Consider the following 72,089-nt stretch of genomic DNA (forward strand, 5'->3'; position numbering starts at 1 on the left):
AATAAAGATCTTAATTTTCTAACTATTGATGTTAGAGATCTATACACCTGTATACCACATGATATTGGATGTGAATGGGTAAGAGATTTCTTACTGGATGAAGGAATGGCAGGGATGAAATTGATGTCCTTGTTTATTTATTGGAAATTGTGTTAAAAACAATTACTTTATATTTAATGATAATTTTACTTGCAAAAACTGGAATAGCAATGGGGTCACCATGTGGGGGTACTTTCGCCAATATTGTCATGGCAGCATGGGAAAGGAGATTTCTATTTCAAAATTCTTGTTCAAGAATAAAGCATCCTGGTACACACGTTACCTAGATGATATTTTTGTCTTATGGAATGGAGATAGAGAGTCTGCTATTTCCCTAATATCAATGATGAACAACACTACCAGTTTTTTGGAATTCACTTATGAATTCCAAGTTGACTCCAATGCATTTTTGGATATCATGTTAAGTAAAAATTATGGGTTGAGATCATTTACATCGAAAGTACATCGTAAAGAGGTTACTCTAACTCATTCCTCCATTTTTCTAGCTGCCATCCCCCACATCAAAAACGAGGAGTGATAAAAGGACAATTAGTCAGGGCAGCTAGAATGTGTACACTGGAGGATGATTTTGTGGATGAGTGTAATTTATTAAAACAAATGTTTCTCAAGAGAGGATATCCTCATTTACTAATTAATGATTTGGTAAAAGAGGTCTCAAATAAGAGAATGCAAGGTTCTTTTTCACCAATTTTGGGACATATAATAGTTAGTATTGAGGATGAATTAGATGGACATTTTAATGAGGTTGGACATCTGGACAATATGTGTCCTGCTTTGTATGATAATGAAACAAATGTCAAGGATTTTATAGGCATGAATTTTATAACAACTTTTTCCATGGATGCAAATATTATTAGGAATATTATTACTAAAAATTGGTCATTTATTGCAGATAATGGTCCATTGAAGGAATGCCTGGGTACAAGACCAATTATTACCTTTAGGAAAGGAAGGAATTTAAAGAATATTATAGAAATGGAGAAATTAGTTGATTATATGCCACACTGTGGAATGTCAAAGTGTGGAACTTGTAATATGTGCAAACACATTTTAGTGACAAAAAAAGTTGAAATTAATGGGAATATTTTTGCTATTAAGGGTAAGTTTAACTGTAATAGTAAAGGGGTAGTTTACGCTGCATTATGTCGTAATTGCCAATCATATTATATAGGAAAGACTGACAGGGCCCTCAAAAATAGGATATGAACATGTCTATGCTATTTCTAGAAATAATACATTAAATGCTTTAGCAAGACATGTGTCAACCTTTCCAGATCATTCATTTCAGTTTCTAGTGATAGATAAAATTCATGAGAATGGGGAGGGGCCCCATTTCATTATTATTAGAAGAAAGAGAATTAATGTGGCAATTAAAATTAAACGCTTCAGTATCTCCTGGCTTGAATGAGACTGTCTCCATCATGAGTTTGTTGAAAATGAAAGCTTTGTTTCATTAGGCTTCCAGTTGTTTTTACAACTGGGAGTTAATGAATAACAACATTATTTTATGAATTTTTGTAACATTTGGTTTTTATTTTTAAATGAAATAATAATAATTTTTTGTGTAACTGTTTAAAGTTTTAAGGATAGGAAGTGATGTCATCCTATTTTTTGTATTTAAATATGTCATTTCCCTTGTATTTTTGTCTGAAGAAGTTTATTGATTAAGGATAAACAAAAGCGCTAATCTTACATTTGAATTGTGTCCAGAGTGGTGTTCTTTCCTGCTTTTTACTGCATTTGGTGTTTTGTTTTACTTTCGATGCTGCAAGGTGACACTGGGCATGCTCACACACTTGAAACTATGAGACAAATGTCAGGCAACAAAACACTGAAAGTCTGAACTGGGCATGCTCACACACTTAGGTCAAGTTTGAGTACAGCAATGGGCCACACATATCCCACAGTTGCAAGTGTCAACCCAGGAACCTCGCACTATTCACCAATCCACCATGTGCACACAGTGATATGACAACAGACACAATATAAAATAGTGAAATACTGTCACAATCAAATATGTTATGTAGAAACCTAGGTTGTTCATAGGAAGTGGTGAAGCAAAGAAGAAACAAAACCTACAATCAGTACCATCACTGAACAATGTGCATCCTGAACATTAGCATAGGTTCAGAGGTTGACACTAGGCTATCTGCCCTAGGGTATGTAGAAGCATAGTCACACAGTGTGTTTGTAGTCTGCAGTCATGCTAGATCAGTAGACTGTGCCTGTCAATAGTAGGTCACACAAGGTATCTCACATATGTTCATTTCATTCTGCCTCTGTCTAGCAAGGACCCATAACATAACCCAGGGCTAAACATACGATCACCCATCCACCTGTGAAGATGTCACCTGTAGGTGTTCAGCATGGGTCTGTGCACATGTGGTACTGTGATCACATTTCCGAGTGAGTGGAGCCTCTGTGATTGTTATATGCCCCTCCAGCATGTCCTATTAACATCATTGTTCATGTTCCTGTACCTGGAGCATGTAGCTGTAAGGGACTTTGATATCCTCACGTGGAGCCTGTCTATCAATGCTGTTATGGACATGGCATCAAAGAAAAGGCACAGACTGAATCCAAGTAGGCAGTAAGCAAATTAGGAGAGCTTGGGTCACCATAGCCAAACTGTGCATACCATCTGTGTGAGTCCTTAGATCCACTTGGTATGTAAATCTGTTTTCATTCCAGTTGCTGCAGGTGTTGGGTAAGGTACATCCAAAATGGGCCATTGTATCCAAGCATGTGCCAGATAACTACAGGATCACAATGACCCCACCTGATCTGGTTGTAAAACTGTATGGGATAACGTTGCCTAAATCAAAGGTGTGTCCAACAATATTGGCGACGTGAATGTCAAAGGCAAGAGTACTAAGTATTCATGTCCCCAAATCACAAACCACATATACTGTACGTGATGTATCATCACCTATGTGGTAATGTGTGTGCATGATGTTACTACCAAAAGTGATGACTATGCATCTAAAGTAAGGTAGTTGTAGGCCATGGCTCTGGCACCAGTCAGCCATCTCTGTGAGACCCTTTCTGAGGATGCCTGTGCCAGCTGTGGAGTCGAATATGGCACACAGTTTGCAATCATCTGCAAACATGATCATCCATATTCCTCCTGTGTTAGCGAGTATGTATCAGAAATATATACAGAGCAAGAGAGGTCCCAGGACTGAGCCCTGTGTGATGCCACATGTAACTGGTGTATAGCCAGACATGGCACCTGCAATACTGACCATGTGTGTTATCCATGATCCACTTAGCAATCCAGATTGTGACATATATATAGATATTGAATCCGGTGATCTAATGTGTAAAGGCCAAGTGGGGTATTGTGTAGAAGTGGTGTGCGAGCTCCAGGTAGACTGTGTGGACAACCCTGTGTATGTCTATGGACCTGTTAACTGTTTAAAGACATCAAACATCTGGAAGAGGCAAGATATGCCCACAACAACACCAAATTGTGTAGGATCCAGTGTCTGTAAGTTCACAATGTGTATGTGTATGTGTTCCATGATGATACACTCCATAGCATAGCAGACCAGGAAAGTTAGGCATATATTGTGATAACGTCCAGGGTCCCTTGTGGCACCAGCACTGTGTAGTGGGTACACCGTAGCTGTATGCCATTGCATGAGTACACATCCTGTAGTAACTGTGATATTGAACAGTGACATAATGTGAGTGTGAAGTTTGTCATGAATCTTGTGTATGCCACAGTCTGGGACACTATCTGGTCCCACTGATGCTGTGTTGTCTGCTATGGAGAGGGCAGCACACACATGTTCATCTGTGATGTCAGGGAGGCTACACCCTGTTGTGATGGACATGTGCACTGCAGGGGGGATGGTGGGGAAACATTCCCATTGAACCTGTTGTCCAGGATGTTCGCAATGTCAGTGGGTTCACTGTATCATTTGTAATTATGTAGTAACTCACAGCATATCTGTGAGTTCCCACACAGGTCACTGACATAACTAAATAAGGCCTTGTGATTGTCCACAGTGTCTGTTGCAAGTGTCCATTAGAAATGGGCCTTAGATGAATCAACAACTGATCTTAGCTATACCATAGTACTGATCAGAGATGCCTTCCAGATTGTGATTGTGCTCTATAATGTAGTAGCCTCCTCCTGTCCATGTACAGCTCAGTAATGGCCGTGGTCCAGTAGACAGGTCCCCTGCCTTTGGAGGAGTGAGTCTTGTAGTTATCTGGGATAGCATGATCCATGAATTTCAGTAGTTGTCCATAGAATGTGCTTGTAAAGTATGTAGTTGTCTGAGCCATAATTAACACTGTCCCAGGGTCATTGAGGGATACCACCTCAGTTTGTACAAGAGTTATATTTGCTCATGAGAAGTATATTACTGAGATCACATAGGATGTGTGCGTGTATGGGATATGTATGTCTAGTGAGATGAATGTATGTTCCGACCTTAACAATTACAGGTATATCTCTGTTGTGGAACATAGAGTCCCTATGTGTGTGATGATCAGGTACACATGTATAACCCCCTGTGGGTGTGGTGACCTGGTCTGACCTAGCATTTGAGTGTAACAATCTTAGCAACTGTTGTGCAAGGGTGTCACTGCTTGACCAGTATACCCAGTCAATGTTTGTGCATTTGAAGTCACACAATATAATGGTGTTTGGTGAGACCTTCACATTCTCCAGTGTTCCCAGGAATAATGACTGTTGTGCCCATGTTTGGGAGTGTGGTCTGTAACAGCCTACAAACTGAAATGCAGTTTTGACCACTCTCAGTTGCACATGTATGTTCCCCAATGCTTTGTGTACTGCTACCATCCTGGAGGTGTGTGTATGAATGGTGTATATGGAATCCCCCCCTATTGTTGTTGTCCAGTCCAAGTCCTGTGTCTGAAAACCATGGTATGATGTAAAACATGTTAGTGCTGCTGTGCTTTTGTGAGCCTGAACCAAGTGTTTGTTACTACACATATATCGACCGATTCCATACTGATGTGAGTCCTGAGTGCATGCATTCTGAGGGTTAGACTTCAGTTGTTGAGCACCATCACTCTCCGTTTCCTGTACCCTGTGACGTCTATGGCTGTGGTTATGTCATCTGACCCTCGCTTCAAACAGCCACTATGTGTGCGTCAAGAGCCTAAGGCAGTCTGTGAAAGCCTAGGGGTGACAGCTGCATGGCGTCCATAGCGAATGTACATGGCATGTTGAGCATGTCATCCCAGGCTAACAGACACTGGATCCCCTGAGAATGACAACAATATGTTAGGCAACTGTTAAAACTGATCATGTCATCTGTATATTGTGACATAGTACTTGGTGAGGGTAAGATGCTACACAAGGTCAGGGTCATACTGTTCTGGCCTACATGATCAGAGAGCCCATCTATGTCTCTTGTCATGTAGTCCAGGGAGGAATGTCTGAGGGTCTACACACCAGAATGCTCAATGATGGAGCCATATTTGTATTTGCAGTGGACTGACAACAGTGCATGTGTCATGTAGCATATCCTGGCAACCGACACACAGCACAAAGTGACCTTCACCTTGTTCAGCCTGGTGAGTGGGATGTCAGTGTGACCGACAATTACACTCACCTAATACAGTTGTATGAGGTGTGTTGTGTAGGCCTAAGGGCAGTGACTGTGTGGCACAATGACTTTGTGAACTATGTGATGATATGTGTGTATGGTTGTGTGTTAGCAGTTGTTTGTGTGTCTGCTTTGGATGTTTCAGCTGCTTAGGCAGAGTACATTTAGATGCTCCAATTATGTCATTGTGTGTCAATGTATACGGTTTGCTGTTGTCATAGGTGCATGTGTGACTGTATTTGTGGTGTGTGTGGTTATCTTCACCACCCGATAGACTGTGCCATTCATGGCTTGGGAGAGCTCAGCCTCCTGTCTGTCTATATAGTTGCACCCCTCACAGATATCTGAGTTTGTTGGTAGGAGGACAGTGTTACCTGTGTACATAAGGCAGTTGTAGCAATGTGTCAGAATTCCAATATGCACCATCTGGACTGGAGAGTACACACAAAACTGACCTTTGGACATGCCAGGATATGATGATGACATACACTGTCGACTGATCACAAAGGATCAGTAGTGTGTCAAGTGTGTAAAAGAGTATAACAGGGTTTTAGTGTTCAGGTTTGCTGTTGCTGTGGAAAGATAATCTGCAAAGGAGTACATACAGAAACATTACACCTCCTTTAGCTAGGTCAGAAATATTGATGTACAGCCATATATGTCCTGAGTCAGGGTCAACTGTACCTGACCGACAATGTCAGCATCCTGTCAGACAGGCCCATACATACATACCCACCTCCCAGTGACAAAAGGCCCTAACATCATACCAGGAGATATCACATGTAGAATGTGTAAACTGGTCCCCACAATACCAAATGAATCCCATCACGTGGATAACAATGTTTCCCCATATGTGTCATAAGTGAACAACAGGACAAACAGACACTGCACCCGAACAGTCTGTTGAGCCTTACACTCTCTACAGGATCTTACACCATTGAATGTGTTACAGCAACATGTGGCACACCCCACAAGTATTGGTGCACAGCACACCATGGGAACTATATTCCTATAAGCCTACGAAGTCCGAAATGCTAGTCCATGGAGTCCATCATGATTGCAGTCAGGAACAGAAATATTGTAAACTGACAAACACAACACAAACGTCTGTGGTAGGCTAATGAGCACATCATGTTCCCCAAACCTGCTAGATATCTTGCAAGGCAGCCACCCAGGACAAACATCACTGACAGAAGCAACACAGGTCCCACATAGACCTTGAATAGCCCTTTACCAACATTACAGACACATGTGGTATCCACAAAACCTACAATCCGTGCATGAATATGTATTGTCATATGAAGGAATGGTAATATGTTCACAGATAGATCACACCAGGTATGAATTGTGTATTCCTGTTCAAGATGTTCACACCTGCTGACCCACAAGGTTAATTCGTGGGATTGCATAACACTGCGTGCACAAACATAACCATGTCCACTCTGATGTCAGCAACCTACAAACATAGCATATGAATAAAGACCACACAGTAAAGCATACAGTGTGTCGTGTTAATGCGTATCTCGCTAGTATCATAACATAGTTAAGTAGGGATTTGAATCCTGCAATTGCTGAGTGTATGTGTGTGTGTGAGATTGGCTTTGAGAGGTATGGCCTTTTTGGAGACTGTGGAAACACATTTGGAGTGGTGAATACCTCGTTGCCAAGTGTGATGATGTCAGCATCCTACAAATTGAGCTTTTGAAATGAATGCACCCAGTAAATCAAATAATGCGTCATGTTAATGCGTATCTCACCAGTGTCATAACATAGTCAGGTAGGGGTTTGAGTCCTGCAAATGCCAAGTGTTTGTGGGGGTGTATGTGTGTGATTTCCTTTCAGAAGAGTAGCCTTTTTGGAGACTGTGGAAACACATTTTAAAAGAGGTACATCCCTCTTTGGAAAGTCTGATGATGTTAGCATCCTAAAAATATTCAAGGAGAGCCAAACCCACCTAGTAATGTATATAGCGTGCAGTGTTAATGCGTATCTCTCCAGTAGCATAACATAGTTAGGTTGGGGCTTGAATCCTGCAAATGCTGAGTATGAATGTGTGAGCACCTCTTTGCCAAGTGTGATGATGTCAGCATCCTACAAATAGCGCTTTGGAAAAGAATGCTCCCAGTAAAGCAAATGGCGTGTCTTGTTAATGCATATCTCACTAGGGTCATAACATAAGCAGGTAGGGGTTTGAGTTCTGCAAACGCCAAGTGTGTGGGGGTGTATGTGTGTTGTTTCCTTTGAGAGGAGTAGCCTTTTTGGAGACTGTGGAAACACATTTTTAAAGAGGTACATCCCTCTTTGGAAAGTCTGATGATGTCAGCATCCTACAAATATTCAAAGAGAACAAAAACCACCCAGCAATGCATATAGCATGCTGTGTTGATGCGTATCTCTTCAGTAGCATAACATAGTTAGGTTGTGGTTAGAATCCTGCAAATGCTGAGTGTGAATGTGTGTGTGTATGACTGCCTTTGAGAGGAGTGGCCTTTTTGGAGACTGTGGAAATACATACATTAGGAGTGGTGAATCCCTCTCTGCCAAGTGTGATGATGTCAACATCCTACAAATAGAGCTTTGGAAAAAACACACCTACTAAAGCAAATAGCGTGTTGTGTTAATGCATATCTCATTAGTGTCGTAACATAATCAGGGAAAAGTTTGAATCCTGGAAACACCAAGTGTATGTATGTAATTTCCTTTGAGAAGAGTAGCATTTTTGGAGACTGTGGAAACACATTTTAAAAGAGGTGCATCCCTCTTTGGAAAGTCTGATGATGTCAGCATCCTACAAATATTCAAGGAGAACAAAAACCACCCAGTGATGCATATAGCGTGCCGTGCTAACACGTATCTTTCCAGTAGCATAACGTAGTTAGGTAGGGGTTTGAATCCTGTGAATGTGTGTGTGTGAGAATGCCTTTGAGAGGAGTGGCCTTTTTGGAGACTGTGGAAATACATTAAGAGTGGTGAATCCCTCTTTGCCAAGTGTGATGATGTCAGCATCCTACAAATAGAGCTTTGGAAAAGAATGCTCCCAGTAAAGCAAATAGCGCGTCGGGTTAATGCGTATCTCCCTAATGTCATAACATAATCAGGTAGGGATTTGAATCCTGCAAACGCTGAGTGTGTGTGCCACAGTTGGTCAATGCAGTGTGGGTTTTGCTTTTACTATGGTATGACATATGTTTCAAACAGTATGTGCATTGCACACATTGGGTATCTGCAGGTCAAATAGATTTGTGTACATGTGACCTCAATCAGTACATAGGTGTGAAGCCTGCATACTACATGAATACATTTGTAACCTTCGACAGATTGTGCCGCTGCTTCTCAGATCATAGGCCACATATGTATGTCTGCGTCAAGACTGGCCAATGTAGTGACCCATGGCCAAGGACATCCCTGCTACACACATCCATGGCACATACTGTAGAGTACTGTGAGTGAGGGTAATTGCTGAGGTATATGTCAGACATGTTCATACACAACAATGACTGGCAATAATGGACAGTCATGATAGGTGTGCACCAGCCCTGTGGATATGCATGCAGGACCCTAATGTGTTATGTGAAACACCAAGGGACCCCACAATACCTATGGATATGTGGCTACCAAGGGACAGATTACATAACACGTGTCTGTCTGTACACATTGGTACCCAACATATGTGTTCAGGGCTACCACCTATGTGGTACTGTCGGGATAGTATATATAGTAAATGTGGATGACCATGCCATAGACGGCGTACTGCTATACAGCATGTATTGGACAAAAGGTATCTGTCTGTATGATAGCCTTGTGTAGGATATGCGTCCCATCCGGGGAATGCAGTGTAGGCCAATGCATGCATTACCAGATGTGGATGGACATATCCCTAGTATGTTTGCATGTACAGAAGAGGGCTTTATGCCACACAGGTGTGGTCCCAGGAATGTGTGGCGGTCAATACCACTGGTTACTGTTATAGTATAGTACTGGAAGGATCCAACTGTTACTGAGTTCCCTACTACTGTGAGTGGTTTGTCAGGACATCATCTAATGATTGGTTATAGTCATGCTGTTGAGGTGGTGTATACTGCCAGACTGCAGATCATTGACAGATATCAACAGTATCACCCACAGCATAGTGCCAACCCATGTCATACACACACATGTGTACCCATGTTAGTACATATCTGTAGTAGAATGCATACTGGTCATCGAAAGATACCATGAGATGTTAACAATGTGTAAAACAGGGTATGTCGCACATCCCATGTGTCCACTATGCACGTACATGCAGACAGTGCGCACACACCATCTTCACAGCAGATGTACACCTGCTAATTTGTAATGCACACATCACACACGTACTGTCCACTCACTAACACATGCTGTCAACACTGTACACTTCATCCAAGTAGCACATGGGTGGACAATACATACTCAGACCTAACACTGGTGTAATCAATGCTACAATGACTATCAGAGCTGTGATGCATAATGCCTGCTCAGATATACTTACAAGGATATCAGTACACCTTCCTGTTGGCAACTTGCTACTATTGCTACACTGCTATGATGTCACCCTGTGCATCAGAACCATGTTAGCCTATTCCTGCATCAATGTGACAGATGGCAGGAGGTGGCACAGGTGTCATCATATGCACAGGGTGTGTTGTATGTTTGCCAGAGCCCGACATTGACCCATCCAATCGGCATGTCTGTTTGTGTGTGTGTGTGTGTGTGTGTGTGTGTGTGTGTGTGTGTGTGTGTGTGTGTGTGTGTGAGGGACAACAGTACAGCATGGACCAATGTTGATGTAATGTGTGTGTGCATGTGTGAGCCCTAGTTGTATGGTAAATGTGTGTGTGTCTGCATGCACACAACTTCACCATGTGGCTGCCATATAAGGGTGGTTGTTGGACAGCCACACACTGTACCTGCTAGGCCATACAGATCACTGTCTGTGGCCATCGACACCGTACCTGTGCCTAGCAGGGGTGCTATGGGCAGTATCGGGTACCAACCCTGACTGGGTGCTATCATCAGAGGCAGAGGTATGATGACTGGACCCATGTCCCTGCTGGGACTGGCCAACACCACGTGCATGTGGTCTAGTAGGACGGTCAATGGACAGGCCAGCTCCAGCATTGCTGAGGCTGGTACTGCCACTACAGGAGCGGCTGTGATCTGTGGTCCGTCCGCGATGAATGCCAGCTGATGCTGTTGCTGGCATGTGTCTGTGTCGGCCTCTCATCCTTCCTGCATGATCCTGGCTCATGTCTAACACATTGTGGAGGACATCTAATGTCTCCCTCCAATGGCTGTCAATGAGCTCGGTGTAATTCCAGATGGCACCGTCATAGTCACGAATTCTGTCTTTGATTGCAATGTAATGGGCCCTCTGCACCCTTAGTCCCTCTCGGGTGTACCGTTCCATACGTGCCTGTGCCTACATTACAGCGCGGAACATACTGGAGGTTGTAATACTTCCGGGGGCATGTCTGCCAGGGGCAGTACGACCAGTGGTGCTCCCCCGAGAACCCCTGGACATCTACCTGTGTGATACCATTCCGGTAATCCGGCTATGGCTGCTGTGAGGGGATGCACGTATCATAGGTACCACCTTCTCCTGGTCAATGCCAACTGTATTTTGTACCTCAGCTACGGCCATTGGTGACGAGGGATGTATTGGCAGTATGAGTGTGCGCATAGATGGGGTTGACCGATGTGTACTGTCAATTGGTGGACTAACGACAGACTCTGTCAGACCTTCCTGTGTCACAATACATGTCTCATCATCTCCACTATTAGTGGCGGTAACATCAGGTTCCCTGCTACACTCAGCCACGCCTAACACAGCACCTGTGGAAGGAAGACAGGAAACGCACTTTACAATCTGTACATGATGTTAGCACACATGCACACATGTTCACATGCACACATGAACACATGGACACATGAACGCATGAACACATGAACACATGAACACATGCACACATGAACACATGAACACATGTACACATAGACACATGAACACATGCACACATGCACACATACACACATGAACACATGCACACATGAACACATGCACACATGCACACACAAACACATGAAAACATGCACACATGATCACATGCACACATGCACACATGCACACATGAACACATGCACACATGCACACATGCACATATGAACACATGCACAAATGCACATAAATACACTGCTCACCACAGCACATACACACACACACACACACACACACACACACACACACACACACACACACACACACACACACACACACACACACACACACCAGCAATCCAACACATACACAATAGTGGGTGATGGTGGGTGACAGTATCTCAAAGCAAACAGTCACCACACACATGTCAGCAGGCAGACCATGTGTTGCTCAACACCATGCAGTGCAAGTATAGACAGCCCTTTCTAATGACATTATACATGGCTTTGATGCATGTGTGTAGTTATGCAGTGATTGGCTACACCCTGGAACACAATGTGTACATGGACACTACATTGCTGTGCAAGTATTATCTGCTCTGCAATGTCATGTGCACAATCACTCAATGGTATACATACCATGGCTGCATGTGTCATCTGTGTGACACATAGAGTGACATGTGTGATGGCAGTGTATGTGTCCATATCACATAATAGTGGGCATAGGTGTAGCAAATGCATGCAATGTACAGCCATGGGATGAGTGGTGCATGTAGACATGAAGGAATCCCAATGCATGACATGGACATTGCACAGTGGTTATGGTGCATGTGGGACATATTGCAGATATGTTGTTGCCAGCCATGACATGGCGTGCTACATGACTGCAACATTAAACACCACACATACCCAATGTGTGTCATGTGACCTATACACCCAATAGCATTCCAGGACATTTATGTGACTCTTTGTACAGATGGTGGCTGTTGAGCAAAATGTGTATACTAGCATATTTAAGCACACACACAACATGCTATGCTTGGTGTGTATAGGTGCATATGTTTGCACACACAGAACAATAAGGTGCACAGCAAAGACTGCTATGTGTAGTACTGTGGTCACTGTAACTGGATAGGGTGTAGTACAATGTGCCATCATCATCATCATGCATTTTGTGGTCACTCACGGCTACTACTGTGTGACAGACCACCGCCTAGCATGCTGTACCTGAACTGCAGTGCCGTGGATACGTTCGCTATTACACAGCCACTTTGTACATGGGTGTATGAGGTGCACAGTAGGGAGCATTACCTAACATGACTGTGTTATGTGTTGAAGACTGTTGCACAGCCCCATGATAGGCCTCTACCTCTGAGGTACATCATGTGTGTGTGGATGACATGTGGGATACTGACGTGTGACCTTACAGCGGGTGTGTGGTTATGGCATATGTAGCATGACTTTGTGTACTGCATGTGATAAATGTCTTATGTTGTGTACAGGTGTCGCAACTATGCCTATCCAATGTGCAGTACGGGGTTGCCACAACTGTGCATCATGCTCTGTGTATTGCATGTCATTGAGGAAGCTACTGACATTACTGAGCTGTGCAACGTCTCACAGCAAGCATGCATGGCATGCATTATGCGTAGGTGTATTATGTGTACATGGCCTACACCTCACCTATGACATGCATATTTCATTACCAACTTTGCAGGTATAACACACTCACCAGCATGGATCGGCTGCCCTGCCGTCACACCAGAGGGGCCTACGAGAATATGAGAGGCTTCATCAGTGGCCACAACTGTGGCATTGCTACAGTGGGTATGCTAAACTGCAGTACAACAACAGTCAACAGTCACAGGCGTAGGGATATTACACAAACTATCTGTATTGCACAACAGTAGGCAGCAGAACTGCTAAACACACAGTACACATCTCACGTACACATAAACTAACAATACAGTTAACTGTAGTCTACAGATAGGGCGTAGTACCTGCTTGCTCTAGGTGGATGTGCTGGGTGGCTCCGGCCTTCATTACAACACATGTCAGAGGTTGCCGTAGCTGTTGTCCAGGACCCACGATGCTTAGGACAAGCTCCTCCGCTCTGGTGAGGGGGGGATGTATGGCCATCCCACCACCTGTGGCAAGCTGCTGTCTTTGGATATCAGACGCATGCCGCCGGACTTGTCTAATTAAATCACTGCAGTGATGGCGTACCTGCTCATATGTTCGGTTATGCATGCCTATTTCATTTACCTGACTAACAAGCTCCTGCCACAGTGCAGTCCATTCCTGCTGGTGCTGGCTGGTTCTGGAGAACAGCATGGTGTACTGCTGCAAAACGCTGTTGACTATCACCTCTTCCTCTTCTGCAGTGTAAGCTGGATTATGTTGGTGGGCCATTTGGCTGAAAAAGATATGAACAATATGTGTGAGAGTGCCCTGTGGCACACTTTACACCTTTACCCACAAATATCACTTTACTGGCATATATACCATCCTATTGTCTGTCAGTAGTTACACACGTTCAATAACACTTATTGGTTCTCAGTCCACAACTAACTAACACTGCCTGGCAGACTCTATATATCACACCACTATACAACAGTACCCAACACACTGTTTGTGACACATTGCACAACCTCAAGACAGGGGTGTATATCACATCAATGCATGAACAGAGATGTCATCCATTGCAATGGATGTAAAGTACAGGTACAGTAGTACCAATCAAACACCCTAGTCATTGATGCCATAGCCCTGCCTAACAGATGAGTCCAGTTGTTACTATAGGTGGCATACTGCTGTAACAGACTATAGATGTTACTGGATACACACGTCAACCCTGTAACACACATATGATTGCAGCCATTGTACAGGCATAATCACACACACATCAGGCAAACATACAACGCACCACTGTATGCCAACACAGATGAGCATTACCTGTGTACCATATGGTGCTGTGTACCCCTACTTACACACCCTTATGCCTGCAGTCTGTCCTCTGTGCAGACTACAGGAAACACACATGACAGTGTTTCCAAGCAATGTGAACGCACACCATACTGTGCTGTTTAGCCCTACAGCTTCAGGTAGTACTACAGTTCATATTGGTGATGGGTTCATCTGCAGTACCACTCACTAAGCATACATGTATTGCTTTAGCCTACAATGAGACACCACATTCATCAATGGAGAACTACGTCACATCATATGCCATACTACTATGTCTGCCTAACAGTACATTACACATCAGTTGCTGTCCTCACAGCTAGGTTAGGCACTACCATGTCAGATACAACATCACACTAAGCTATCACACATTTACAGATCTTGCACACATTTGGCAATACACACATTCAACATCACATAGCAGCTATTGCATTAAGTACATGTGTGAGTGCATAGTGTCATAAGTAGGTGATATGCTATTGGCCCTAGGGCCTATGGCAGCCTAGCCATATGCTACCATGGCCTTTGACACACATGTACTTTGATTTCACTTGCCCCTGCCAACCTGAACCACAGAGGTGTTTCCTGGGGTGTAATAACAATCTCCCACACAATTATCAGGGGTATTTATAACAACTGCTAAGGAGGAGCATTGTTTTCTATTGCTATATGGTCTATTCTGGTGTATGGCATATGTCTGAGATGGGAACCTATCCCTCCAGCATGTGCTGTTTAGTGAGCTGACAAGGTTTAGGGCCCTAGAGCATGTAACCCCGAGGGGTTGTGATATGTTACCATGGTGGTTGTCACCCAGCTATGGGTGTGACATACCTCTGTATGTCTGGCAGAGGTCACCTCTGTGTGGCCAGTATGCAATACAGTGTAGTTGTGGTTTTGTAAGTCAGTCTGCATAGGGCATCTGTTTGCGGACAGTATTACCCTTTGGGAGGTCTGTCTGTGGCCTGTTCACCTGGTGTAGTTGTCATGTGAAGTACATACCACACAGGGCATTGTGATGAGTAGAGGGGAACCCTACCCTATACTTCCATAGATGACACACCTGTTGTCATGACACATACCACACAGACAGATTACAGGTGTAGTGTGGCACTGTCTTCATCACAGTGGAGGCTACTGTCCACCTGTGTCCCATGTTCCCTTAACACACCTTCACTGTTAGGTAGATCTCTGCCTATGTGTTAGTTAATGGGTACACTGTTTTGGGAAGGTGGAATGGCACTGCAGTATCAACACTTGTCAACAGTTGATGCCTTGTTCAACACACTCCTGTTGTCCTGTTGCAGTACATATGACCCCGTGTCTCTGTGTCTCTCTCTCTCTCTCTATATGTATATATATATATATATATATATATATATATATATATATATATATATATATATATATATATATATATATATATATATATATATTATATATATGCATATCTATACACATACATGTACACATCCATTGCTGTACACATGGATGTACATATAGGCACATGTACAGTCCACCTTTCATGGTGGGGATCTCACTTATGCGACAGTTGTGGGATGTACAGTTATGTGATTACATTGCACAGTGTTGTGCAGAGTACATGTGGGTGTCCTCAGCCCTTAAGTAACAAACATATTTCTAAGGTGGTCAAACAGGATGATGTGTTGGAATTCCTCCATGTGTAGATCACCATAGACAAAAATCCCATACTGTATCCTAGCCAGCTATAGGTGATTTTAATTACCACTGTACAGACTGTGAATCATGCATGGCATCAAATCTATAAGCACAGATACTCCTTGATTTTTTAAATATAAACACTCTTAGCAGAATTGTGGACATGAATGCTACAGACTCAGAAATTCAGAGATTCATAGACTGTTAATAGGCTATTGGCCAAAGGGGCCTTTCTAAGCCTAGCCAAGTCCTGCATCCAAATAAGACATTGAGAGCCAGGCATTTATAAGGGACATGGGTGCCAGGCCCTATATGTAAATTTCCTTTTCTACATCCATTTGTCTAGGTTGTGCTTAAACTGGGTAGCTGAAAACTCAGCGTCACATGAATGGGAAGCTTGTTCCACAGGATGAGCAGTCTCTGAGACACATAACTATCTCTCCAGCATGTTCTGTTTATGTCACAGATAAAATTTAGGTCCTTAGACCTTGTAATTCTGGTATTATTTGACTTATGAATTGGAGATTCACAAGTGTGGGGTTTGCAGACGCCTTGTAAGCCAGGTTGTCCTAGTTGCTGCATATGCCTAGTGAGGTACATAGCAAAGGGAGTATTGTACTCTATGATGGCCTGATTAGGATGGAATACAGTGAGATAATGACCTCTTTGCACCTAGATGCTATGCCCTTACTTATATGTTGTGCAAAATCAAAGGAGGTCCTCACCACTGTGGCCATGTGGTGGTCGAAAGTAAGGCTAATGTCTATATGCGTACCCACATCCCAGACTATTGGATCAACATTGGGGTGTATTATCAACATGGTAATTAGTCAGGATGATGGATTAGCATTGAGTATAAGACCATGCCTTTTACACAATTTATTAGTCAGAGATACATGTTCTTGAAGAATGATAGTGCCTGCAGGGGAGTTGATGATAAACCTCAGCTTGCAAAACATCTGCAAACTTAGTCAGCCACAAAACTTCAGCATTTGCTTCCATTTCAGAGAAATATATGCCAAAAAGGAGCAGGCCAAATACAAAGCCCTGGGGGACTCCGCTAGTGACTGGCCTCTTGGTGGAGGTGGCCTCACCTATTTTGACCTCTGGGATCCTATCAGTGAGCCACGTTTCTATCCAGCCAGTGATAAAAGAGTTTATACTTATAATAGTGAGCTTGTCTGTAATGCCTGAGTGGGGTATTGTATCAAAAGTCTTGGCCAGGTCGAAGGAAGCTCTGTGCACAGCTTACCTTCATCCAATGCTTTGGTGACCCTGCCAAAAAAAAACCACCAGGTTTAATAAGTGTGACTTTCCTTTAACAAAGCCAGACTGTGATGTATCCAGTGTTGGCAGGTTACTTATGTCCTCATTTATCATATACATGTTGATTCTTTCCATGGCCTTACATATGTGGCTGGTAAGATTTATGGGCTTGTAGTTACCCAGTGTAGTGGTTGGACCTCTTTTGTGCAAGGTAATGACTGTAGCCATCTTCCATTCTTTGGTCACAAAACCTGACTGAAGGCTCTACTTGAAAAGTGATTCAAGTGGACCAGAGAGGTCATGTTTCATGCTATTTGTTATAGTAATTTTATGCACTTTGAATTTCTAATACCTCTGCACATTTTTAGCATTGACGAGATTCATTCTTACTGAATCTAGATTGTCTTGTTTCACATGAGCACTAAATCCTTCTCAGATACTGAAAGATCTGAGCATCTGTTGCTTACAACTAACTATAAGTGCCCATTTTTGCTCTTATATTGTACCTTTAATTTGTATTTGCATTATACTGTCAGTTTGAATTGTCAGAAATGTCTTTAGCCACATTTTGCTACATACTGTACTAGTTCATCTGTAGCATAGCACAGTTCCAGGTTTGTTATTTCTAGATCTGTTTTGTAACTTCTGAGCATCAAATTCACACCCTTGTGTGAGGAGATTGTTGTCTGGGTCTGATCAAGAATGAGTGGACTAGAGCTCAGAGAGTGCGCCTTATTGGCTAGTTTGATTTAAAGGGTTATTTCTTGTTTTATGTAAGCACCACATCTGTGCTTGCTTACATGTACCACACCATCATGCACTGCCATTTAGCAGTACTTACCGTTGGTGGTTATAGTCACAAACATTTTGCTTGTTAAATTTTTCCTTAGTTCTTTGCTTGTGGCCCTCCCAAAGTTTTTTGTGGCCCTACTCTACTGTCAGGTAGAACACTAAGCCTAGCCTCAGAGCTACCTACACACCTCTCACCTACTAGCCACTCCAAAGTGCGACCTCTCTTCCTGGCCATATACATTTACCTGACACTATGGACATACAATTTCCCACAGGTTCTCCAGCAACATCGGCATGCTGAGACAGTTTAGTAACTGCCTCATGTTCACCAACAACCTTCTACTCCTATTCCACACAAACTCAATATGTGAGAGATGCAACTATATTAAGATCCATGTTCTCTCACACACCTGTCAGTACATATGACAATGAACAGATTGTTAGCATGCACACCTCATCTCCTACCCCACCCAAACCCACATCACACACACCTACATATGTGGAGGTCCTAACCAGCAACACACCTAAACACCAGACACCTCCCAAACACAAACACAAGCTCTCAACACATAATACCTTCCCTGCAGAACATAATGTGTATAATAGCTCACACACCAGTGTCTCATCTGTCAGGCTCTTAAGGCTAAACACAAAACCAAACATATTCGTCATAGATTATTTCATCATGAGACACACAGATGTTCCTCTCACCAGGCTGGATAAGGAGAAGGTCACTGTCAGCTGTCAGTCAGTTGCCAAAATCCACATCACACAGGCACTCAGGTTCCTAAACAAAAGGTACTGTTATGATTTTGTCATAGTACATGTAGGTGTGAATGACTTGAGACGTACCTCTGGACTATATGAAGAGACATGTATGCCCCCTAGCATTAAGCAGCATTTTACCTTCACCTATGATGATGCCTCAATAGAAATAGAAAATAACTGACTTCAATAATTGGCTTAGTTTCTGGTGTCATTCTAAGGGGATACAGTATCTGTCAGCCTGGGATAACATGATCGACAGACCTCGATGCTTTGCTAGAGATGGTCTTCATCTGTCACCCCCTAGGATTTTGGCTACTGAACAATGGTCTTGCCACCCCCATAGTGCATTTTTTAGCCAGTGTCTCAGTGACAAAAACAACCTCAAGGTTATGCTGCTAAATGCTAGGAGTCTTAACATGAAACTGCAGTCAGTCACTGGAAGCAGTCCTCACCTCAGAAGACCTAGAGATTTGTGCAGTCACAGAGACATGGTTCAAGGCTGTGGAGACCACCCCAGCCATATCAGGCTACACCTCCTTCCATGCATTCAGACCACAAAAAGAAGGTATGAAAACTAAAGGAGGAGGTGTATCAATATTCATTAAAGATAAATACAGATTGGTTATAGAACATGATTCCCTGGAAATATTTCAGGTGCAGTTAATTGTTGGTAGGACACCTATTCAAGTCAGTACCAGCTGCATAACCCCCTCTGTGTATTAGCACACCAACTCTGCCTATTTGGATCTACTTGAGTCTATCCAGATACATCTGAAAACAGTAGGTTTGGGCAATTTTAACTATCCATTCATTGACTAGGTAAATTACTCATGCACAAATTCACTTGCCCAAAGTTCCTCGACTTCATTAACCATAATGACCTGGACCAGCTGGTTGATACTCCCACAAGGGTGCCAGCATTCTGGATATGGTGTTTACCAATATGAGGGACCACTGTAACACCCCCACTTTGAGGTCTTCCTGGTGTGATTAGTCTCTTTCGAAGCAACTCTAACACCTAACCCTCCCCCCAGAAACAACTAAACTAAAAAACTTCTCCAAAGCAGATTATAACCTCTTATGGGATGGTATAAAAACTTTACTGGACCTCGCCCTTCAACTGGAACTGGCATATATGCCGAGTTCTACACAAATTCTTTATACAAGCACCTGTATAACTGCATTGACTCAACCATACCTGATAGGATCAAAACAAGCTCCTCGAGGAAGGGCAAACCTGCCTGATGAACAACTACCATTAACAGATTTTCCAATAAGAGGAAGAAATTGCTGTCTAAGAGTAAGAGGGATCAATCCCTAAACTAGAAACAGTCCATCCCATACCTCTCAACCTGGAATCATCAAAAATCGGGACAAAGGCATATGAAAACTGGCCAAAAATCTGTAGGCTGATTAATATAAGATTTGCATACATAATTATGTAACACCCACCCACTTCAGTTGAATTTTGGGATGCCAACTTTTAAACGCAAATTGAAAAACAGACAAAATATTAAACACAATATAAACGGGTAACAGAATAGTGTTTTATTTATATTAATATTTGAACTTGTATCAAACTTTGGACTTGTGTAAAACTAAAAATACAATTTTTATAAAAATAAAATTAACTGCTTGCTGTTTAGTATTCCTTGCTCTTTTACATGGACGAAGAACATGAAATTGTTGTAAAGTGGTGGGGAAGAAATCATGAGGAATTTGTGCAGATGCATATCCCAGATGTACTAAATAGACTTATTTTCCAAGTGTCTCACTGACAGCATTTACATATATGAGTCATTATTAATACAATCTCATTGCAGGTTGTATTATCCCTGAAATACAAAGTGGGCCTATGCATGTATCCTTGTGCATTATGCTCCTGATGAAAACATCTCAAAAAATCCACTCCAGCATGCATGTTGCTTTTGGCCCATGTTTTCAGTGTCCCCTTAATCTGTTTTCTAAGGCATAATGCACACTCCTAAATAATGCATGAACTATCCTAACACATGCAAAAAGACAATAAAAGCAATGTGGACAGTTGCACTGCAGTTGTGGAAAAACTGAATGTCTAACAAAAAATGGAATAGTTACCTGGCTTTAAAGTGAAGTAACCATCTGCAGACTTGCAGCAATCCAGTCACTGGGTGTGACCTCTCTTCCTCAAGAAATCTCTCCAGATTCAGTGAAACCTGCAACCTATGTATTTCAAGAATCTCATAAGGCTCAAAAAATGTATGACTAAATCATGAAATAATTCAGAAATGGAGATACGCTGCAGCCCCAGTTGTTCAAAGCAGCACTATTCTCAAGAAGTCCACAACTTTGCATTTCCCTTTAACCACTCCTAGCAATTCCAAAGCACATGCACCTTTATAGTTTTTTTGTAGGTTTTCTTTGACCAGTCATCTGTTGAACTGAGGGTTGCAGGAACACCCAGCTGGCAAGTCTTGGCGCTTCCAGAAACCAATATTGCAACTTGGGGTACAGTATGCATAAAACGTTTTGTGCTAAAAGTAATATCGGAAAGACAACAGCTGCTTCTTGACTTCCAGCAGACATGAAGTGTTGAAAGTAAAATTCTTTTGACCAATAGCCCCAAAAGTGGTCTGCAGTGCTGCTAAGAAAGTGTTGCTCTTGCAGCTCTCATCTGCTGCATTGCTCCAGAGACTCCATTTGCAGCCTTCCAGCATTATTCCACTGCTCAGTTCAACCATTTGCTGCTCCAGATGGCCTGGGCTTTGTCAAACTAGCAGCAGAGAGGTACCAAGATGAAACAAGTTTAACGAGTTTGTTATTGACCTTATGTTTTTAGTTAGATATTGTATGAGTGCAGTTGCACTCTAGGATGTTGGAGAGGGAGTGGTTTACAAATGATGTGCAGGATTTCTGTCTTCAGGTTAATGATACCCTCTAGTTGCTCACTGGACAGTATGCCATTCACACATAAGCAAGACTTGCACCATAATAACCATAGAACTGTTTGCTTAATTTATGCTGAAGTTTAGATGCAAGAATGAAACTGGACACTGGTTATTATAATAATGAACACTTCCTACAGGTAATTATACTGACTGCTTTCTGAACTCCAGATTTAGTCAATGCTGTATGATGTCTCAAGTCCATGCAGCAGTGGATAAGGTGGCAGAAGCAGGCCCCCCTTATATACTGCCCCTCACCAGCAAGGATGTTTGCGGTAAAAGGGTTAAAAAAGTAGTGACTAAGAAGTAAGAACTTGGATTTGCTTGGTCATGTTTTTTTTTTTCTTTTTAGTTTCAGGTGGCCACCTATTAAAGCTTAGTGGTTCAGAAATGCGCTGACAATGGCACTGGGTTTTATCCGAGTTCTTGTTCTAGCTAATGCAAAACTGCTTTAAGTTTGCCAGCCAACCTCTATCACACAGCATTGCCAGTTTCTAAATGGCCGGCAAGCATTAAAAAAAAACTATATGTGTATATATATATATATATATATATATATATATATATATATATATATATATATATATATATATATATATATATATATACTCTGAAGACACAGAAATAAAGGACTGTTTTCTTACTTACCAGTAAAACATATTGTTTAGACATTGCACACCATACAACTAGAGACTGACAACTTTTCTTAGGCTTACTTTAGTTATTTCATATAATGCATGTGCTCTTAAATTATCTAATTTGATGACAAACATCTATAAAACTAGGAGGGGCAAGCCTAAATTTGAGGGAGGAATCACAGTGCTGCATGTATAACGCTGAAAGGATGGGTGAAAGGTATTCAAGGACTGACTTACTGATCAAAAGATAAGTCTGTAAAAGCAACTCATGCTACACACACTAAGAGAGGTTAGTCCCATACAGATTTATCATTTGGTGTGGCAGAATACCCCACTGCATGCATTCCATTGCTCAAAGTAGCTCTAGTAGCAGTAGACATAGTGGAGAAGTCAACAGGACAAGCCATGTAGTCAGTCTGCACTGAACTTTACCTATCTGGATTCAGATTCTATTGATCTGCAAAGTTTCTCACTAGTGAGTTGCATGTTATCAGGATTAACAATGACATAATGGTATATTTACACAGATAACTGTGTGTGAGCGCATATATATATATATATATATATATATATATATATATATATATATATATATAGACTTCAACTGCTCAAACCCGCTACCCTACCCCAATATCTCACCCACCCCCAGTGCATCTAACCTTATACTTCACAAGCCACACCCTAATTTTTCACTCAACCAATCAGTCCACTTATCTCATTTAGACCCCTCCCCATTACCTCCCCTTTACCTCAACATTTACTCGACCAGTCAGTCCACTTATCTCTTTAACCACTCCCAATTACCTCTAGTTCTCACAAATACTCCCACTAGCTAATCCATTCCTCTACAACTCCACCCTATCTATTTAGCAGACACCCCCCACACAGAATCTATCTGTTTCACCAACCATGGCCATTTCCGTGAGGCCAGGACTCTCTAACAAGTTTCTCTTTTTCTTTATCCTTACCCCTATAACTTTATCATATTTCCTTACATCCTATGAATATCTAACCCTCTCTATATTACATATCCCCCTAAAACAAACTACCCTATGTACTAGTCTAGCCCCACAATTACACTGTAATATTACATCCTCTTCATCCTACCTTCCACCACAATTTCATAGACTTCACCATATTAAGTATCACCAGACCAGAAAATCTATCCCCTTTTTATGCAAGCTCTTGAAACACTTTCATACTCCTCTAGAGCATCTACTACTTCATGGTGACATTCAACCAAACCCAGGTCCAAATACCTCCACCTCAGATCCCAATTCATCCTACCCCAACACCTCCGACACTCTCACTAATTCCCATAACTTTCTACTCATAGGCCACCTCAATGTACGCAGCTTAAACAATAAAATTACTCAACTACATGCCCTCCTAGACTTACACTCCTTTGACATCCTATGTCTAACCAAAACATGGCTCAAACCTGCTACTAAGGATAATGATATAATCCCACCAGGTTACAACATCCTACGCTTAGACCGACTTAATAAAATAGGTGGTGGGGTTGCTATACTGTATAAATCTAAACTACAGGTATTATCAATAGATGTAAAACCTCCCCCACCCAGTAATCCTGAAATGGTAATCTCTAAGCTCCTGATTAATACCAATAAATCATTAAACATAATTTGCACCTATATCCCCCCAGGTAATAACATTAATACTCTTGAGAATATCCTTAGTTGGCTATCAACTTCCTTCCCACAAGAAACTATACTCCTTGGAGACTTCAATATAGACTGGAACTGTTGTACCTCTGGCAATCCAACTACCCACATTAACCTTTATGGTTTTAATCAAATTATCACCTCCCCTACCAGAACCCATAAACCCAGCAATAAACAAGCCACCTTAGACTGGATACTGGTAAATAACAACCCCCTCTCTTATAAAACAGGTATACTCCCAGATGATATTAGTGATCACTCCCTCACCTACCTAATCAGGAAAAAAAAAACATTATATCCAACCAAGTAACCTTCAGAACTACCTACAACAAAAAAAAAAACTTCAAGCCTGCTAGCTTCCAAGCTGAACTTAAAGCATGCAATTGGTCACCCCTAAAATACCTACCTTTTGACGAAGCTGTCTCTTATTTTAATTCAAACTTCCTTCAAATGTTAGAACACCATGCCCCCTCTTGTACAGTTAGAACTAGGAACAAACCAGCACCTTGGCTAACAAAATAAACTAGACAAAAAATGATATAGAAAAATAGAATTTGGTCCAAATGGAGATATACCAAAAACCCAACTGATCAGGAAACCTTTAGACAGCTCAGAAATAATACAAAGAAATCAATACTCCAAATTCCAGCAAGCCCAGCATCAAAACCCTCAAAAATTCTGGATAGGTATAAACAGCCTACTCCACCCAGGACACTCCAAAACTCCTACACCTTCCAATCTAACTCTAAATACTCCTAGTCAAATAGCCAATACTTTTAACAAATTTTTCTCTGAAACAGCTCAAACCTTAGCAAATACCCTATCTTCCACTAGCATCCCTAAGACATGCTCTCTAACCAACTTACCTCCAGCCTTAAAACTGCAGCCTGTTCCAACAACTCTCATCCATAAACTACTTCACAAACTAAAACCTTGTACTCCTTCTGCTGACCTCCTCCTAGCTGAATTTCTACAAATGGCAACTGGTGTACTTGCTTACCCTATCTCCATCTTAATAAATAGAACAATTACAGAAGGTTCTATTCCATCACTCTGGAAAGTCTCACATATTATCCCATTACACAAAGGAGGCAACTCAACTGAACTCTCCAATTTTCGTCCCATAGCACTATTATCTTCATTAGCTAAAATCATGGAAAGATGCATTCATCGGCAACTCCTTGATCATCTCCTACTAAATAATCTCTTAGCTGATTGCCAACACGGCTTTAGACCATTTCATAGTACCACTACTGCACTACTATCCTTTATAGACAGTATTAATAAGAATCGCAATAACAACTTGGTCTCCTCAGCTCTATTTTTAGACCTCTCCAAAGCCTTCAATATGGTGAATTACATCCTAATGTTAGACACCCTTAAATTACTTTTAGGAGACACTTTAATCATCAAATGGTTTAAGCATATCTAGAAAACAGACAACAAGCAGTACTCTGGAACAGTAATCTATCAACTCACCTCCCTATCTCCCTAGGAGTCCCACAAGGTTCTATTCTTGGACCCCTCCTTTTTTCTATATTTATCAATAATCTGAATTCATCTCTCCCTCAAACCACCTGTATACAATACGCCAATGACTCTACATTAATCTGTACTGCAGCCTCTCAGGTTGAACTACAGTCTAGCACCCAAAAAGTATTCAACTTAGCAGAAGACTGGTTCTGCAAACGCTGTCTCCTCCTAAACCCTAAGAAAACCAAACTCCTACTTGTTACCCCTACTCAAAAGTCTCCCCCTATCTACTTCTTAGTAACATCAAATAATGGCACTGTAATAGTACCTGATACTACAACCAAGCTTTTAGGTGTAACAATTGATAATAACCTTAGTTTTGACCCACACATAAACTTAACTATCAAATCACTTAATAGAAAACTTGGTTCACTTTATAGACTAAAAACCTTCCTTACTCCCTCTGCCAGGACTACTATCTACCAAACTCACCTATTTTCCACTCTTCTATATGCCTCACCTATCTACACTAACCTATCCAAAAATAACCTAAACAAACTGGCCACCTCCTATAATAACTTTGCCAGATTTGCAACTGGTTCCCCATTCCATACTCACCATTGCCAAAATCTGAAAAGAATAGGATGGCTGGAACTGCAAAACCAAATTCTTCTCCAACAACTAACTATTACCCACAAGATCCTGTATCATCCTACAAATACACCCATACTCTCTACCCTTATTAGCCCTTATAAAAACCTAACAACCCTACGCTCAGCTAATAAGTCACTAATAGCCACCCTTAAATTTAACAACAAATCTGGAAACTGTCTTTTCAATAATAGCATTGGAAATTCTTGGAACAAGCTTCCTACCAAACTAACACTAAGAATCCACCTATATTTACAATAGCTTTGCCCCTGTACTAATCCTATCTAATTTTTTTTCTCTCTCTCTTTTCTCCTCCTCATTCCACCATCTTCACATGCACAATTGCATGCATCCCTGGAAGAAGATAAAAAAAAAAAAAAAAAATTCATATTAAATTGTATTTTAACTTTCTAATATTGCCTTTACACATGTAAATCCTGTTATAAACATGTAATTTTATATTATCTTATGCAATGAATATTTCATTTTTTTACTAGTGAGTATATCAAATTTAATTTTTAAAATATGTTACTCCTTTGTAGTTTGGTTTGGTTACAATTTTAGAATAATGTTGTAGTGGAGCTTTTCTCCCTGGGCCTCTACTGAAAATGGACATATATCCAGTTAGACTAGCCCGGTCAACAAATGTAAAATAAAAATAAATAATATATATATATATATATATATATATATATATATATATATATATATATATATATATATAGATACACACACACACACACACACACACACACACACACACACACACACACACACACACACGCAGACACACTGAGGGCTCAGGATCTAGCATTTCCTTGAATTGTGCTGGATAAATGCAAGTGAAAAGTATGTAAAAGGAAAGCAAAGAAGTTGTAGTTATAAGGAAACCTAAATAAGGTGAAGAAAACTAGATCAGGCAAGGGAGAAAGCAGTCCATGAGAGTTACAGAATGTTTTCTCTAAACTATACACTTAACTTAGTGAGGTTGCAGAAACTATGATAGACTGGATACTGAAACAAAAAACAGAAATCAAGCTTAAGTTATTGTGTATGTTGGCCTGTTGGATGTGCAAGACATTTTCTCATTCACTTATTTATTCAGTCACTCCTGCTCTAGAGTCTTCGATCCTTTTTATTTTACATAGCATGCCAAGGCAGTCTTAAAATATGCAGATAATTTATCTGTTCACCTTTTAGTGGAATTATCAGTTAAAAGTAAAACACTGGTATAGATTATTATTAATAATATCATTACTACCATCGTTGTTTTGCCCCCTATGATTTTTGACTCCATTGCAACCCCATGTGTGAAGAAGTGGGTACCTAAGCACTACGGCAGAACATACCTCTCAAGTATATCTCATATTTAAAGTTCCTCATCCCGATTCTTAAAATCCATGTTTCTCATTGAAAATGTCTCACCTTACACTAGTGTTACAGATGTTTAACTATACTATAATTAAGTGATATTATCAAAAGAATGTGTCATACTTACATTTTAACTATCCTATGAATTTCTTGTATTTTTACCCAGCATTTGCCTGTTTGTTCCTCATTATGGGTTGAAGTATTCCACACTGTGTTGAGATTGAAGTCTGCAGAAGTACTTGGGCTTGGATCAGCACTTGTCAGAACTTAAAGTTAAGCTCCTCTCACTTGCTGCTCCACTCACTCGCTGCTGCCTGGTCTGCTGACTGCTGTACTGCCCTGGTATATTCCAAATTTCCTGCTAATCCAATTCAAACAAGGGCCTGCTAACTGTAAACACAGTCCCACTGTCTCCGATAGGCTATCCAACTCATGTGTGCAGCATGATGACGTCAGCCACAACTTGTAAAAAAAAAAAAAAATGGGAATTAAAGAGGCCACTCAAGAATTCATGGCACCCACTTATTTTGCTCTCAAAACTGGTAAATACTAAGGAATTCAGTGCAGTTCAGAGGTATGCTCCCTCCCCAGCTTAAACAAGCAAATAAAACTTCTTGTGAAGTCCTCCAAAGCTAACTATGACTCAAATTAGCCTTTTCAACTAAGGGCAACCATAAGGCATTCCTCATTTACATTTGTAACCTAAAAGGAAAGGCCCAAATTTGTGCGGAACTGGTAGCTAATGATACCACATATACTAAGCCTGTGATCATTGCTAACCTGTTAGCTGACAGGTTTTGTGAAAACTTCTCTCCCCTGTCCCCACCACACATACCCCATGACATCCCTATTACCTGTCCTCTACCTTGTATCTCTAAAGAGCAGGTCATGAGCACCCCCTGTAAGGTCAAAAACAGCATCTATTGGACATGAAACCACCCCAGGCTGCATCCTACATGGGCTCAAACAAGAATTAGCAACACCACTGGGTACTCTTTTCAGTCATGATCTAAGCACCAGCTTCATCCTTGCACAAAGTTGGTGCTTCCACTGACCCCAGGAACTATAGACCTATTAGCCTGACTAGCCTTATTAGCAAGGCCATGAATCGTATCATTATGGACCTTATCAACAAAGAGGTAGTTAATCTCCAAACACTTGAACCTACACAATTTGGATTTGTAAAAGGAAGATCATGCCTGTTTAACCTAGGAGACTTCTTTGAGACAGTCACCAAGGCCCCCGATGGGGGGAAAATCTTTGCTTAAAGCCTACCTAGACTTAACCAAGGCTTTTGACACTATCCCACACTCAGTCATCATTGACAAACTCACCAAGCTCAGCTTCAATCCTTATATCATTAGATGGGTTGCTAAATGGCTCACTGTTTAGAATCTATTTCTCCAAAGTACAATCTAAAACTAGAGGTCTGTGGCTGACAAATGTTGCTGATGACTGCAAACTGGGAGCGGTCATAGAATATCCAAACAAAGGCAACATCTTACAAGAGGGTCTTACACAAACAAATGACTGGTGCCAAAGTCATGGCCTTTAACTCAATGTAAAAAATATGTTATCATCCCTTTCAGTAAGAGCAAGGTTCCTGCTAACTACCACATCAATAACAACAACTTAAGTACGCACTCAGTGGTGAGAGACTTGGGTGTGCAGGTTGACAGCAACCTTACCTTTGCTCACCATGTCTACTCAGTGATAAGAAGGGCATTCTACGTTGCTCATCTCATAAGTAAGGGCATTGCCTCCAGAAAAAAAGAAGTTATAACCTCCCTGTACTCTTTCCTAATCAGGCCAATAATTGAGTACACTGCCTGTTTTGGTATGTACTTTTCCAATAACCTGCAGCAATAGGACAGACCACAAAGGTTCCTAACAAGAAAAATTCAAGGTCTTCAGCATCTGTCCTATGAGGATCATGTGAAATCACTGTTACTTTATTCTGCTTCATACAGACTACTCAGAGGTGATCTCTGCCTTCCATATAAGGCAATCTTTGACTCTATTTTATTGGAAATGCTACATATCCATAAGTCAAATGGTACACGGATTACTTGCTCTAAAGGCCTTAACCTAGTATTTGACATTAACAGTACCTGCTGGAGGTACAGATTTGTCTCCCAGAGGTTGCCATGCCTTTGGAACAGACTCCTGCTTCATGTCAAGCAGAGCATGTCATTGGCCCTTTTCAAATGCAATCTGGATGATTGGATGGGTAACCATAAATTCACCCAAGGGGTTCCTCCTGTGTCCCTCTTGGACAGGGCCGATAGGTGATGATTATGGAAATAAGGGTAAAACTTGTCTAGGCTTGAAAGGGCCCTAGGGTCATTAGCCTAGTAACCTCCTATGATCCTATAATCCTATGAAACATTTTGGAATGCTATCAGATCCCAATGATGCAGTGTTTTTTTGCCTTGTAAAGTGCATTAATGACCTCTTCTCTAATAATGGTTGGGGGGATTGTGTTATCTGGTATTTCCTATGGAATATCGGGGGGATTGGGGGAGAAATTTGAGCTAAACTTGTCAGCCAAAAGGTTGGCAATGGTGTCCAGTTTAGTGTGGCTGATGCCATTTACAATAAGTTCTGTACATTGTTGCATATTTCTTCTGAGGTTACGGAAATAGCTGTAGAAAGCTTTGCGACTGTCTTTTGCTTGTTATGCTATTTTTTTTCTTCAACTTTACTCTTTGAATTATTAATTAACTCACTTAGCTGCCTGTTTAGATTGGTCATGGGACTTTTAATAAGTATGGCTTTGTTCCTCCTATGCTTGATAGTGTGATTCCACCAGGATGGCTTGTCTTTTGAGTTTGTCTTATTCTTAATACAAGTGGGCACAGCTCGGTCTATACAGCTATATTTATGGCCGTACAGAGATTTTGTAACTAGTTCAGTGTATTCTATGATACTTACTGGGTTTATCAGTGCTTAGAATTTAGTGAAGGTGTTGCTTATTAGAGAGAGGTTAGCCTTAGAATAGTTCCTAAAGGTTTTTGGTTTTGCTGGATCCCAAGATTTAATTTTATTTAAATGAATGATGACTTATGGTCAGATCTGATGAGCAAAGCTATAACATTGGGTGAGGAGCATTGGCCCCCATGTTTGTGAGTACAAGGTCAAGGATGTTTATACTCCTGGTAGGAGAATGGAGAAAATATTCCAGGATGTTAGTATTAACAAAGTTTAGGAATCGCTGGGTTTGTGCATTAGAAGTGGTGTAGGATTCCCAATCTCTAGAGGGTTAGTTGAGATCCCCCATGAATATTGTATTGGGTTGAACTGTGAGGGACTCTAGTACATTGTGATAGGTAATATGGGTTTCCTGGGACACGGAGGAGGACCTATATGTTGCAAGGACATGCATGTATTAATTCCAGTGGGTCATGCACTTTAACTAGTCTGGATGTGAGATTAGTCTTAATATAGACTAACACTCCTCCACCTTTAGTTTCCCTCTGTGTAAAAGCTGGTCTAAAAGTGTGAAAAGAATGATAACCTTGTATTGTTGGGGTACCCTCAGCAACTTTAAACCATGTCTCTGTTATTACATAGATGTGTACTACGTCCAGGGAGAAGTAGGCTTGCAGGCAGTGGAGTTTCTTTTTAAGACTTCTAGCACTGAGCTGTACCATTTTCAAATATTCATTCATAGGTTCAGTTAAGTTGGTAAGTTTATAAGTTTGGTGGTGCCTTCAAAAGGAACTTTGTGGGTTAAAAAGTTATTTGCCAATATCAAAAAGCCTAAATAGGATAAGTGCAAGCATCCCTGACAAAGCAGTGTGGTCTGTCAACCATGTCCTCCCAGGCTGTCAAATATTATACCTGCCTGATCTGACATCAGAAGCTAAGCCCATTTTTAAAGTCAATCATTTTCTCTTGGTAACACGGCATCATCCTTGGAGAAGGAACTATGCTGCCCAGTGTTAGGGTCATACCTGGCTGACACATATAATCAGTGAGCTCAATCATGTCTCGCTTCATATAGTCAAGGGAAGTATGTCTCGCATCATTAACACCCACATGGACTATGACAGAGTCATGTTGGCACGTGTGGTTAAATGACCTGAGTGTCTTTGTAACTTGATGATTCAAAGCTCCAGAAAGGCAGCTAACTGTGACTCTCTCCTTACTCAGACTGGTGAGGGGGACAGCTGTGTGCCTCACTATGGAATTGCCAATGACCAGGAAATCTGGCTGTGTGCTGGTTTGCCTTAACGGATTAGCATTGGAGACACTGGATAGAGTGTTACTATGTGTAGCTGTGGGTGGTGTTTTAACAGAGTGTTTATGTGATGGCTGAGGACCCTTTCTTTGATTATACTGTGCAGGAGGTCTTACTGTTTTAGAAAGGTTACCTGTAAATGCCTTAGCATAAGTAGTTTTTTGTGCAGTGCCTTTAACCTGTGCAATAGGTATGGTGAAAGTGTCACTGACAACCTTTACTGGATTAGTTATGGTTGTATGAGAGAGTTTTCCCTCCAGCATTAAAATGTATTTACAGCTCTTGCATAAACTATCTGTTTTATTAAGAATAAGTGGGTTGTCAGTGTACATGAAGCTATTGCTACAATGCCTCAGAATACCCATCTCATCCAGACTGGTCACAGATAGTCAGGAAGTGTATATTCATGCCCAATGATCTATGGAGGAGTGAGGAAAGCTTAAATAGTCAACAAGTCAATAAGAAAAGCAACTTGATGAGCAATGCTCAGCTATGATCAAACTAGATGCTCTTGTAAAAAAAAAATAATCTGTCTACACAGTAATGCATAAGAGTGATGACCACAGACCAGAACAGAGACACTTAGAATAACAGGGACAATGAGCCTTAATCAGCAATGTCCAGCTCAGAAGGGTGAAGGCTACCATCTCCTCTCACAAGAGTGTAGACCACAAACCTTCCTAATGTAAAATAACTAGTTTTGAACCCAAGTATTTAAACCAGAACAAAGACACTTAGAATAAGAGGCACAATAAACTTTCAATCAGCAATGTACAGCTCAGAAGGGCGGAGGCTGCCCTCTCCCCCCACAACAGTGTAGACCACATATCTTCTTAATGTAAAACAAACTGTCTCGAACCTGAAATGCTTAAACCAGATCTAAGACACTTTTAGAATAACAGACACTATAAGCCTTCAACCAGCAATTCCCAACTTAGAAGGCTGTAAGCTACCTGTCCTGCCACAAGAGTGTAGACCACAAACCTTCCATATGTAACATAACTAGTTTGAAGCCCAAGTGCTTAAATCAAAACTAGGAGACTTAGAATAACAGTTACAATTTAATCAAGCTACTAACAAGCAGTAATGCATGCAGCAAGAGTAATGCAATTTAACAATTTTAAGAACAAGCAAAAAAAAAAGCAAAGTAATAAAGTAAAAAGAAGCACAGATACAGAAAAAGCAGCTGAATAAAGTGCATTTTTTACGTAAGTGGTAAGGGAGGAAACAGAAGATAATTCAACTTTAAGAGAATAAGGGGTGGGCCTTCCCAACTGATATCTCCGTACTCAGTAGAAAGAGCTGATAAGATGACACTGGGAGGAGTGTCAGAAATCACACTTATAATAGGCAATGGCAACTCTAAAGCCATTAAGTTTAAGAGTACAATAACAGTCATCTGGGTGGTTGGGAAAAATCAAACGGAGGCAGAAATTAGCAATAGTCAGGCAGAGAATAGCAAACAAGTCAAACATGCACTCCAGCCGAATAAAGATGCCTCCAAAAATTTCTAGTTAAAGAGGAATGTTGTTTCTCAGCTGCTCCCACTAATTAGCTGGATGTTATTCTCTGTTTGCTAAGGAACTCTTTTCTAATTGACCCTAGCCAAGACCTCTTACAACACCAATAGAACAAAAATACTTAAAACAAAACAAATGCAACATATAAAACAACAGAAGTAGGAAGTCTTCTATGTGAAAGACGAAAGCACTTAATCTTGGTATGTTTTTACTGCAATAAACGGAGTTCATATTTAGGCTTGTTTGGTGCGTTTTCTATTTGGTTCCTGGTCTTCTGTTATTCGCACTGCACCAGATATTTGGACTTAAATGAAAAACTTAAATACAAAATCAAATGCAGATCAGCAATAGTCAGGCAGAGAACAGCAAGCTAATCAAACAAGCACTCCAGCTAAATAAAGATGCCTCCAAAAAAAATTCTAAATGCTGTTTCTCAGCTCCACCCACTAATTAACTGGATGTTATTCACTGTCTGCTTAAACATTCTGGACCTCATGCTCACAAATATGGGAAAACACTATTCCCCCAATGTCTCATCTTCAATGTTAAGGTCAGACCAAAAAGCTGTCCTCCTTGAAATCAAAAGCAACTCCATACTCCCATTAAAACCAGTAACAATTAGGAACTATTCCATTATCTTTCATTAAGTGATTGTCTGTCAAAATTCAATGCCCCTCCAAACCCCTCTATGCTCTAAGAACACAGCAGCCTACACTGAATGGGTCTATATTATATCCTCGAATGCTTAAAAAAGCGAACGCTGATTGATCGAACTTATTTTTGCGAAACTGCAAAATATCGAAGCAGCAGAAACTCAAATTTTTTCCTAGGGAAAGAATTTGGTTGTCCGTTTCTCTTGCTTTGGTATTTTCAGTGTTATGGTGGAAAGTTACCGGTCAGATACAGGTAAGTGTGCGATTGTGTGGATGTGAGTGTTAGGGTGATTTAGGTGAGTTAGGGTTACGGCTCGGGTTAGGTGTGTGTGCAATTGAGTGGACATGAGGGTTAGGGCGGATTTAAGTGATTTAGGGTTAGGGAGTGAGTGAGGTCAGTGTGCGATAGTGATGGACCTTAGGGTTAGGGTTTGGGTTATGGTAAGTGGGTAGTTAGTGGTGTGTGCATAGTTTAGTGTAGGGTTAGGTATCAGATTTTAGTTGTATGTGTGTGGATTTCTGTTTGTTTGGTGTGCTTGTGTTGTGTGTATGTGTTTTGGAACAGTGATTTTTTTTCCTGGGAAAAAAATCGCTGATCTGACAGTTCGAGATTGTAAGCTTTCGCTTAAATTAGTTTGATCAATCAGCGTTCGCTTTTTTAAGCGTTCGATTATATAATATAGACCCCATTAAATTACTTTCAGAAACTCTGTACAATCATGTCAAGGGCTGCATACAGGCTGCTATATCTATCATAAGTAAACCCAGGACTAGAGCCAGAAACAAACCACCCTGGTGGCATCCCAAATTAAAAAGCATCTACAACAAAAGAAAAGAAAATTATGGCAAAAATCAGAAAGGCTAATTCCCACAAAGATAAAAACTTTCCCATCAAACTAAATAGGCAACTAACAGGTCTAATTACATCAAGCAAAGTCAGTTTTGAGGTTAAGATAACCTCCCATGTGAAATATTACTATAAGGCCTTCTAAAGCTATGTCAGAAGCCTCAAGCGAAACTGGTGGTTAATGGTGCCACATTCACAGATCCTGGCTATATAATGACATGTTAGCAAATTCAATTCTTGCTTTACCCCATCTCAAACTATCCCCCCAAAAATACCCTCAAATGTTACTCATCCAACTATAACTAGGGAGAATATGGTGGCTGCAGTCACTAAAGCCTAGAACATGGCCCTGATAACATCCAAGAATGAGTCAGTTTAAAATATGACTTATCAGTAGCCCTGGAGTCATTATTTAACTATAGTCTTAGAAGAGGCTTTGTGCCATGTGAATGGAGGACTGGGCTGGTCATCTCCCTTCATAACAGAGGACCTTCAACAGATCCTAGAATCTACAGACCCATTAGTCTGACTATTCCTATTTGCAAAGCCATAGAAACAATTATCATTGAAATTATCAAAAAGGACATAGGAGACTTCCAGAGATTGGATCCATCCCAGTTTGGCTTTGCCAAAAGAAGGTCATATTTACTGAATCTGTTGGACCGCTTTGAAAAGGTCACTAAGGCAATGGATGAGTAGAAAATGGTGCATAGTACCTACCTAGATCTGGCTAAGGCATTTGGTACAATATTCCACACAGGTATTGTCAACAAACTTACATAAATAAATGTAAACTCTTTTATCTCGGTTTGGATACCTAACTGGTTCACTGCTAGGACCCAGTAGGTGAGAATCTGTGTGGCCAACTCCACAAACTGGTTGGTCACTAGTACAGTCCCCCAGGTCTTTGTGCTAGGCCCGTTCCTCTTTGGCATCTATTTTTGGTTGTCAAAGACAATGCCAATGGCCTCTTGCTAACCAAGTTCACAGATGATTGCAAACTGGGAGCAGTCATTGAATCCTCCCAAAATGAGAACACCATTCATGAAGGTGTAACACAGACTAAGACTGAGTGCCATAGCCATGGCATACAGCTCAATATCAAGAAATGCATTAGAGTACATTTAGGGAAGGCAGCTACCCAAGGCAACTACATCATCAATAAAACACCCATAAAAGTTGATTCATAGGTTCATAGGTTCATAGGTAGGTACTAGACCATTAGCCCTAGGGCCTATATAAGCCTAGCCAAAAAGGTACCCTGGCTTTCACCAACCAAGAAAATTATTTTCCTGTGCCCCTGTCGAGCAGAGCCACAGAAGTGATCCCTGGGGTGAATTTCCTATTTCCCATCCAATCATCAAGATTTTTCTTGAAGAGTGCTAATGAGGAGCTCTGTTTGACATAGATAGGTAGTCTGTTCCAGAGAATGGGAAGTCTCTCGGACAGGAATCTATCCCTCCAGCATGTTCTGTTTATTGTGGTGGCATTCTGTATTACAGCCTGGATATATTTATTTTATTGTGGTGACAAGGTTTCGGTCCCTAGAGCATGTAGCTCGGAGGGATTGGGATTTCTTTAAGTGGAGCACGTCCAACATCTCTGGGTTTGACATAGTTTTGTATGTTAGGCAGAGATCGCCTCTGAGTAGGTGATATGTGACAGAGTGAAGCTGGAGTTTTTTGAGACAGTCTGCATAGGACATCTGTTTGAGGACAGTAATCCTCTTTGTGAGGTATTTCTGTGGCCTTTCCAGTTGTTGTATGGGTCTAATGAGTGATGAGTAGAGGGGAACAATTACCTCTTTTTTTCTGGACGAGAAACCTTTTGTGATGAGGTGAGCCATGTAGAAGGATTTCCTGACCACTGTGGCGATGTGATTATCAAAGGAGAGTTTACTGTCCACCTGTGTCCCAAGGTCTCTTATCATACTTTTGGCATTAAGTAGACTACTACTTATGTGGTAGTTCATGGGTACAGAGTTTTTACCAAAGGGGATGACAAAACACACTTTTTGGCATTGAGCTTCAGGCCATGGCTTTGACACCAAGCATCTGTCTCAGTGAGGCCCTTTTGTAGTATGTCCACATCGTTAGGAGTTTTGATTATGGCTCCTAGTTTGCAGTCATCTGTAAACTTGGTTAGCCAAAGACCTTCTGTGTTAGCCTGTACTTCAGAGAAGTAGATACCAAACAGGAGAGGACCTAGGACTGAACCCTGTGGTACTCCACTTGTCACTGGTCTGAAGTCAGATTTGGAGTCTGATACTTTCACAGTGTGGGTTCTGTCTGTGAGCCAGTTGGCAACCCATCTTGTGACACAGGGATTTATACCTAGTTTAGTGAGCTATTCTATAATTCCAGAGTGGAGAATGGTGTTGAAAGCCTTGGCAAGATCTAGATAAGCTGTGTGAACCACCTTACCCTCATCTATGGCTTTGGTGACAGCTTCAAAGAAGTCAATCAGGTTTAGGAGACACAATCTGCCTTTTACAAACCTGAACTGTGTAGGATCCAGAGTTTGGAGATTACCAATGTCTTTGTTTATGAGTTCCATGATGATATGTTCCATGGCCTTGCAGACAAGGCTCATCAGGCTAATAGGGCGGTAGATCCTGGGGTCCATCGTGGCTCCCCCTTTGTGGAGTGGGATAACCGTTGCAGTGCACCATTCAGTGGGCACAAAGCCTGAGGTGAGGCTATGATTGAACATCATGGTACTTAGGTAGGGTGCCAGTACATTCTGTAGTTTGTGTAGAACGCAGCCTGGAATATTGTCAGGTCCCATGGATGCTGTGTTCTTGGCTTTGGAGAGTGTGTTTTTTATCTGTGCAGCCGTGATTACAGGAACTTTGCATTCTTCCAGTATAGAGATGGGCCCTCTAGGGGGTGAGAGGGTGGTAAAGTTAGCACTGAACCTATCTGCCTGGATGTTGGCAATATCAGTTGGTTCTGTATATTTAGTGCCATTGTGCTGTAACTCAGAGCAGATCTGAGTGTTGCCATTGATTCTTGACATAGCTATAGAATGCTTTGTGGCTGTCTTTAGAGTCAGTGGCAATTTTGTTTTCATAACTAGCTTTGGAGGATTTTATGAGGGATCTCAGCTTCTTACTGAGGTTGACCAGGGAGTTCCTCCAGTCATGGGGTTTTACTCTTTTTTGCAACAGTTTCTTTCTTCTGTTGTAGAGTTTGTTTATGGCAGAGGACCACCAGATTGGCTTCCTTTTTTGGAGGATAGCATCTTGGTTCCATTAGGGATAGCATGATCCATTCACTCGTGTAAGTGCTTATAAAGTGCATTTGTGTAGGATTCAGCAGTCGTACCTCTAGTGCCTTTCTGCATGGGTGTCATGAAGTTTGCCACTTCTGTCTTAAGAAGTGTGAAGTTGGCTTTGGAGAAGTTTTTTATGGCGGTTTCCCTAATTGGGGGTGGGGGCGGGATGTGGATGTCTAGGGTGATTAGCTTGTGGTCGGATCTGACCAACGAGGAATTGACCTCTGGTGTGGAACACCAGTTGCCCATGATGGTAATGACCAGGTCTAGGATATTGCTGCTCCTTGTGGGGGTGTGAATGCGTTGATCCAAGGCGTTGGAATTTATGAATTCTAGAAAACGTTGATCAAAAGAGTTGGTACATGAGTAGTTTTCCCAGTTAATGGTGGGTAGTTGAAATTGCCCATTATTAGGGTGTTGGGTTGTACCCTAATACTTTCCAGTGTATCAAGAAATGAGGAGTGGGAATCCTGGGGCATGGTGGGGGTTCTGTAGCAAGCTAAATTTGGATTGCAGTCTTGCCGAGAGTTAGTTGCACTTGGATAATCTCAGATGCCTTATGCTGTGCAACTAGCCTGGAGGTGTGGATATCCTTAATGAATATGGATACGCCTCCACCTTTAGTGCTTCATTCCGGGTTAGGTGGCTGAAAGGTGTGGTATGAATTATAGCCTGGTAACGCATGAGTGCTGTCTGGAGCTTTGAACCAGGTCTCTGTCACTGCACAGATGTTGATGTTCTCCATTTTAAGGAGTGCCTCGAGTGAGTGTATTTTGAGGACTAGACCTCTAGCATTGAGTAGTATTACCCTCAGATTTTGCTTGCTTGTACCTGTTATGGTGGTGAATTTGCCATTTGAACCTTGCCTAAAAAAGGCACTATAGGGGTGGCAAGAGCCTTTGCCAGTATCCGGAATCCCAAGGGCGACAGGTGCAGGTCATCTCTGGCAAAGCATCGTGGTCTGTTGATCATGCCGTCCCAGGCAGACAGATATTGGATCCCTTTACAATGACACCAGAAGCTTAGTCAATTGTTGAAGTCAATCATTTTGTCCTTGTACTGTGGTATCATTCTGGATGATGGCAGGATGCTACTCAGGGCTAGGGTCATACCTGCCTGGGCTACAAGATCGGAGAGCTCCTCCATGTCTGTTTTCATGTAGTCCAGGTGGTACGTCTCAGCTCATTCCCACAAACGTGGACAATGACAATGTCATATTTGTACTTGTTGTGGAGTGACCTGAGTGCGTGCGTTATGTGGCAGATCCTGGCACCTGACAGGCAGCTGACAGTAACTTTCTCCTTGTTTAGCCTGGTGAGTGGAACATCAGTGTGCCTGACTATAGAGTCACCTATGACTAGAGTGTTGGGTACATTGTTATGCCTTATGGGCTGTGGTTAAGTGGCACACTGAGTTTGTGGGCTATGTGTCATGTGGCTTGTGTTGGGGGGTGGAGTTTGCTTGCGTTTCTGCTTTGGAGGTCCCTGATGCTTGGGCAGGTTTTTATTGAGAGCCTCTGCAAATGAAGGTGTGTGTTTTGTGTTTCTATGTGTGTGTTTTGGTGGTGTAGGTTCTGAGGGTATGTGATAAGTGTGGTGTGGTGCAAGTGTTTACCTTCTCTTCTTTACTGTCTAGACAAGTTTTGGGTGAAGACAGCTTTGCTTCCAGTTTGGCTATAAAAGTGCATCTCTCACAGGTTGTAGTGTTGGATGGTAGGAGGAGAGGATTGTCTGTGTACATGAGGCAATTGCTGCATTGCCTCAAGATGCCCATAATCATCAGGTAGATAGGAGAAATCACTGGGAGCTGACCCTTAAACATGCCTGGATAGGTTCTTATTTATTAAGTACTAAAAATTGCTTTCCTCTAGACAAGTGAGGAAAGTTGAGTGCTGTAGTAATTTGCAGCTTATTTAGTGCTTACAACAAGTTCTGAACAAGTGATGAGTTCAAGGAAACAGATTTGAGTGCTGAAACTAGAAAACTAGCTAGTTCTAAGAAACAAAATTAAGCTAGAAGGCTTCCTTCTAACACAGAAAGGCTAGGGGGCCCAGAAGCCTACAAACAGTCTAGACCACTTACAGGAAAGGCAGGAAACAAGCTTAATTTTTTTTTGTTTCTTTCCCAGATGCTGTCTTTGTACATAGTAGGAGTGCCTGAAATCAGAATATAATCTCACTGCACTCACTGAGTGAGCAAATGAGATGGGTCCAGAAGGAGTATCCAAACACAAATTTACAAGAGGGATGGGCAGTTTCAAAGCCACCATGATTAACACCAAAACAAAACCAGGGAAGGTGGGTGGGGAACTATCTGAAAAAACAGAGTCAAAACTTCCAGTTCAGTTAATATTCAATGCAACACAAATAAATCAATTAAAATGCTGTATTATTTGAAAACAGTGTAGATAAAAGGTTCTTAAATTCTGTTATACGTCCAGTTGAATACAGCTAGATGTTAGCCAGCCAAAGCTCAAGCTTTAAGCAGAAAATTTTCCAAAATGTACCACTTAAATAGGCATTAACAGAATATCAATGAATGAGACTACCCCCAACTGCAATTACTGTCTATGCTGGATTCTAACAGGCAATAAAATCTAGCAAACACTAACTGAAAAAACAGATTCAAAACTTCCAGTTCAGTTAATATTCAATGCAACACAAATAAATCAATTAAAATGCTGTATTATTTGAAAAAAGTGCAAATAAAAGGTACTTAAATTATCTTATACGTCCAGTTGAACACAACTAGATCTTAGTCGGCCAAAGCTCCGGTTTTAAGCAGAACATATTCCAAAATGTACCACTTAAATAGGCATTAAATATCAATGAATGAGACTACCCCCGACTGCAATTGCTGTCTATGCAGGATTCTAACAGGCAATACAATCTAGCAAACATTAACTGAAAAAGCAGAGTCAAAACTTCCAGTTCAGTTAATATTGAATGCAACACATATAAATCAATTAAAATTTGGAACAACTAGTCACCATCCCCACAAGAGGAGAAAACATACTTGATCTCATCATCACGAACATGGGATCAAAATGTTCAACACCGGAAGTATACCCCTCACTGGTGAGATCAGATCATAAACTAATCTCGCTGGAGGTCCTCATCCCGCCCCCACCTGAAACAAAAAAGACCACAGTGAAAAACTTCTCAAAAGCCGATTTCACACTTCTAAAAACTAGGGTGGTCTCCTTTAAGGCCCCTGAGCCAGTGGTAAACATTACTCAAACCGCTGAATCACTTACAAATGCCTTCTACCAGCACCTACAGGACTGCATGGATCAGGCAATCCCAAACAAAACTAAGACTCTCTGTACCAAAGGCCCAGTCTGGTGGACCCCAGCCATAAACAAGCTCTACAACAAAAGGAGGAAGCTACTACAAGATAGAGCAAAATCCTTGAAAGGTAAGACACCTTTGATCATTATAAGTAAAAAACTAAGAGCTCTCATAAAATCATCCAATGCAAATTTTGAGAGAAAAATCGCCAAGGACTCTAAAGAGAATCATAAGGCCTTCTTTAGCTATGTTAAAAACCTAGGAGGAAACTCCCAGATATGCTCAGAATTAGTTCAAAATAATGTGAAAATTACTGAACCTACACACATTGCCAACATACTGGCTGACAGGTTCAGTGCAAACTTCTCCCCCCCTCCCCCCCAAAAGGAGAGATATCTATTCCAGAAGATCGTAGCCCCCCAAACATCTCCAATGCCCAGGTGAGAACTGCCCTCACTAAGGCAAAAAACAGCATCCATGGGACCGGATGGTGTCCCCGGCTGTGTGCTTCACGAACTCAATGAGGAATTAAACCCACAGTTAAGACAGCTGTTTAATCTCAGGATACGTACCCAAGGAGTGGCGCATGGAGACTGCGGTCCCACTTCATAAGGGCGGTGCCTCCACAGACCCTGGAAATTACCGCCCCATTAGCTTGACAAGCCTTATCTGCAAAGCCATGGAGAGGATCATAATGGAACTCATAAATAAAGACATAGGGAACTTGCAGACTTTGGATCCAACCCAGTTTGGCTTTGTCAAAGGCAGATCCTGCCTCTTAAACTTGGTTGACTTTTTCAAGACTGTCACCAAGGCCATTGATGAGGGAAAGGCAGCCCATACAGCCCACCTCGACCTGGCAAAGGCCTTCACACAATACCCCACTCAGGTATCATCGAAAACTCATCAACTTGAATGTAAACCCATACATCACAAGATGGGTTGCAAACTGGCTAAGTGACAGAACCCACAGGGTCAGAGTTGCTGGAGCCATGTCAGACTCAAAGCCTGTCACAAGTGGTGTCCCACAGGGCTCAGTCCTGGGTCCACTCTTGTTCGGCATCTACTTTTCTGAAGTACAAGCAAACACAGGAGGGTTATGGCTGACAAAGTTTGCAGATGACTGCAAACTGGGCGCCATAGTCGAAAACACATCTGACGCAGATATCCTCCAGAAGGGCCTCACAGAAATGGATAACTGGTGCCAGAGCCATGGCCTGAAGTTAAGCGCCAAAAAATGCATAGTCACACCCTTCGGAAAAACAAGGTTACTAGCTACCATATAGGTGGCAATCCACTGAGCACAGAAAAGTCATCAGGGATCTGGGGACCCAGGTTGACAGTAGCCTTCGCTTGACACTCATGTTGCTAAAGTAGTTAGGAAAACCTTCTATATCACCCACCTGATCATGAAGGGATTCACATCTAGATCAAGGGAGGTCATCGTCCCCTGTACTCATCACTCATTAGACCTATGATTGAGTACAATGCCCCATTCGGAATGTATCTGACCAGACACCTGCTGCAGCTTGAAAGGCCCCAAAAGTTCCTCACCAAAAGGATAAATGGTCTCAAAAATATGTCTTATGCTGCCCGACTGAAAGAACTCCAGCTCTATTCAGTCTCATACCGCTTGCTCAGAGGTGACCTGTGCCTGACATATAAGGCCATGTCAAACCCAGATTTGATGAATATGCTTCACCTCAAAAAATCTAGATCCCTCAGAACCACAAGGGCAGGAGACTTAAACCTTGACACGGTTATAAATAGAATGTGCTGGAGGGACAGATTCATCACCCAGAGACTCCCTATGCTGTGGAACAAAATCCCGGTACATGTGAGGCAGAGCACCTCTCTGGCCTTGTTCAAGAGGAATCTTGACCAATGGATGGGAGATTGCAGATATACCCCAGGGATTACTTCAGTGTCACTGCTTGACAGAGGCACAGCAAAATGATAGGCATAGTTTTTATTCAAACTAAAGGGGGCAAAGCCACATAACTATGGGCTAGGCTTATAAATGCCCTTGGGCAGATAGCCTAGTATGAACCTATGAACCTATGAACCTATAAAATGCTGTATTATTTGAAAAAAGTGCAGATAAAAGGTACTTAAATTATCTTATACGTCCAGTTGAATACAGCTAGATCTTAGCCGGACAAAGCTCAGGTTTTAAGCAGAAAATATTCCAAAAATGTACCACTTAAATAGGCATTAACAGGATATCAATGAACGAGACTACCCCTGACTGTAATTACTGTCTATGCAGGATTCTAACAGGCAATAAAATCTAGCAAACACTAACTGAAAAAAACAGAGTCAAAACTTCCAGTTCAGTTAATATTCAATGCAACCCAAATAAATCAATTAAAATGCTGTTTTATTTGAAAAAAGTGCAGTTAAAAGGTGCTTAAATTATCTTATACATCTAGTTGAATACAGCTAGATCTTAACCAGCCAAAGCACAGGATTTATGCTATTCAGGGATCAGATACCACTATTCAGGGATTAGGGAACTCATGTAGATAGTAACCTAGTCTTCAACCAGCATGTATCCAAGGTAGCCGGAAAATCATCATATGTTGCTCAACTTATAAACAAGGGCATTGCATCAAGGTCCAGAGATGTCATCATACCACAGTATTTGGTCTTCATCAGACCCCTCATAGAGAGCAATGCCCCCTTCAGTATATACCTGACCAGACACATGCAGCATCTGGAACATCCACAAAGGTTCCTTACAAAAAGAATACAGAGGGTAAACACAATGTCCTACGCTGATGACCTCAATGCCCTGTCTCTTTACCAGACAGAATTCTTAGAGGTGATCTTTGCCTGTCATACAAAGCATTCCTGTACACTATTTTGATGGATCATTTGCATATCCCCAAGCCAAATAGCATCAGAACTGCTAGATTAACCCACCTACATTTTGATTATGACATAAATAAGACATGTTAGAGAGACACATATGTTTCTCAGAGAATTCCCATTCTCTTGAACAGGGTCTACATCCATATGAACAGATTTCCACCCTATCCCTATTTAAATGCAATTTGGACTAAATGGATGGTTAATCAGAAATTCACCCCAGCCTGACACCTATTTTTCTGATGGAAAGAGATAGGCAGTAAATCACCCCATACATAAATCAAATTTGTGGGTCACGTTTGGGTTGCATGGCTAGGCTTATAAGAGGCCTAGTGGTTGTTAGTCTAGTATATACCTATGAACCTAAACTGTATAACCTAGACATATGTTGTTAGAACATTATTGCTGGTGAGGCACAAGTTTTCAAATAACAGCAAGAAATTCTTCTCTAAGTTTGTTTTTATTGAGATATCTGTCAAGAAGTGCAACTTACTGTGCAAATATCAATGATGATTTCTTCAGCAACATCATCTAAGCTTTCACCTGATGCCATGCAACAGTCTGTAAGTAACTCTTTTGAAGTCTTATGTATGTATGGAAATATTGCTTATTTTCATAATCACTAACATTTAGCAGTATCTCCAGTATAGCAAGATACAAATGGACATTGAGAATGAATTTTCCTGTCTCCCTCCATGTCATTTCACACCATAGATAGCAATAGGTCTCCTAGTTATGAAAATATGAGTATAAATATGAAGATATGACTCATAAGTAGCAAGTGTTTAATATTTCTAATGTAGAGCATTCTAAATTAAAAATCTTAGTGTCAGTTTTGTCCAGTACTGCTTATTGTTTCTAATGCTGCCTATTACTAGCTTATAAGTCACATAGTTAAAGAAGCCAGATCCCCCCAAAAACGATCTGCAGCATAAGGAACTATGTGTGTTAAATTGCAATATAGAACAACATCACTATAGGCTTGAATTAATTAAGTCACAGTAGAAGGTGCAGGGAAGAGGTGTGACTGCACAAATTTCATGGAAGTATTAGAATATTGTTGAAGAATGTCAAACTGCAGAAAAGGACATAACACTTAACAGGGAGTGGACAATGAAAGCTGCCACATTCAGTACCCATCACTGCACAGTTGACTGAGGCATAGAATTTCCCAAATGTAGTTGTCATGTTTACTGCATATTACACTTGCATAACATGTTATTAGCACATGATAATGGCATTTATCAGCATTCTCCAAAATTGACTTACCAGGAGTTGAACCCCTGCCTGCCTAAGAACTATTCTACACAACAACATATTAGCAAATGTTGCCATATAAGTTATCATAAGGCTAAACATAAATAAACATTTCCAGGGAATGTTAGAACACCATGGAACACTTTATACTATGTATCTTGTTCACAACATGCAACGATGATGGACTCACAATCCTCCCCTAATACATTGGCAGTGTACTGACAACAAGATATGACACAGCAACAATTAATGTCTATTAATGTCACATTATGTTACTATTGCTCAGTGCTGCACATTGGCAGTCAATGCAGTTAGGAGATAGAAGGCATATTCTTAAAATGTTTGAAGGATTTCTGCACTGCTAATAAATGATTTGTCTACGTCTTAAGCCTTTGATTGAAAGATAATGATGTTAAATTGTTATTATTGCAGTGTGACTATGCAATATTGAGTAATTTGAGTATTACTGAAGATCATATAGCAGTGGATAAGAAGCCATCCCCTACTGAATTGGAAGAAGACACGGTAATGGCCAGTTGCTTAAACCTATTATGCTACTCCTATTACCCAGTATGTATTGTACCTATCTATTGCAAGGTATGGATTGTTCATCATACAGCTATAACATACTTTGTATTAGCAAATGATACTATAGAAAAAGTGAAGCAGCAATCATCAAAAAGCACTCATTTGACTGCATAATATCAACAGTGTAAGGTGAAATGATGCATGATTCAAAATGACTTCAGCACTGAGAGGATTGTGGCTCTCCACTTATCAGATCCAAATAGAATAATTAATACTATTTTACTCCTTACATCATCCCTGTATGTTACAAATTGTGTTTTTATATTGTTACAATACACACTTCAGGGGACATGAACCCCTGCATGCCTCGTTCATATTCTCATGACCTGTGTTCTAGCTAATGATACCACAGAAAAAATCAAGACAGATTTCTCTGAAAGCAAGCATATGAAGGGAGTGCTCCAAGAGAGCCATGGAAGCTATTACAGTTAAGCTAATAGCTGTCAACTTAAGCTTATATCACTATTGTTTTCAGTCACACATCAAGGGTAAGCTCACTTGTGTAATGGCCAGCAATTCATTAGCATGAACAAAGGAATGTTCTTCATTTTTTGTCATAGGACATGAACTGTCAGTTATCACTTCCTAAACTTGAATAGCAAAGCTGCTCTCTGCTAACCATTGCATAATGTTAGAAATCAAAATGTAATTTATAAAACTGGACATGATTAAAAGAGATTACAGCACATAATGCATCAAAACAACTCTACATGTCAAACCCAAGTAGAATGCCTTATATCAGTTCACTAAGTCATTACCATATGGCAAGAACTGCTTTTCACTCTAGCATAATGTATAACTCAATGGCTTTGAATCCTTTCCCACTTAACTCATTTTTTTTGGCCTGTGTACTAGTTAATGGCACCACAGAAGAAGTCATGTAACACAGGTAAGAAAATACAGTTTTAAAGGAGTATTATTGTGTGTGTGTGTGTGTGTGTGTGTGTGTGTGTGTGTGTGTGTGTGTGTGTGTGTGTGTGTGTGTGTGTGTGTGTGTGTGTGTGTGTGTGTGTGTGTGTGTGTGTGTGGTAAAATGGGACTACTGCACTTAGGGAGAGTAAAGTACTCCAATTTTCAGTCTATCACAACCAACTACATTATCTCACATTACATCTGTTTAGTTGGTCATTAAATTGCTTTTCATACTGCTTTAAGTTATACCTCATTGTATTTGAACCCCTGTCTGGTTAAGTCATATTATGTTACCCTTTATACTAGCTAATACCACCACAGAAGAAGTCATGTGACAGTTGCCAGAAAACACACATTTGAATGAGTGTTGCAACAGTGGTGAAGACTGATCAGCATTAGACTCTAGTAGTCACTGGATCACAATCATCCACACAGCTTAATGACAATCTGAATTTCAAACCACGAGCACATTGAGCTATGGAAGCTGTTACAATTAAACAGATCTCTACTAATGCATATATCAGTGTTGCTTTCTGTTGTGAATCAAAGGTAAACTCACTCCTGAGATCATCAGCATATCATTACCATGGGTGAAAGATTTTTCTTAAGTTTTTGACATAGAAAGTGATCTGTTTGTTACAATTTCCTAAATACAAATATCAAAACTGATCTCTGATAATCCTCACACAACATTAGACATGCAAACAGTAATTTGTTTTTGCAATAAAACCTATTGCCATGTTTCTGATGTGATAAATGTGTTGCTTAATCTGGAATGTTGAGGTAGGGAATGATATATATTTGTCTAAGAGCAATGCAAGATAAAGTGTAGACTAAAAACCATGCTTAAATATGTGATATGCACAAATGCAATGCATTATCAAGTGAACCCACAGCAGAACTTATGCCATGTGTCTGACAACTCACTTTTGAAGGGAATGATTCAAAGGGAAAGGGAAAATGTACATGTACTGAAATAGGGATTGAGCAAGATAGAGATGGGATAAAGGAAAAGTAAAACTCAATGGATTGTGACCAATGCCTTTGACAGTTATATTCTTCATCGCAGGGAATTATCTTTGGCTGCATTAAGGCTGTCTATTTGGTGTCATCATTAAAATATAAAAGTTACATGTATTCCACCTGCAGGATTATATCAAGCAAAAAAATGTAAAGAATGTTAACATTTCATTTCTTGGTATCAGCCAGCAAATGCTATAGATTTACCTGTTGAATGGATAGCAGTTGCAGACTGTGAAGAAAAATGTGAAATAAAACATCACTCTCAGTGGATTAGGACCATTAATGTGCACTCAGTGTACTGAAATGGAAGTTTCTCATCATTAGTACATTCAGCCATGGAAGTTGTTACAAAGAACATCATCAGCTTACATTACTTTTATTATTTTCTTTTTTATCGCAGATTTGCTACTATCATGCATGATTCATGTCAAATTGTTAGCACATGAGTAAGAATTTTCTTTCTTTTTGCCATAGGATGAGAAATAGCATTATTGTCTGTCCTACAATGACTAGTGATGCTTCTCAAAGCCGAGAATTGCACATTGGATAAGTACTGAAATAGAAATTTTTTTCATTAGCATTTTTTGGACATGTTATCATTTGTGTTTATCAATTTTTGACTTGAATAAGGGTTGGAATTGCGAAGCTAGGAAACAGATGATGACTGGAAGACAACAAAATGAGCAACAAAAGTTGGCTGGCATATTGATAACATGTACGTTGTGTATACTCATGGTAACAGATTTCACTTTCAGGGGTGACACATGGGAGACCTCTATCGCTATGCTTACTCTGAACATATATGCTCATCAGCAATTCTGAATAAATGTTTGTATAGATAGTATGATCATTGTCATGCACATTCCATGGAGCATCCACCTCATTTCACATACTTGTAAATGGGTCTACTTCTTATTGTCGAAAACACATTTTCCTTGAGAACCAGCAGATCAAACTTATTTAAATGAAAGTGCAGTAAATCAAAAGTGTACTATTGCTAAAGCCGATTCTCCAAAGTGCATTACAGTGGGCATAAGGAAATATATCCTTTTCCCCACTGTAGTGTGACCTTGGAGTTAGTATATTTAAGTATGGGTGGTGTGTGGGCACAGCCCCCCACATGTGAGGTGCAGGGGGGCTTGCCCCCTTGCAAAATACTGTTTAAATTAGTTTTTTTTTTTTTCTGGTTCGGAGAACTGGCTTTTGTGAAAGTGCACTTTTGATGTAGTGCACTTTCTCTTTAATGGGTCTCAATGTTTCTTGCTCAAAATAGTGAAATTTTGTTCAAGAAAAATAGACCCTTGTAAACACATAGTCAGTATGTGGACATCTGTCCTGAGACATTAGCGGCTCTTACAGGTTGGACTATCACATAGAATTGATAATGTGACTCTTTATTCTTTTACAATATTTATGTTGCTGTAGTATTAACATTCACTACTATTTACACGACCAATACATAAAAGTAACTGTAATAAATGAATGTTTATCAGACACATTCGCTGCACACATTTTAAGAACATTGCCCTTTAAGACTTAATTTTTTGAAACGTTACAGCTGTAAGAAAGTGACACAATTCCAGCTATCTGTTTTTCTCATGAGTGCAGACCTCACTGCAGGTGTGGAGCATCATGTGTGGAGCATCATGTAGAACTCAACACAATGTTTAAATGGTTTGCTAATCATGTATCTTGAGTGATTCAGAAAAGATAATTAGTTGCGAAATAATTAATATACACATCATAGCCAGAGAGGGCTATCTACACTACATAAGCATGATGTGGAGAAGGGATCATCATGACACTACAGAAGAAGAAGAATATTTCTTTTATCAGAACAATCCATTGCAAAATAATTGTTCACTCATAACAGGAGACTGACAGCTCTCATGTATGTTGCTTGCTACTCCTGCTTCCTTGATCAATGTTAGCATGCAGGTATGCTCTCTCTACTTGTAGGAGATGCAAATGACGGTTTCATTTTTTTTCCGTGTAGCTGAATTTTTATAAGCTGCCTAAAGGGGTACATTGATCTCCACTTGTACTGGCTGTGTACTGGCCATAGTAGCATGTTAGCACAGTAAACATCCTTGTTGTGAACTTAGTTCTATATGTGCTATTGTAATGTTGGTTTAATTTAAATATGGATATACAAGATACCTGGACCTGGTTAAGGCATTCTTTACAATACTCCACTGTAGGTATAGTTGACAAATCACTACAGAACACACGGGATTGTCAGCTGGCTCATGGATAGGTCCCAGGAAGTCAGGATTGGTGGTACCACCTCCACTAATAGAATGTTCACTAGAGCGGTATCTCAAGGCTCCATGCTGGAACCACTCCTATTTGGCATATACTTCTTGGAGGTAAAGGCTAATGTCAAGGGCCTTTGGCTGACCAAGTTTGCAAATTACTGAAAACTGGGAGATATCATACATTCCCCTATAACACAAACATCTTACAAGTGAGTCTAACACAGGCAAATGACTGGTACCAAAGTTACAGATTAAAACTCAATCTCAAGAAATGCATTATATTGGCTTTTGGGAAAACTACCATACAGGCTAATTACTCTATCAGTAAGACATCCCTAAGAGCTAATCCTGTAGTTAGGGATCTGGTAACATATGTAGACACTAATCTGGTGCTAACCAACACATAGCCAAGATAGTAAGAAAATCATTCTATGTTGCCCAACTTATAAGTAAGGGCTTGGCATCCAGGTCCAAGAAAGTCATAGTCCCACTTTATTTAGCCCGTATCAGACCCAACATTGTGTATAATCCCACCATTGATATGTACCAGAAGAGTTGGAATACCCAGAAATGTTCCTTAACGGTAGAGTCCAGGGTATAAACATATTGTCCTGTATGGATCTCCATAATGCCATCTCTGTACTCTGTAAACTACAGATTACTGATGGAGGATTTATGTCTGGCAAACAAGTACTCTTCAGATCCAGCTCAGATAGAGCATTTTCACATCTACAAAATGAACAGCATCAGAACCCTAGATCCAAGTATTCATATTTTGCTTTTGAGATAAATAAAACATGTTGACAAGACAGATATGTATCTCTGCAACAGGCTTCCCATCCTTGTGAAGCAGAGTCCATCCTTAGTCCATCCCTAACCCTAATTAAGTGCAGCCTTGACCAAGGGATGGGAAATTGGAAATTCATACCACATCTGGCCCCATGTCTGTGATAAACAGAGGCAGACAGTAATGTCCAAACTTCCCTCCACATAACCTCTAGAAACTTCCAAGCTAGAATACCCTCTCCTAATAAATGCACATGATACATAGGGACACAATTGTGTTGATTGCATGGCTAGGCTTATAAAGGCCCTGATGGTCATTAGGCTAATATAGACCTATGAACCTCTGAACCATTTAGTGCAACAGTTTGTTGCACGAATATGTATGTTTTAACTATTTTTCTTGGGAGATTGTGTACCTGATAACTTGACAGCCATGCATCTTTTATTATTTTGTTAGCTGTACATAGGCATTAACTAAAGGAAATGCCTAGGAATTTGCTGTTTCCTTTTTGTAAGCACACCTATTTTAATGTTAGGCCCTGTGAACTGCGCACTAGTAAGTACCATTTTCATAATATTGCAATGAGCACAACCTATATGCAATTTCTTCTTCTTTTGGCTTTTTCCCAGTTAGGGGTCACCACAGTGGATCATCTGTCTACTCATGATTGGCAGTGGAGTTTTACGGTGTTGAGTTGCCAGCCCACCACCCGACCTTCTACAGTAGGCACATACTCACACCTTGGGCCAATTTAGAGTGTCCAATCCACCTACTGCATGTCTTTGGGAGGAAACTGGAGCACCTGGAAGAAACCCACGTGACCACAGGGAGGACATGCAGACTCCCCACAGAAGGCACACCAGCCGAGAATTGAACCGGAGAACCTCTTGCTGTGAAGCAGCAACGCTAACCCCTGCACCACCGTGGCTGCCCATCACAACCTATATGCAAATATTGCTGCTAATTTCAGTGTTTTCCATATCAACAGGGATATGCCTGAGACACAAGTGTCTACAAGCAAATCCAGCTGCAAGCCTCGGTTTACTGAGGCTGTAAATGAGGAGGTACTACAGTCCCTCCATCTCAGTGGGAGCTAGCTCATTGCTTTGCAAAGTGCTGACAATCCCTTTTGTGACACTGTTTGGTAACAGGTTGTTCACAATGTAAATGTTGGTGGTGGTCAGGCCCACCACTTTGCTATAGTATATCTGAGAGCCAGTGACATTATTCTTAATGCTTCCAACAATGTAAAGGCCTTGGCATGAGAGTAGAGGGCTACTAGTGGTGAGCCACCTCCTGTACCAGTACATAGAGAGATGGAGGATTTACTTTCCTTGCTCAAATGCAGCATGAATTCCACAGAGTTCCACAGTACTTGTCTGGATATCAGGGCAGAGATGGCTAGACCACAGTGGAATTTAATAGGTGATGGCCCAGATATGTAGTCCTGCTCTTAATATGACCCCCATTTATGTCTTTTAGTCGCATTACTGTTGGTAATACTGCTGTCACCTATTTGTGTATTGGAACAGCTGGTATCCAGGTACACAAACCAGCTGCATGTGGGCATGATTGCTTTTATATTTGTAATGATATCTCTTTCATGTGCAATTTTGTTGCTTATGCATGGTTATACTGCATATATTTTGTTTTGGAGTATTCACAGGTGGAGCATTATCTGGAACCAGCACTATGGGAATACCCTTGTCTGATGCTGGTAGATCCCTAATCTCTAATGATGATGTCAGGGATGAGCAAGCACAGTTTGGAGCGACAGAACACAAGTTGGACAGAGGAAGCATAAATCCTACAACCCCTGCTCTGATTATAGACACAGCCTCTCTGCCTGCACATAACAGTGGAATATTATCATCTGAGAGTGGACAGGCTGGTGAGTATACTGTAGATCAGGGATGTGTGATGGCCCCAGATACAGATATCTTAGAACCTGCTTCAAGCCATCTTACCAGGGGCGTACCACATGGGTGGGGAGGTCAGTAGTGGTGTTCCCATGTGGTATGGTTACTGGCCACTCCCTGAGAATGGTGTATCAGTAGCTACCATGCAATGCATATGCAGTATTCCTTACACAGCATGAATGTCTCATTGGACCATGCAGTGTCTGTTCTGCATTATCTGACATGGGTGAAGAGCCATCCTCAAGGTTAGTCATCTGTAACATCCTCAGATGTTAGCTGACTTAATCAGAGACAGTCAAGGTTCTGCTCCCACAGTGGTAGCACTTCCACAGCTACATCTCTGTTTCATGGGTATACACCCAGGAGAGGACATTCCCATGCTCATGGGCATGCTGACACCTCCTCCAGTATATGCCAGTCACATTTGGGTAGAACACCAGCATCTAGCAAGGATCATAGAAGAGTCAGTGCAACTCCTGACAGAAACACTTCTCGTTTGCATGGCTATGCATAGGAAGTTGAATGCTCTGCCATGCATGCCTTGAAATTGTCTAGTAGTCCATGATGCATTTCTGGCTCACATGCTGAGGTTGTGTTCCTGTAGACACACATGCAGACGACCACTATCCACAATTCTTACCTACACCCAGCATGCCAGAGCCTTTAAACCATTAACACCCGCCAACTCACACCAAAACTCTGCACACTGACCATAAGTGCACTGATTCATTTTATCACACCTCAGCACTCATATTCACACTCTTCCCTATGAAATGCATGCATTCCTGTGCTCCCTTTCCTGTATGTGCAAATGATAATAATTTTGCCCAGCCCTTATTTCATTCTGACTTGGACTGTCTATGTTTGCTACACAGTGTGGTCAGTCTATGCATGGATAAGTGCAGCCTTATGTTTTTGTATGCATCATTGTTTCTTGTGCATATCTTCTTGAAAGTGTAAGTATAGCTGTGCAGTGCATGCTGCACCCTACTTGAGGAGATGATGCTAAGAATGCCCTGCCCTTATAACATTGTGATTTGGGTTCCCTATATCTGATGCACAGTGTGGCCAGCCTGTGTTTGGGTAAGCATAGCCTGGTGTTTTTATTTGCATAATTTTTACTGTCTTTATCTGCTTATCTATTACATAGTTACATAGTAAAGCTATATTCAGTGTGCTGCCTCTTGCTATAGCATAGTGTGTCCATTTCCATTTGGAATGGTCTTCCCCTGTTGCTGGCTCCTCCTCTGACTCATCTGTTTCAGCTGCCACTGCCTGTGGTGCTGGGATCTGACATCCATGGCCATCACCACCATGTTCTAGTTGATTCCAAATTATTATAATATCCAGAATGGCACAGACAAAATGTTTGCACATGTGGCAGGGTTACACTGCAGGCATCCACCAGATGTATCCATGCAGCAGAAACATGACATCAGGAGCTCAAAACACACTCTATGATGTCTGCAGTTTGCAAGTGGACATGGGTGTAACCTTGATCTGTTGGGTTATGTAGATTTCTCACTGAGATCATAAGTCGTGGTTCTTGGGCATATCCAGCATAACTTACTAAATGTTCCTGTGGAAAGAAACCCTTCACAAATCATGGCAAAAGTTACATGTATGGCATATGTTTTCAAGTCGTGGAAACTGCTGGTGGCCTGAACACACATTGTACATGATACCCTGTGCATTTCAGACCACCTGGCACGTGATGAACTGATACTCTTTGCAATTCACATACCTTTTTCCATGTTCATCAGACAGGGCCTTTAATTCAACATGAGTACAGTTTATGGCTTCCAGTACCTTACAGAAAGTAGTATAGCATAAAAGATCCATATGGTGTCTGTTCTGTCCTCTGTCATATTTGGGAAACACGGGTCTACTTCATATGACTGAAAGCTCATATGATGGACAACCATTTGACTGACACCAGAACACTGAAAGCTCAAAACGCCTAAAGCTCATATGATCGACACTCATAACATCGACACATGAAATCCAAAGCATTATGCCCTTTCCCCACTGTAGCATGACCCTGGAGTAGGAATAAATAGTTAAGGGGGTGTGGGGGGCACAGCCCTCCACATTGGGGGAGTGGGGGGTGAAGCCCCCCACATATGTCATAAATTTTAAACATACATATGGATACTTTTAATGGCATTGACTATATTCATGTAAATAATGTGGGGATTATGCCCCCACACCCCCCAATGTGGGGGGAATGTGCCCCACACACCACCACTAACTATTTATTCCTACTCCAAGGTCACGCTACAGTGGGGAAAGGGCATAATGCTTTGGATTTCATGTGTCAATGTTATGAGTGTCAATCATATGAGCTTTAGGTGTTTTGAGCTTTCAGTATTTTGGTGTCAGTGTTATGGTTGTTGATCATATGAGCTGTCGATCATATGAAGTAGACCCGGGAACCACATATGCACCCCCAAATGCTGAAGCATGACATCAAGAAACTGATGGCTGAGAACTACACACTGTGTCTCCAGCAGGTCACTGAAAGGCCCTTGCAGCTAATAAATGTAAACCCATATACATTCATTTATAATGGGAGGGGTACACCATGACACCCATGGTGCTGCAGCCAAAGGTGACACATATCCACTATTAGTTGAATGGTGTTACTGTCCACTCAATAGTGATCCATTATGGGCCAATTATGTCAATGGCATTGAAAGCATAAAACATTGAGTGTGGACAGAACAACCAGTGCTTTGGTGCTGACACTCCATACCATCAGCAACAACATCTTCTATAAGAACCTCTTGCAAAGGGTGATTTGCTGGCCAGACATAAATAACCTCTCAGCATTCCATAGGTGACCCAGTACAGGGAAAGGGCTTTGAGGCAGTCTTCATAGAACATTTTGTTTATGACCAGTAATCTTAATTTGAGAAACCTCTGTGAACACTCCATTTGTTGCATATGCCTGGTCAGGTACATAGTCTGATGAAGCCCGAATACAGTGGAACAATGACATGCTTGGACCCAGATGCCATTCCCTTACTTTTAAGTGATACATCGTAGAATTATTTTTTTATTAACATAGACATGTGACGTTCAAATACCAGGTTACTGTCTGTACATTGCCAAATCCCTGACCTCTGGGTCTAGTCTTAGGGGTTTATTATCAATGTGGTAGTCTCCAGGGGTAGTCATCTTCCGAAAGGATACTATTATGACTTTCTTAACATTGTGTTTTAGATCATGGCTCTGGCACAAGTTGTTGTCAGTGTCAGGTCTTCATGAGTGTATTTGTGCCTTTAGTAGATTATATGACTTAGCTTAGTTTGCAATCATCTGCAGTCTTGGTCTGCTACAGACCCCTGATGTTGGCCTTGACTTCAGAGACATACCTGGCAAACGTCAGTGGCCTCCAACACTAAGCCTTGAGGGACTCCACTAGTGACTGACCTTTTTGTAGAGGTAGACTCCCCTATCCTAACTTCTTGGGTCCTATTTTTGAACCAGCTTGCTATCCAGTGGTTGACATAAGACTTTAGTTGTAATTTCAAGAGTTTTGTCTGCAATGCCCAAGTGGGGTGTTATGTTGAAAGCTTTGGCCAGATCTAGATAGGCAGTATGAACCATGTTGCCTTTATCTATTGATTTGATGACCTTCTCAAAGAAGTTCAGCAGGTTGAATAGGCATGGCCTGCCCTTGATGAAATCAAACTGGGTTACATTCAGTGTCTGAAAGTTTTCTATGCCATTCTTTAATGTTTCCATGATATTTCTTTCCATTGCTTATGATATAAGACTAGTTAAAATTATGGATCTATAGTTATGCAGGTCAGCAGATGGCCGAACCTTTTACAAAGGAATGAATGCTGCAGTCCTCCATTCACTTGGCATGAAGTCTGTCTGTAGGCTATAGTTACATAGTGATTATAATGGTCCTGATAGGTTGCGCTTTATGCTATTAAGGAGGCATCCTGTGATATCACTAGGGCTCATTTAGAGTGTATTGAGGAATTCTTCCCTAGAGATATTTCAGGGAGTTATGGTTGAGGATATTTTATGAGGGGTGTCGGGGGGGAAGGGGACAAAATTGGAGCTATATTTGTCAACCATTAGGCTTGCTATATCTTTCAGGCCACTATAGGTTGCTTCATTTACAATTAGCTCAGTGCATTTTGTGTATTGATTTTGAAGTTGCAGACATTGCTGAAGAATGCCTTGTGATTGTCTTTGGCCTCGGAGGCAATTACTTCATATTTCACTTTGGGAGATTTAATTAGCCCTCTGAGATTGGTGAGGGAGTTCTTACTTTGCTGGTCACTGCAGTTGTCATTGAAACCATTTTTTTAAAGAAAAATCAACCTAGAACCACCCAGTATTAACTCAGGCAAAATATTGAAATGATATATGATGCACAGGATTACATTGTTGTAGCTGTACCTCTCTCCCATTTTAAAACCAATAGCTGTTTAAAGTATTTCTTTTGATTAATGTACTTGCTGTAGATGCTAATACCTTGGCAACTCTGAGTATGCGAGACTACTACTGAAAGGCTCGGCTACTGTAGAAACCATTTACTTTTGCCCTGTTGTTTTGTACATGTTTAGTTCTACAACTCTTGACTGTACTAAGAAACGGTTCTTGTTTTTTATGCTATTGTGCAAAACGCTCATTCTCACACAACGCTGAACATATGGGAACACTACTATAGGTTTGGCTATAGTTTCATATACATTGCTAGTCAGAGGCTAATAAAAATCTCGACGGACTAGCGCTCCACTATCCCAATAGATTTTAAATTGTGGTATTGCTTTTATCTACACTGAATGACCACTGACTGGGTTAATCTCTCTATAACACATAATATGGGTCTAACTTCAAACGCTTAGCTACAAATATGCTACAACCCGATATTCAAACCCACATCACCTTTTATAGCACATTTTACACACAAGGGGGTCTTTTTATGAAGGGTTCTTGGATACCTTTTATACATAGCTATGGTAATTATGTTGACTTAAGAATAGCCAGTGTTTTTTTTATGTGGATTGTGAAAAGGACTCAACTGTCTAATTTTGTTTATCATACCATTTTCTGGGTATGGAATAAAGGTGTAGAAACTTCTTACACATACCTTCAGTTCTCTAACTCACTAAGAATAGTCAGCGATTTGTACACTGACTGTTTTAAGCATCTCGACTGCCTAGTTTGTAGCTACTTACACAATTTTATGGGGTTTTGAACAAGGGTCTGGTAACCCACTAATCAGCGATAAGGTAATCAAGCTCTCTTAACATAGTCTGCGTTCTGCACGTGGAACACTATAAACATTTTACCTGTTTTTCTGCCCTTTACTCCTCTAAAAAGTATCCACTCTACTCTTCTATGTATTCTCTAGAGGATTTAAAAATGGTTACATTTTGTGATGTTTAGTGGCAAATATATGTTATTGCATATGTTATATTCATACCTGCTTCCTATTATCAATATTGTACGCCTCACTACCTTCTCTCTCTTCCTACTCTTTACTAGTCTGGTGAACCGGTACATTCATGAACCTAAATATCTGCATTTTACCCTCCTGGAAAGCCGGAAAATTTAACCTACCTAGGATCTCACCCACCAGCTCCCTGAGAGACCTACTCTTTAAGATACTGAAAGTATGTCCTGATCCAGCTATCAGTTCTTTGTATCTTTATTTAAGTATTAGAGACTCTCCTACATTAGGCAAGCTTCCCACCCAGGATAGCCAGCAGCAAACAACCCCCAACCCCATTTTATTTTTTCTGTTCTATTTCACTTACTCTCTTAGCTTGACTTTTCCTCTTTCTTTTTTGTAGTACCTTTACTCCCTCTCTTCTGTACCCTGCCCCCTTGTTTGGGAACAGTCACTGCATTTAAGTAACTGGCCACAAGGTGGCACCTTACCACTAGCCTTTCTGCATCTCATATACTGTTTTTATCTTCCCCATTATACCTCCCATATTTTGCTTTTTCAACTGGGGCTTTTCACTGACTTATTTCTTTTCCACCTTTCCCTCCCTGACCTTGGTACCCTCCACTCCAACCACACTCTTACTCTCTAACAAAGTGTACTTTCCTCTTATTAGCCTCTTAACCCTTTTTTACATTCTCTCACTCTCTGACTTACCTGCTGTTTTCTCCCATTCAATAGATTGTCTTCCTCAGTAGTTCACTCTCTTGTCTCTTCCCGCTCCGTTCGCCCTTCGAGCTCCCTCCGCTCCCCTACCCTGCCCCCAGTACTCCTAAACTTATACCTCCATAAACACACCCCCACTATCATAATCCAATCATATACTCCTCATCCCACCACACCCAGCCTACAGCTCTTATAACACTCCCTCTTTTACTTTATCTCTACTCCCCTCAGAAAATATACTCTACCCACTGCCACACATCCTTAACTTCCTATAATTCCTAACTCAACTCTAAATTCCTACCTCTCCAACGCCTACTACACTCTCCTCTACTATGTCTTACCAATGCCAATTATTATTAGTACTCTCTTTCCTACCTATCCTAACTACTACTTACCTCTTAACCTCCTATAAACAACCCCTCCTCTCTACCCTTACCCTCCCTTCCAAACAAACTCTATCACCTTCACCTGCTGTATCTACAAGCTTCCTTAATGTCATTTACAAACCCAGCTACTTTCTAGCTAAATATCACCGATTAATACACATTAAATATATCATCCTAAGTAATAAAAAAATTATTTGACTACCATTGTAAACCTCTCCAATTTAACAACTTTATATTACTCCACTCCTTAATAGATGGAGACATTCATCCTAACCCTGGTCCAAATCCTTCCCTACCCACCACAAATTGTGACCAACATAAAACAATCCCCTTACCCTCAACCAAACCCTCCAATTCACTTTCTATAGCCCATCTAAACATATGCAGTATTTGCAACAAAATTCCCCATGTTCATGCCCTTCTAGATGTACATCAGTTTGACATCCTCTGTTTATCAGAAACATGGCTTAAACCCCCAATAAAAGAAAATTAACTTATCCCCCAGGTTATGGCATCTTTCGTCGCGACCGCACAAGCAAAAAAGGTGGAGGGGTAGCAATTCTCTACAAAGCAGGACTACAAATTAGCAGTGTAAATCTTAACTTACCCTCAGATAATAGCGCAGAAATTATTATCTCTAAACTACAGCTTAACTCACACAAATCAATAAACATCATCTGCTCCTATCTTCCCCCCGGAAAAAAAACACAGTATACTAGAATACCTTCTAAATTGGCTTTCTTTGAACCTCCCTCAAGAAACTATAGTCCTAGGTGACTTTAACATAGACTGGAATTTATGCAGCTGTACTAACCCCACCTGCCTGATCAACCTGTATGGTTTCTCACAAGCTATAAACTCTACCACCAGAATAAATAAACTTAATAATAAAGAAAGCACCTTGGATTGGATACTTACAAATAGCCCACAACAAACATATACAACAGGAACCCTTCCAGATGACCTAAGTGACCATTCACTAATATATATTATCAGACATATAATAAGCCAAACTATCCCTATTTCTGTCAGAATAGTCCGTACCAAAAAACATTTTGACCCCAAACTGTTCCAAACTGAACTTAAACAATAGTATATGTCACAATCCCAGCAATAACCTCCAAAGATCCTCACCTCTAAGACTTAAACAAGACAAAAGTTTTCGAAACACAAGGATGAGGAACCACCACGATGATGCAGCAAAAGAATTCTTCTTATTGACATAAAAAAAAGAAAATGAGCTGTAATGCACACTGTACGCTTCTTCAGATCACTTAAACAATGTAACTGGTCACCTCTTAAATCTCTCCCTATAAACGAGGCAGTGGAATACTTCAATACCACTTTCTTAGCAATCCTGGACCATCATGCCCCAACACGCTGTATTAGAAACAAAACTAAACCAGCCCAATGGCTCTCTAATCAAACTAGGAAACTAATCCTTTGCAGAAATAAATCTTGGGCTAAATGGCATACCACAAAGAATACTACTGATCACCAAACCTTTAGACAACAAAGAAATATGACAAAAAAGCCATCCTATTAGATAAAAGGAACTTCTGTCTCCAACTACAACAATCATCCCTCAAAGAACCACAAAAAGTTTGGACTAGTATTAACAAACTTCTATACCCAGGCAAAACTGCCACACTTAATCCTCTAGGCTCCAACCCTGACTGCCCAACACAAACAGCAAACACCTTTAACTCTTTCTTTACTACTTCTATACTGAATCTTGCAAACAATCTATCCCCTGACACCTCTAATCTGCCTATTCCTACTTCCACCCCCCCATTATTCCACCTAGAACCAATGCCCACATCCTATGTCTGTTCCCTAATCCAAAAACTAAAACCTACTACCCCCTCAGCTGATAAACTCCCAGCAGAATTCCTGCAAAAAGGAGCTAAGGCTATTGCTTATCCCATCTCCATATTGATCAATAGAACCATAAAAGAAAGCACTATCCCATCTATCTGGAAAATTTCTTACATAATTCCTCTTCACAAAGGTGAAAACTCCAATGATTTCTCCAACTTTCGCCCCAAAGCTCTACTCTCTCCACTTGCTAAAATAATGGAGAAATGTATCCACAAACAATTACTTAACCACCTTCTCCATCACAATCTACTAGCTAACTGTCAACATGGTTTCCGCCCATTCCATAGTAACACCACAGCCTTGCTATCCTTCACTAACTGTATCAACAAAAATCGCAACAATAATATGCTTTCTTCTGCTTTCTTTGTTGACCTGTCGAAAGCCTTTGACATGGTTAACCACCAACTCCTCCTACACCTATTGAAGTCCCTCTCACCTGACAGCCTTGCTATGAACTACTTCACATCCTACCTTGAAAACAGACAACAGGCAGTTCTCTGGCAAAATCATCTTTTGAATCTCCTCCCCATCTCTCTAGGTGTTCCTCAGGGTTCCATATTAGGCCCTCTACTGTTTTCCATTTTTATAAATGACCTTCATCTATCCACTCCACTCTCCACCTGCATTCAATATGCAGATGACGCTACTATAATTTGTTCAGCCACATCCCAAACCGAACTTCATTCTCTTACACAAAAAGCTTTCAGCACTGTAGAACAATGGTTCTCTAACCGTTGGCTTCTCCTTAACCCGAAAAAAACAAACTTTTGCTCTTTACACCTACCCATATGTCTACCCCTCTACACTTCACTCTTACATCCAATAATGGCACCCTTATTTCTCCTGACCCCACCACCAAACTCCTAGGAATTACAATTGATAATCACCTAAACTATGACACCCACATAAATACTACAATAAAATCAATTAACAGAAAACTAGGAACCCTTTATAGAATCAAACCTCTCCTTACACCACAAGCCAGGACCGCAATAGCTAGAACCCACTTAATCTCTACCCTATTCTATGCTTCCCCATATATACTAACCTTTCTAAAAATAATCTCAACAAACTAGCTATATCATATAACAATATTGTTAGAGTTACTACAAATTCACCTTTCAGGACTCATCACTGTCTGAATCTAAAACAACTGGGCTGGCTTGAACTCCTTAACCAGTTACAATTTAACCAACTTACAATAGCCCATAAAGCCCTATACCAACCCAGCAACAATCCAATTCTTTCTGCCCTCATCATACCATATAATAGCCTGAAGAATCTGCACTCCTCAAACAAAATGTGGATTAATACTACCTTATCAAAAAACTTAGCAGGTGACTCCTTGTTCTCTAACTCTGTTGGTAAAGTATGGAATCAACTACCACATGATCTTACTTCTCAGATCTCTCTCCCACAATTTAAAACTAATCTAAAACTTTTTCTCACCAACCACTGGTTATGCTTTTGTACCAACCCTGACTAACTGTTATCCTTTACTGACTGTTACACTCTATAACCACTATATTCCTACCTATAAACCCTTTATATTCTACACTCGATCAACTAACCTATTTTTTTACTTAAATACTAATGCTTATGAGTCTTGAGTGCTATTTTCCATATTTGACTATTTAATTCAATTTTACAATTTTTTTATGTAAACTTTAACTGAATGTTGTAATATTGTATGTTGATGCCTTTTGTAGACTTATATTTCTTTTAATTTTTTGTACGTTTTTTTCTGGAGCTTTTCTCCCCAGGCCTCTACTGAAAATGGACATGTATCCAGTTGGACTAGCCTGGTCAACAAATGTAAAATAAAATAAATAAAATAAATAAATATGTAAACAGATTGTACCTAAACATACAAAAAGTCAGTTCTGAATAAAATCCCAAAACTGCCTCCCAGGTTGACTTGTCCATCCCAGTTCCCTGTAGCAATCTCTACTTGTTGGGGGTCAGTGCTTGAACACTTCCCTGCTTCACCATCATATCATCTAAGTTGCACAAGAAAGTGGGGGGAGAGGGATAGAATGTGCAATGCTTCCATGTAGCCACTCGCCAGCCAGATATGCATGGTCTCCCTTTTCTGACCTGTTCTCTAAACACCATAATCCTTCAAATGCACTTTAACAAAATATTGGTCTGAGATTGAACATTAAACAGCACTGCAGAGATATTAATAAATATCAAATATCACAGCATCATTCAGCAACTAAACTCAAGCAAAACAGATAAACCAGGTCTTATTATTGTAAATTAAATGTAAAATGTCTTGCACCAACAATGATAGGTGAAGATTAAATAAATACTGGCCAATATTTGACAGACAAACCCCATTTGCTTGAAGTCATACTGGATCCATGTCCCAGAAGTACCTGTGTTCTAAAACCTGAAAATTGAGAGAGGAGGTAACCTTAGACACTCTATCATTCATAAACTTGTGAATTGACTCCACTGCTGCAGAGACTAACATGCTAGGCCACAGAAGTCTGGGAATAATGGTAGACCAAACCGCCACTGTCTGTGTGAGAGACCACTGTCTTACTGTGAGGACTTTAAATATGACTGCAAGCAGCAACTTCTTAGGTACCAAGCCAGTGACATTCCCCTTAAAGTGCAAAATCAGTATCTGAGCCTGACCTACTTGATGAACAACACTAAAAAGGACTACCAGCTGTGCGCTTCACAAACTAGCATATCCCCACTAAAGAACTTCAACAGCTCCTGGTCAAGGTTTGACCCATTAGCCCTTACTGCTGCCTTTTTAGCAGCCAACACAATAAACAAATGGCTAGTGATGACAACTTGACTAAGACTGCAAGATAACACAACTGGCAGACAGTTTAAAAGACCAGAATGAAAGCCTACCTGATATATATCAAAAAGAAAATGAGGACCAGCTCCCCATTCTATTAATGACATAAATAGATCAAACATCCCTGGCTAAGTCAGTAGCCCTATCATTGTGAAAAAAAAAAACAATACCCAAGACAGGAAGGTCCTGCAAAGTCAAAGGTCTATGACCCAAATTGCTCAAGTCTTAGATATGATGGCCCTACCACCCAGAAGCTTGAACACATCCAAAGAATTATCCATCTCACATACACTTCTGAGGGAAGCCACCCAACTAACTGGATAGATGACAAGATATGGAGCCCTCTACAGAATGATTTGCTGACTAGGGCCATGCTGATCCATTTTTGACTTATGCAACCAAATGGTATGCCCTGGTTATAAATATACACATCACTCCAGGTTAAATAAGGAATAAGTTCATTTGTATGAAAAGCCTTCCAATAGAGACAATGTATAAGAGCAGCCCAGTCCACAATGAAAGGGTAATCTGATAAAACAGATTGATGCATAGCAAATATTTATCAATCGTCACCTAGTATCCTTTGTTCATCCTTTAAACTTCTCTCAGCATAAAATTGTGTTGGATATGATCCAGGACTTGGCCAACTCTGGTAAACTTGTAAGCATAGACAGGAGACTTAAAGCTGATAAATGTATGTATAGAGTTTTTGTAGACCCACTAAAAAAGCATCTAGAAAGTAAATAATGGCAGATCAACTAGGAAGCTGAGGTTCTCCCAGCCAGCAGTAAATGTCTTCAAATTTTAATGCAAGCCTGCAAAACAGTTCCAAATGCTTTCTTGGCGCTCAAAGCACACAGGTTCAAACTATCCATGTGGTCAATTCTCGCCAGTCATCAAGAGTTGTGGAAGAAAGCTGTTGAGCCTCTCCTACACATCAAAGGCTTACATGAGAAATCTGGAAAGCTGTAACTGTGAGAAACTGTCAGATAAGTTATTTAATTTCTCAGTTATGTGAATGTAATTAATCTGCAAACTGTGGAGCACTAGAGGTCTTAGCAATGTCTGGACCCACTTGAACTTAAGATTTTTTTTTTCGGGAAAACCAATACCACCTCAAAATTATCTGAGAGACAAAATGCCCTTCTCTTCTAGAATTAAAAAAGTCTTTCAGCTTTTCCCGGTTAGGGGTCACCACAGCGGAACTCCGGTCCGCTAATGATTGGCAGTGGATTTTTATGGTACTGAGTTTCCAGCCCAATACCCAACCTTCAAAGAAGGCACAACCATTCACACATGCACCTACCTGCATGTCTTTAGACATCACTCAACCATGGGAGGGACATGCAGACTCCACACAAAAGGCAGTCCAGCCAAGAATCGAATGGGAGAACCTCTTGCTGTGAGGCAACAACACTAACCGCTGCACCACCGCGTCCAAAATTGCTTCTGCATGTTACCATGGCCACCCAGATAGTCATTAGCCTGAGGAAAAGTATATCAGTTTTCACCTCCAGAAACCAAGAATTAGGAAAAAAGGCTGAAAACCACAAGCCCTATAAGTATGGTTCAATACCTACCCCCCACACACACACACACACACACACACACACACATACTGCAGCTGTTAACAAATGCATGGACAAATTTTAAATATTTTTATATAAATTTTAATACATCTAGTTGAACAGCTGTATTCAAAAGGAAGTAATAATAGAAGACAACATTTCTAGATCATAAAAAGTACTATTGGTCTTAGTAGTAGTCAGACCAATAGTATAAATACCTTTTGTTTACTTTTGTCTTGCATTTCTTCTCTTAATGCTTGCTCATTCTATGATATGATCTATGGTATGCAAAAATCCTGCAGGAGAATGGACGACTGCTTTCAGTTACTTAAAGGTATAAAATGCATGAGTTTATTCTACTTTCAGAATATATAATTGTTAAATAGAAGTTTTAGAGCCTGGCTGGCCACTTCTGCTTTATTGTCTGTTTTTTCTATTGTTCTTTTTGCAATCTGAACTTCAAAATAAATGGACTATAACTCATAGAAAGCAGTTTAGCTTGTCTGTCAAAAATCAAAGTCAAATGTATTCCAGACCACAGTAAACTTTCAGGAGCAAAAAATTAATAAATAACTTGAAAATATGTTGGGGCAGCACAGGGGTACAGCAAATATGATTGTTAGCAACATATATTACGATGCCTTCTTTATAGGGTCTGTAAGTTTTTCTTGTTCCTGCCTAAGTCTGTACACTCAAGTTTCCTCCACTTTCCAAAGACAGGATACAGGCTAATTGGAAATCTTAAAAACAACCTATATGCATGCAGAATCAGCTTCAAAGCCTTGCACCCGGTGGTTGACAGGAAAGGCTGTGGGAATGACTGGAAACATTTAAAGACTATAGAAAAGCAATGTATTAAAGCAAGGCAAGGGAGGTGGCAAAAACATCTGTAAATACATTAGGATGTAAAGCTTACATGACTAATGGAAACAGCCCTGGTAGCAAAGGATATCTGATCTATAAAAATATTTTAGATTGAAATAACAACACCCTATTAGTGTATAGATATTTATTCTGACAGTAGTTAAGGTTATCTCCTAAAACAGAGCACATATTTTCCCATTTTTCAAATAAATAATTTCCAGTACTTCAGTGCATATGCGGACTGCAGCATATCAACCTATTGGCTCCAGCGCACAGGAACATAAAAACATACTAGGACACACAAACTGAAGCATATGGCCACACAGACTTTCACAGACACTGAGAAGAATCAGCCTTTAGTGAGGTATGTTATCTTCATAAATCTAATACTCAAAGTTGGTACTGCTTTAATATTAAGACAGAGAGACAGCGAGAGATTTGTCAGTAGAGAATGATGTAAGTTTTTTGCATAAGGCAACCAATTTCTGCCCAATGTAGTATGGCTCACAAGGTCAAAAGGAAAACTAACCCTGTAAAACTAGAAGGAGTCTTAACTTCGATTTGGCAAGTTCCTTTCAACAAAGTTAACTACTGCAAGCCTGAGGAATAAGGAAAGACATCTCTGGCCTCATTCCATTCCGAAAGCTTAACATACACCAAAACATAAGTAAGAATTCTCTTGAATTTGAAATACTGAGTCCATGCAGTAGTATGGTTGCTTATAATTGTTTACCAATATTATTTAATTCTGCAGAGTCCCATTCATATTTTATTTAAATAAAAACAATCATTGGCAATTGTTAGTAGTGCATTAAAGTATACATTATAAAAAAAATCAGGGTAAATGCTAGCTCCTTTTAATTTTTTGTAATTTAGTTTTACAGTTTCTTTGCCCTTGCTGCCTGCTGATTCTAAGTCCCCTCCTGACCAAACAGCTTATTTGTTCCACATCATCATGGTTTGGGTCATTAAGGAGAAAACATTGTTTAAGTAGCCATTAAAGGTGGTTTGGCTATTTTTTATTGACTTTACCAACCCAATGCACATGCCCAGATCACAAGGGATGGTGTCATGGAATGTACCAGTAATGCAGCTAAATTAAGAAAAGGGGGGGGGGGTGACCACCACATACACAATGATAGGAAGCACAAATGGTCAATCCCAAAGACTCTTTAGTTCATACCAACATTTATAAATGCAAATATTGCATTTGTGGTGTCAACTGAAGTGCTATAGTGAACCGTGCGAGGTAAAAACCTGTACCAGCTAGTTATACACATGGAGCAGGTAGTCTGCTACAGTTTAAAAAGGAAAATACTTTTTTCATTCTTCAACTTGAGTAAAAAGCATTTTTTTTTCTGTTTTGGAGGGGCTCCAGATCAGGAATAGCACCAGACACAAAACAGCTAGCTACACCTCCTACACCTCTAGGATGGGCTGACCATATAGGTCATCCCTCACTTCTGCATGGTTAAATATCTGAAAACAGCTTTCTTTCCTCAAGCACAAACAATGGTTATCCTAGTCTCCCCTGGTGAAATCACACCATACTGCCCAAGCAATCACATGCACCACTACCCCACAGGAGAGCTAAGTAGGTCATAACCTTTCATTTTACCCCTCCAGTTTATTCCACTGCTAGGACAACTAATCAAATACTGGACACCTGCTCCCAGATGAGGGCACATCCTTCCCTGCCACAGAGTCAGGTTAGCTGTTTTTACAACAGGCCTGGAAAGAAAACAAGAAGATTTACTAAGCCATATTATTTATCCATTATTTTGTTTATTAATATTTTAGTTCTGCATTTTGGGACTGAGGCATAATCACTGGCAACAGAATTTATCATTATATTCCAGCCTTTTGTTACGAAAGCTGGTTCATGAGTTATGAATATTAAAGATTATGCGGATGTTTTCTATTTGTACATGGGCTGTTCTATTCATTATGAAACTCCAAAATGAAGTTGAAAAAGATGCTTAACATATATGTTACTCAGTTTAAATCAGGACAGCTTTGTGGGGAGGCATATATATTTTTTGTTTCTCGATAACTTTTGTAGGGCATTTACATTACATTTTGCATTAACTGGTACCTCATTCCAGTCATGGCACATTATAAAAAGGGCTATTCTTTATGGGTCTATGTTAAATGTTCAAACATCCAAAATGTCGAACATTACATGGTTGAGACCAAATGTTCGACATTTGGATGTTCGAACATAAAAAAAGAAAGAAAAGAAAACACAAAAAAAAACACTTTAACTGTGTAGGTAGGGGGGCAAGCCCCCTGCACCCCCCACACCCCCCCTACTTAAATATACCAACTCCGAGACTGCACTTCAGTGCAGAAAAGGGAAATTCTCCTTATCTGCACCATACGGTGCCGTTGAAAGTCTGTCTTCGAGCACTCAAAATTTCGAACATTTAGACTCGACCATGTAACATTCGAAATTTTGAGCGTTCGAAGATTTGACAGGTACCCATTCTTTACAGTATGATAGCATTTTCACCATCTGGTTATATAATGGTACAGCTATTGTCCTCCTTTCTCAACATTTCATCCTCTTTACATGAAAATGAACACAAACCCTATGCTATAATTCTTGTCTTTTTTCTATAGTATTCCAAATCTGTTGCTATATTTTGACTATTATGTTCATTATCCTTTCCCTGCTGTGTTGATTGTATATCTGCTTGCTGTCTCAAAGGATCATAGGAAATTACTAGGTATTGACCCGGAGGTCATTTTAAGCGTAGCCATTTCAACGCAGTGTAAAACCTTAAAAGTACCAGTCAGTACCTAAGACTGAATTTAATGATGACTGCCCATAGCCAGGAGGGTTGTAACTGCTATCCCTGGTAAGAATTTATGGTGCCCCATCCACTCATCTGGGTACGTATTGAACAGTGTCATACAGGTGCTCTGTTTCACATGAATTGGTAGCCTGTTCCAAAGACACTGCAGTCACCGGGAGATAAATCTATCCCTCCAGCATATCCTATTTGATTCACAGGTCATATTTAAGTCCCTGAAATGGGTAGCCCCAGACCCATTTGATTTATAGATATGCAGTAAGTTCATTAGGTTTGGGTCTTGGGTTGCTCTGTAGGCCAGGCATAAGTCACCCTGAGAAGTCTACACAATATATAGTATAGTGACAGGGATTTTAGTCAGTCCGTGTAAGGCATGTACTAGAGACACTTGATGTTCTTTGTTAGAGACCTTTGAGGTCTCTCTAATTGCTGTAGGTGCTTAGTACGGTACATACCAAATGGGACACTATACTCAATTATGAGCTGGATAAGTGACAGGTATAGGGGGGTTATAACTTCTTTTGCTCTCAAAGTAATCAGGTGAGCTACATGGAAAGCTTTCCTTACAACAGTAGACATGTGGTGGTCGAATTCAAAGTTGTGGTCAACCTGTGATCCCAGGTTCCTTACCACTTCATGGGTACTTAGGGTATTGTTATTGCTTTGATAGTGTAAAGGGACATTGTTTGTGTCAAAGGGAGTGGTGATGCATTTCTTTGCATTCATTTTGAGACCATGACTAATACACCAGTTGTTGGTCTGATTGAGACCCTCCTGGAATATACTGACATCATTTAGGGATTCAGTTATTGCACCTAGTTTGCAGTCATCTGCCAACTTGATCAGCCACAACCCTTGAGTTTTGATCTGAACTTCTGAGAAGGAACAATAGGGGCCCAGCACTGACTCCTGTGGCAACTCACTGGTAACAGGTTTGCTGGTTGATGTGGAATTACTTACTTTGTTAGTGTTTGTCTGGTTTGTGAGCCAGTTGGCAACCCATCTTACAATGAAGGGATTTATATTCATTTTGCTAAGTTTACTGGTAATGCCTGATTGTGGGAATGCATTGAAAGCCTTTGCCAAGTTGAGGTATGCTGTGTGCACAGATGTGCCCTAATCAATGGCCTTGGTCACACGTTCAAAGCAATCCACCAGATTTAACAGGTGGGATCTGCCCTTCACAAAACCAAAATGGGTAGGATCCAGAGTTTGGAGGTTACCTATGTCTTTATTTATGAGATCCACAATGATACATTCCATGGCCTTACAAATGAGGCTGGTCAGGGTTATGGGTCAGTAATTCCCCAGGTCTGATATTAAACCACCTTTGTGGAGGGGAATAACTGTGGTTGTTCTCCATTCCGCAGGAACAAAACCTGTGGGTTAGGCTATGATTGGAAAGGGTACTTAGTGGTGATGCTAGATCATGTTTTAGCACAGAGGCTGTGTTCTTCACCTTAGACAGGGCTTTGAGGACCTGCACTTCAGATACATAAGGTGGCGGAGTTTGGGGAGGGTTTGTTGTAAGTTAGGAGAGGATAAGGAGTGAAATTTTTACCAAACCTATCTACTAGCAGATTGATTATCTCTGTGGGGACAATGGGTATGATACCATTGGCCAACAGTTCTTCCCATGCTTGGGTCCTTCCCTTTAGGTTATGTACATAGCTATAAAATGCCTTATGGTTATCTTTGGCAGTACTTGCTAGGTTTCTCTCCAAGGAGCTATTTAAGGATTTGACAAGTTGTCTTATTTGCTTGTTAAGGCTGAGGAGGGTGCTTTTCCATTGTTGGGTCCTTGTCTTTGTTTTCTTGGAGAGCAATATTTTGAGTTTATTGTGCAGTTTGTTGATGCTTGAAGTCCACCATGGCAACGAGATTTTACTTGGTGGTCTGACTTTGATTCTATCTGGTACAGCAAAGTTTATAGATTTATGCAAGTCATTGTCATTGGGCTTTAGTGTATGCTTCAGCAGTTACCACTTTCAGCTTGGGGTGGAGCTTGGAATGCATTTATACCTTCACCTAGGAGGGTATAGTTTGCCTTGGTGAAGTTTTTTAGTCTGATTTAACCCTTTGTGAGTTCTGGTGCTAGTGTCAGTTTAAAGGTGACTGATTTGTGGCCAGTTTTAAATAATGAGGTCCAAGAGTTGCAGCAGCACACCTGTCTGACATGTTGGTGAGGACCAGCTCTAGAATGTTTGGTCCTCTTGTCAGGGTATGGACAATTTGCTCCAGGGAATTTGAATTCACAAAATCAAAGAACTTTTGTGCTAGCGTGCTTGGGCTAGAGTAGGTTTCCCAGTTGATGGTGGGATAATTGAAATCCCTCATAACTAGTGTGTTTGGTAAAATT

Source organism: Protopterus annectens, chromosome 8.part0 (assembly GCF_019279795.1).
Source record: "Protopterus annectens isolate FY-2018-M chromosome 8.part0, PAN1.0, whole genome shotgun sequence".
NCBI classification, from domain to species: Eukaryota; Metazoa; Chordata; order Ceratodontiformes; family Protopteridae; genus Protopterus; species Protopterus annectens.